The following is a 72,089-nucleotide window of genomic DNA, read 5'->3' on the forward strand; positions in this document are numbered from 1 at the left end:
GTGAGCCGCCCCAAGTCTTCGGAGAAGGGCGACATACAAATCTAAATAATAATAATAATAATAATAATAATAATAATAATAATAATAATAATAATAAATATAATAATAAATATAATTATTATTGTTGTTTGTTGTTATCATCATCATTATTATGAATAGTGTACTGAAGGGACTAATGGTCTGGTCAAATTTTTCATGTATTTGAGAAACTGGAACTAGTAGGGTGATTGAAAAAGAGCTTTTCCTCCCCCTCTCTTCAAAAAGGAGAAAAGGAAAATTCATCAAATTTCAGAAGTATTATATAGGAATAAGACTGGAGGGAAAAAGAAGAGGACATGTGACTGAGATTAACATTTTAAACAGTATTTTTAAATCTAGACTTTGAAGTCTATTGTGTATGTATCTTAGAATTAAGTACTGTGTTGTTAAACTCTTTTTAGTTGTAATACAAAATTCCCCATGCTGCATGATCTTTAAAAATACTTAGGCTTAATAAAGCCAAGAAAAATGCTCATTGCCATTGTACCAGAGGTTATCAATAACAGGCATGGAGGGTTGCAAGAGCAAGCCTACCTTGAAAACAGGATTTCGATTTTCTTGGCTCCTTACATCCAGCATGTAGAAAACTCACTTATATATGAGCCGTGGTGGTGCAGTGGTTAGAATGCAGATCTGCAGGCTGTTATTGCTGGCTGGTCTGCCAGCATTTCAAATCTCACTGACTCAAGATTGACTAAGTCTTCCATTCTTCTGAGGTCGGTAAAATGAAAAACTAGATTGTTTGGTGCAGTATGCTGACTATAAACTGCTTAGGGCTGTGAAGCAATATATATGTCTAAGTGCTATTGCTACCCAGGACCCTGTTATATCCAATGAAATAAAGTGTTGGGAAATCTGGGAGTCTGCAAATCTTTACAATGCTGAGCTTGAGAAACACTGGTGAATGGCATCTTTATGTGCTGTTATATGTTACAGCATCTTGCCGGTAGAAGAATAGAGAGGCTAGAATATTTTGAAATAGTTATATTAAGGAAAACACATACAATATAATTTAAAATTAAAATAATTTATTACTCTGTACCTAATAATTTTTTTAAAAAAATTACCTACCAGCATCCATATTCAGAATTGTAAGTCTTAAAAGGCAAACCCATATCAGGCGTCTAAGAAAAATTCCTTCTTGGGTTCTTATTATGAATCCAAAACACTTAATCCTGTTATAAATGGCAAATTTCCCCTGTTCAGTCACAAACAGTCTGATCACTCCAGATTTTAATAGGGGACAGCCTTTCCCTTCTGCAAGCATGGAGAGTTTCTTTTTTTTGCCTTTCAACCTAAGGCGAATTGGGCATTTTTGAAAATTCGCTTCCTTTTAACTGGCTGCTTTTTTCTTTTCCTGGTGTTTTCCCAAGATCAAATTGTCCTAGAAGTGCTTTTTCAAGAGGCAAATGGACTTTCTTGTTTTCTTGGAAAAAGTGCAAGGAATATAAATCCTTAAATTTCCCACCATCCAGTCAGAGCTGAAGAAGCTTCCTGGATGAGAAGCGAAAGGCCTTCAAAGGAAAAAAAAAAACTCCAGCAAGTCCAATTGCCTCTTGATAAACCGCCTTTTATCCAGCCACGACCTCCATGACTGAGAATCTTCATAGACACTTCCAAGATCAGGGATTCTGGATTGCAAACCCGGATGAGCACCAGATACGGGCTCAGAAAGGTAGATACGGGAGAATGAAGTTTGAAACCGGAACTATAAACGTTTTCCGGATTTCTACGCGGGAGCAGGAATTGGTGGGACCAAGCCCAGATTTAACGGAACAGGAAGTGACGACAAGGCGTTTTGTGCTACTTGCGGGGAAAAGAACAGACCGGGATTGTTTACAACGGAGAGGCTGGCATGAGTTCTCTGCGGGAAGAAGATGACCCTTATGTGGTCGAGGAGCCCAGCGACGAGGAGCCAGCGCTGAGCAGGTTTGGGAAAGCGATCTCTTTGCGCTTTCTGACGTCTTAGTGGGATTGCGATGTTGTTAGCCGAAGGGGAAACCAGGAGAGGCTTCTCTTCCCTTTGAATTAGTTACTGACGAGGGATCGTTAGTTACATTTCTGAGATCAGATGAAACTGCGGTGTATTGCAACTTGCCGCTTTTTATATTTTGCAAAAAAAAAAACAAAAAAACAAAACCCCACCACCCTACGTTGAGATCTTCACGTTTTTCTTTCCGGCGTTATATCTTAAACGGCTTTGTAAATTTTGATTTTTGAGAATTACTCTTGCTTATTTTTAACCTAAGAAATCAACAAGCTGTTCCTAACCTGGTTTGCACAGCGGTATGCTACTTTGTAGTGTATTTGAGTATTATCTCATACTAGGCCAGTGTTTCCCAACCTTGGCAACTTGAAGATATCTGGACTTCAACTCCCAGAATTCCCCAGCCAGCATTTGCTGGCTGGGGAATTCTGGGAGTTGAAGTCCAAATATCTTCAGGTTGCCAAGGTTGGGAAACACTGGCCTAGGCAACCTGTGCTCCTTTTGGGTCATTGTCTCAGAAATATTTCCTTATCTGTGCAGCAGTGGTTCCCAACCTTTTTTTGGCCATGCCCCACTTAAGCACCTCTAAAATCCTGAGGTCTACCCCCTCCCCCATGAGATATAATTCTTATTATTCAAAAAGTGAACTACTCTTGAGGAGGAAGCCTAAAAAGGCCATTAACTAGGTTTAAACAAGGTTCCAATTGCCCCCTTAAAAATGAAATTGCCCCCCCCCCCCGCGGGGCGTGACCCCCCCCCCCCCCTTTGGGAACCAGGGCTGTTACAGGGAAACAGAATGAACCAGTAATGCGGTGAAAGCAGGAGCAACTTTGTACTTCCTGCTGCATGGCAGGAAACATTTGAAACCTTTCTCCCTTCCCTCCGTTTTTTACCTCTTCCTAGCAGGCAAGTAAGTAGCTGATGCTGGGTGGGGGAGGGATGGGACTGTCTGGGAAATTGTCATGGAACATTAAAAATGAAGATCATATCACCACGGGAGCATCCAGTAGCATTGAAGCAAGGATATATTTCCTGAAATCTCGGCTTTTGGACACTTTCTGAAAGTTATCCCATTTGAGATACAGTATCTTGGGTTAAAAATTATTGCTCTAATATGCCCAGCTTTGCCCAATTAAAGGTCCTGACAATGAGAGTTTTAGTGATAGATAGATTGAAATATAATTAGGTTGTAAAAGGGCAGACATACATTTACTTAGTTGCTTTTCTTAAATGTTCTTCAAATAATTCTCTGAGGTGAGATGAACTTTTAAACTATTTTTCTTGTTTTAGTTTTTAGCCAGCTGCTAATTAGAAATACTTTCTTTAAATAATGTTAAACAAGGACTACCTGTGTGATATTTGTCTTGAAGTAATGATCTCTAATATCTCGTCATATAAACCACTGTATAGTTCTGAAGATGAAGTGGAGGTGCTTTTGCATGGCACCCCGGACCAGAAACGTAAACTGATACGAGAGTGTCTCACAGGAGAAAGTGAATCTTCTAGTGATGATGAATTTCAAAAGGAAATGGAAGCTGAACTTAGCTGCACCATGAAAAATATGGAAGGCCAGTGGAAGTCACAACTTCCAGGTAAACATTTTTCCAAAATTTAAAAATATGAATTGGCTTTCCAGGTCTTTTTGACCCTGATTAGTTTTGGGAGATCAGCTCATTTTTACTAATTTTGTCTATTTGCCTATTTGCATGAAGAGATGCTAAATTATTAAGTATTGAGACTGGATAATGGAAATGTAGTCCTGAGTCCTGTTTTGCTACAAAAATAACAACAAAAATAAATCATTCTATGTAATTACAAAATGTGAACAGGGCAATGGGACTAAAGATTATATTTTCATATTCTGTCTCTTCACATTTTCTATCAATAAATGTAAAGAATGTTAGTAAAGTTTCTAATATATTTTACAAATATTTTTAATAATACAGCTATGTTTAAAATTTTAAACAACAGAAATCCCATTCAGGCAGCTATATTTTGGAGATTGAAAGATAATTTGTTGTGTGTGATATTTTTGTGTCAAGACACTCCAAACATAGGTTTTTAAGTCCAGAAGATAGAGTTTCTCATATTCACTGAGTAATCAGCTTAATTTGTGCAATTACAGAATCATTGTAATGAGAGACCAGGATATTGACATTGAATCAAATAGTTTCTCTTTTGTATAATTAACTGACAGTGCAGTCTTATGCTGGGATTTACTTCTGAGTGCATTTTGTGTAGGATTGTATTCTAGGCAATTTGAACAAGCATATTCTGCCGACATAATTACTCACAGCATTGTTGGCAGGCTGATCATCTTGTATCTTTTGAGAGATGTTGGAATAAAGATTAATACATCATTTGCCAAGCTATTGCTTAAAAAGCATCTGGGAATTGCTATCTGATTGCATGAGTTTAAAGGAGAATTAGAACAATTTATGAAGAATCAGACCATCTACCTTTTAATTTATGCTAATCATGCATTACCTGATGCATTAGAAATTGGTACAAGTTGCTGAGACAGACAGGGTGTTTGGACCCATGTTCTGCTTGTAGCTCATGTAGGTATTTGGTTGATTTCTGTGAAAGCAGAATGCTAATTGAACTGAGTACAGTTGATCGTATATGAAAAGAATATAAAAACAAAAGCAATTACAGTTGCACGGAATTGTAGTGTATAACTAAAAGGATATGTACATATTTGCATATGTAGAGTGATCTCATAATTGTATGTTTTTGTGACTTAGGTGATGCTTCTGTTGCTGGGCAGTCTGGAACTGTCTCCACTTCTCAGTATTATGATGACATTTATTTTGATTCCGATTCAGATGATGAAAATGATGATGTAGCAGGTAAATAACAAATAATTGTATAGCCTGTCTAAAAACATAAACAGTAAAATCCCTTTGTCTTCCAAATACAGATTAAGCTCTTAAAATCTGAAGTGCTAGTTATAATTTGTTTGCTAATTTTAAAAAATTGAAATGAAATGAACACATATACATTTCCATGCAAATTTAGTATACAATTCAGTAGATGCCATCATGGATGCCATTTATTAATTAAATTCATATATTGCCCATCTCATTATCCAAAAAACCCGGTGAAGGCAGGTGATTTGTGTGTATGTGTGTGTGTGTGTGAGAGAGAGAGAGAGAGAGTAGGGTACTAATGTGTTTATCTTTCCTTAAGGATTAGAGTATTATCTTTAGTCTGTGAATTTGATTTGCACAAAAATCGAATGTGTATTTTCCCCTTTCCTCTCCAATGCACACTTACAAGCCATTGGAAAATGGCATTGATTTTTAGCCTGTGAAAGTTGATACTAATTTTGTCTATTTTTAACAATAGTAAATTAATACTGTGAATATATATTATTAATTTATTTTATGTATTAAACACATTACAGTGATCCCCCGGTTATTGCGTCCCCGACCATTGCGAACAGGGTAATTTGCGATTTTTCAACCCGGAAGTCAAAATACCATCTACGCATGCGTGCCCTTTTTTTTCTATGGGCACGCATGCGTAGATGGCAACCGGGAGATCAGCTGCTGGGCGGCTTCCCTGGGTCTTCCCCCTCTTGCTGGCATCAGCGAGGAGTTTCCCCACCGCCCACGCAAACTCCTCGCTGCCGCTCGCCCGCCCTTCGCCTGCCCACGCCGTTCGCTCCCCCTCTTGCTGGCGGGAGGGCGAGAAGCCCTCCCCAGCACCCGCTCGCCCGCCCTTCGCCCTGGCGGAGAAATTCCAGCCCCCACCTGGTCCCGCCCGATCCTCCTCCCTGAGGCAGCTCGCCCTCCCATGGCCGCTTCCTCCACCCTCCATCGCAAGCCCTCGCCACCGCAGCCAACGCGCGCTGCGATCTTCAAGCCCGGCTCCTTTCGGCCCAGCATCCCGGGCCAAGCAGCTGCCTTCTGTGACTGAGCCTGGCTGGCCCGGAAGATCGTAGCGCGCGTTGGCTGCAGCGGCGGCGACATTGCTGCCGGCTTGGCTTCGCTCGCTCGCCGCTGAGGAGCCGAAGATTGTGGGGCGGCGCGGCGAGCGAGCGAAGCCAAGCCGGCAGCAATGTCGCCGCCGCTGCAGCCAACGCGCGCTACGATCTTCCGGGCCAGCCAGGCTCAGCGGATCAAGCCCGGCTCCTCTCGGCCCAGCATCCCGGGCCAAGTGGCTGCCTTCCGTGACTGAGCCTGGCTGGCCCGGAAGATCGTAGTGCGCGTTGGCTGCAGCGGCGGCGACATTGCTGCCGGCTTGGCTTCGCTCGCTCGCTCGCCGCTGAGGAGCCGAAGATTGGGGGCGGCGCGGCTCTTTTAAAACATCGCCGCCGACATGGGGGGCTTGCTAGCACCCCCCCAAACCCGGGTTGGGGGTTCGGGGGGGTGCTAGCGAGCCCCCCATGTCGGCGGCGATGTTTTAAAAGAGCTGCGCCGCCCCCCAATCTTCGGCTCCTCGCTAGCGCTGCGGAAGTTTAAAACACCATCTGCACATGCGCAGATGGTGTTTTTACTTCTGCAGCGCTACTTCGCAAAAACCCGCTCGTTGCGGGGGGTCCTGGAACGGAACCCTCGCAACGAGCGGGGGATCACTGTATATGATTTCCCATCTTAACCAATATACAGTATTCTGGATGATGAAGATGAACATATTGTAAGCCACCTAAAATTACTTTGGATGGCAAGTAACTCCCCCATAGATAATCCTAGAAATGATTTACCTGATGTAGGAGTGGAGATACCCAGAGTAAACCCTGCAGAAGAATTGGGAAATGGATTGTCAGGCCAAGGTGCCCTGAGTAAGACAGCTACTGTGCAGTGTCCTGAAGATAGGGCATGAGAACTGAGAAGATCCAGTGGAATCCGGAGATGGCCAGTGTACTTGCAGGAGTATTCATGCTATAACTCGGCGAAAAGGAGTATGATATACTGGAAAGTTGCCAGGGGGCTATTCTAGGAATGAGGTTTAATAGAAGCATGTGGTTGGCTGAGCTGTAGAGGACAGTAGAATGTTTAAGGAGCTGTCAACTGCACTGGCAGTTATTGTTTATTGTTGTTTATTAGAAGTCATTCAGATTTCGTTCTGCTGTTATCATTATCTGCTGTGATTTAAAATATGTTGAAGGCAACTACCAATTTATCTTAATCATTACAAGATGGGTGATATATAAATGTAATAAATACATAAATATAAACTCAGTGACCAGACGACAAGCAAATTGAAAATCCAATTCAAGTCACTCTTAAACATTTCTCTAACAATATAAACCAAAGCACAGATGTACCAATATCATAGCCATTTGAGATGCTACATTTGTAATTGTAGCTTCCCAGTAGAGTCTTCAAGGAGAGCCCTATCTAGAATGCATTGTACTAATCCATACATGGGGTGCCCAGGTATTAGTACCTGAGAAAGAACTCTTAACAGAAAATAGTATATCAAATTAATCTGTGCAAAAGTCCTACAGACCACAGCTGCTACTTACAGAAGCAGGAACTGCAAGTTCAGAAGAACTCCCAAAGTATGGATCTTTGAGCAGAGAGTGCCAACTCCATTAAGAATCAGGTGATGGAAAATCACCAGCTATGTAGCCATAACCACTTAGTCTTGACAGGACAGAGTTTGTTCCTCCCCCAGCCACATCCCAAAAGGTTCAAGCAATGAGATATGACCCTGACACTGAAATTTGTTCAGTCAGGTATTGAAATACTGTATACTGTATAGCTGAATCTCATTAAAATGTTGATGGTACCTGACCCTTTGATGAATGACTTTGTTCAAACGTTGAATAAGGTGGCAATAGCATCCAACCATATAGTACCCTACAATCAAGGGCTTTTGATTCTTATTTTTTCACAAAGGCTTGAAGACCTTAATTACAATATGTTTCTGTACTTCGTGAAAACAGTGACAAATTAACCTTCTTGTTTAGACTATGCTAATTTTTAAAAGGCTTTTCATTCTGTTGTGCTCTATATACATATGTGACTATCACATATTGAGATATCAGACTGGGTAAGACCCAATTTAAACTATCACATTTAGGAGATATATCTGTTTGGAATATTTTTCATAGATACCCACCCAGGGGATGTTCATTCAACAGGGGCTTCTGTTTTTGAGTTATACATTTTGTGTCATGACTACAAATATTATCTGTCTCCAATGTGACAGGTTCTGCAGAAATCAGAAAAAAAAGAAAACATCACCAACGACGAATTCCAACTAACGATGAGTTATTTTATGATCCAGAAGAAGACAATAGAGATCAAGAATGGGTAGATGCAATAAGAAGGAGGTAAGAAGAGTGTTGAAACTTTACTTTGGAATTTTACTCTAGAAACCTCATGGTCCATTTAGTCTGCCCCTATACTATTTCCTGTATTTTATCTTAGGATGGATATACAGTATGTTTATCCCAGGCATGTTTACATTCAGCTACTGTTGATTTACCAACCACGTCTACTGGAAGTTTGTTCCAAGCATCTACTACTCTTTCAGTAAAATTATATTTTCTCATGTTGTTTCTGATCTTTCCCCCAACTAACCTCAGATTGTGCCCCCTTGTTTTTGAGTTCACTTTCCTATTAAAAACACTTCCCTCCTGCACCTTATTTAATCATTTAACATATTTAAATGTTTCGATCATGTTCCCCCTTTCCCTTCTGTCCTCCAGACTATACAGATTGAGTTCATTAAGTCTTTCTTGATAAGTCTTTTGGTTAAGACCTTCCACCATTTTTGTAGCCCGTCTTTGGACCCGTTCAATTTTATCAATATCTTTTTGTAGGTGAGGTCTCCAGAACTGAACACAGTATTCCAAATGTGTTCTCACCAGTGCTCTATACAGCGGGATCACAATCTCCCTCTTCCTGCTTGTTATACCTCTAGGTATGCAGCCAAGCATTTTACTTGCTTTCCTTACTGCCTGACCGCACTGTCCACCCATTTTGAGGCAGTCAGAAATCCTGCTGTATAGAGATTTAACGTTCTGCACTCAACTAGTTTATGCCTTTAAATTTAGACACCATCTAAACCTTGCTAAATATGGTGGGATATAAATTGATATATAACTCTTCTGTGAGCTGCCCCGAGTTTTCGGAGGAGGGCAGCATACATATCAAATCAAATCAAATCAAATCAAATCAATAAAGTAAGTAAGTAAGTAAGTAAGTAAGTAAGTAAGTAAGTAAGTAAGTAAGTAAGTAAGTAAATTGCATTTTCACCAATTTATGTGGTCCACAGATCAACTCATTGCCTTAACACCACCTTCCTTTTTGAATCCCCAAGGTGGATATTACTGTATTTTTGGAGTATAAGACGCACCTTTTTACCCCCCCCCCAAAAAAGAGGGTGAAGACTTGGGTGCATCTTATACACTGAATGTAGCCCCACCAGCCACCCCCACTTTTTAGTCTCTGTCTGCCAGAAATTTACCTCCTTGCAGCAAACAGCAGAGCCTGATTAGCACAAGCCACTGATTATCTGCCTCCTGACACTCAGCTGATTGATTGAAGTTGCTGGCAATGAGAATGTAAACAATCAGATAATCTTGAACTTAAATCTGACTCATCTACATGCAATTAAATAAGAACTGTTTTGGTGTGGGGAAGTGGGTAATTGTGTAAATACCTATTTCTCCCTTGCCTGTCCAATAATTATATAAGAGATCTCTAGTTCTGCCAGAACTAGTCTGTTGACATTAAACGCCTTCTTCAGGGTAACATCTGTTTGTATTGCTGGAGTGATGTGAGATTGTCCTGTTTGGTTTCTAAGGTCAATTTGCTCCTGCTTGAATTAAATTAAATGTGAATAATATGGATAGAGAAATCTGGAGAGAAATAAGAATTTGTGTAAAACCTGTATCAAAAGTGGGATGGTGGAGGGTGAAGCCATTTCATTTTGGGTGTGATATTTATGTAGTTAAGACGAAGAACATTAATCACCCGCCATTTCTAGGTTTTTGGTATGCATCATTTCAATAAAGATTGTGATGTTCTTTACTTTTGTGCTCTCTTGCTGTAGTTATCACAATATAAGAAATGTTCAATCACAACAAAATGAAAAACTTCCTGCCATTCCCAACAGTGATGCTATTTTGAACTGTCCTGCTTGTATGACAACACTGTGCCTTGATTGTCAAAGGTAATAATTTGAACCGCACAATATAAGCAAGTATTCATTTATGTGCTAAAATTAATAGTTTAATTTTCAATTTAGTTTCCAAGATGTTTACCTTACGTGTCTTCAAAAAATAAATGAATAAGGACTTTGTATAGAGAATCCTCGGCTTGCAACCAGAATTGATCCCCAAATTTCTGTTGCTAAGCAAGACAGTTAAGTGAGTTGTGTCCCATTTTACAACCTTTTTCTGCTACAGTTAAGCGAATCACTGCATGTTCTGCCCCAGTTAAGAACATGACAAGCACAGTTTGCACAACTTAATTTAATCAATGAACTACTACTACCGTAATAACTTGCTTAGCAGTGGAGACACCCACATACAAATCTAAAAGCAATCTTTTCTTACAAAAAAACCCTCAGCTGCTAATTAATCATTAGCAGTTGGCATAAGCTCAGCAAATTTTTAAATCATAGCAATGCAATTAGTTCTTGATATCTAAGTTTCAAAAGCTTGGCAAAATGTCTAGAATTCTTCCTCCACAAGCAAGCTGAAGCAGAGAAACAGCAGAGATTTTCACAAGGTGATCACAGATACATGATTCTAAAACATTTCCTGCAGCATTTCAGCTGCCTCTTGCTGTCCTTACGTAGACTAGAGGAGTAGCCAATTAGCCCCAAGTCTCCAGAGGAGACCTCCTCTGGAGTAACCACTCCTGCCTCTTGGCAGCCCTGCCTTTTCTTCCTCAGTGCTGGAGGTTCCGAGTGCCTTGGCTAAACGTCTGCCTCTGGCACCGAGTCCTCGCCAGCCTCCTCACTACCTGACTCGGGTGCCTCCTCTCGAATGAGATCCGCCATCAGCTGCAAATCTGGCTTCTCCCATTGACAGGGCTAGTTGAAAGTCAACTGTGAAAGTTACAAATGATGATCACATGATCTCGGGACAGTGCAGCTGTCATAAATACTCACCAATTGGTCAGATTTATATCACATGACCAAGGGGATGCTTTTTCACTTTTTCCAGTGTCTTTGTAACTTTGAAAAGTCATGTAAATGAATGGTCCTAAGTCAAGGACTACCTGTACATAGTTTTTCATCATTAGTTTGTCAGGAGTGGAAATATGAACAATGGAAAGGAATAATTTCTTATGCCAGTACATTGGCAACCAGTATATCTTATACCAGTACATTGGCAAACCTATTTAGACTTGATATCTGTTGTGTGATGAAAGTTTCTAGTATTCATATACAGCCTTCCCCGAGTCTGTTGTGATGTATTCTGTTGTGATGTATTCTCCCACCTTGTACAGCACACTAGGAGGAGGAAATCAGTTTCACTGGTGAATATACTTCTGCCAGTTCACCGATGCTGTTTACAATAGATTGAGTAATAGTTATTATCTGAGATCGATATAGCAACTCTCTCCCTGCCTTAAAGTTATAAATTAAAAACAAACAACACATTCAATGTAGAGAAGGGAGACTCATTATTTTTGAAGTTCAGAATAATATGAACTATATACAGATAGTTCTTGAGTTATAGCTATAGCAGAGCCTGCAGGCTACAGTGGGAAGTCATGAGGATTGTTAAGTGAGGTGTTCCCATGTGTGGGTTAATAACTGGAGTACGGAGTGCCTCAGGTTTCATTCAATATTTAAAGGATTATCAATTTTGAAATATTTAATCAGTCAAGGTCACCATGTTTTTCCTTCTCCCCTGCTGTTCTTTTTTTAGGCATGAATTATACAGAACTCAATATAGAGCAATGTTTGTGATGAACTGTACAGTTGTCAAAGAAGAAATTTTGAAATACAAATACCCACTGAAAAAGAATACAAAGAGAGGACACAAAAAAGTTAAGCAGAGTAATGAATCAATAACTGGCTCAGAAAGCCAGGAAGAAGAGATATATCACCCAGTAAAATGTACCGAATGTTCAACAGAAGTGGCTGCATTAGATAAGGATGAAGTCTTTCATTTTTTCAATGTATTGGCAAGCCATTGCTAAGTATTTTACATCCTTCAAGATTATATTAAAATTTCAATGTGAAAGATGATTTAATCTAAGAAAACCTTTGTATTTTTAAAAATACTGCTTAACTAATCTGAAATGGAGATTATGCTATCTGTATTCTCTGTAAAGATCAAACAAGAGAACTTTTAATTTATGTACAGAAGTTTGAACATTTTTATTCTGTTAAGTAGAATCAAAACAATTCTGAGTTAAAGAGATATCAGTCAATATTCATACTTTATTTAATGGCTGATTTATAAAAAATGCTGTATTTTCAATGTTTAATAGTCCAAGATTAATTTCTTTACTTATGAATAATACAGTGTACATTTTCCTGCCGATTACTTCATATAATTCCTGAATTATGTGCTGTCTGTATTAAGGTTGACCTATTATTAAAGGAGATGGAAAGATGAGTCAACAGCCAATAATTTTCTCCATTACATAACACTACTACTAATTACACATACATAGTCATTAATATAATATCTTCTGGAAAATTCTCTACACACTAAGTTCTTTGATTAGGCATAAGTAATTAGGCTACCATGATAACAAATGGCATAATTTTACAAACCTATCAGTTAAAAAGATTAAAAAATAGTACATAATTCAAGTCAATAAAAGTATGGCTTGGGGCCCAGCCAGTAGCATACTATATTCAAAGAAGGATAAAAGTACAGAATTCAGGAAAACCCTCCAAAATGAAGGCAATGTTAATCAATAGGAAGAGACAAAAAGAGAAATGATATATATATATATGTCACATGTTTTTGCTGAATTTGAAAATTAAGGGAGACTAGGATAGATCTATTTCGGCCTTGTTCTGGCCTCATCAGCTAGCCAAATATATATTATTTTTTGCACTTCTAGCATGTTCTTTCCTTATTTCCTGCCTTTTTTTGTTCATTCACATTAGTTCTTGAAATAAAGGTATTTCAAATGAATGTTGGAAATGAAAATGTAAAGAAGGAACCTTTTATCACTTATGGTGGATATCTGATAAAGAAAAGAAATATCGGAGTAGGATTCACATCTTAATATAGAAAATTCTCAAAGTGAACATAAAGATAAAACCAGAAACTTTTCTTCTGGTTTTAGTGGAAAGACATGGACAGTTTTTAGAACGTTGATATTATATATGTTAACAAGCAGCCAGATTATGCACAAAAATGGAAGGACACCTTGATTCCTATAATGGATGAATGGTTGCAAAAGTTGATAGGAGTTAGCAGAGATGGCCAAACTGATTGCTTTGATCAAAGAAAAAAAATACAATTATTTCTGTTTCTACTTGGAAACCGCTTCTGGATTTTGTGATGAGGTATGTAAAAATGAAACTTTGATTTTTGGTTTTATCGATTAGGCTTGTTATAGAAATGGCTAGTTAATATTATATAAAAGTTAAAAAATGAGGTTGGATGCTATTATCTTATTCTACTGCACCAAATGGAGTCATATCAATGCATTTTTCTTTTTTTTTCTTTGCCCTATATTTTCCCCTTTCCCTCCATTATCTTCCTACTATTTTCTTTTGAATTATATTGTAAGGTTTTTCACCGAATGCAGCTCAGAATCTGATAAATCCAATGAAATTCTGAACAGAAAGCAAAACTTTGGCAACAGTTTAATCTCCCACTCTTGAACAGCAGGTAGAGAAATGAAACCAGGCACTCATGAGCAAATTAAAAATTTCTCTTTTTATAGTCCACACTCCACATACTGTATATTATTTGCATAGATTGTCATAGTGTTGGAAACAATTATTCAGGCAAAAACCGTGATTCTTTTCTCAGTGCTTCAGAAAAGCCCTTAAAAGAAATACATTAATGTGGGAAAGCATTAATTTGCTGAGAAAACACATATAGCATTCACGTACTGCAAGCAAGATTACAAAAAAGATTACTTCGTTAGCCTGACTTTGGCAGTCAACCTGGAGTTCTTATCTTTGCAGTTGGCACATCTAGTTACAACTTAACAGAGCATCAAAAGTTAGAGCATCAAAATTTGAGCTTGATTGCACTCTATATATGCTCTGGGACTCTTGACCCTTTCAATAAAGTAAATAAAGAAAATGTGAAAAAGAAAATGATTAATTGAAGGATGGTTATTAAATAGTGAGGATTTGAGAAAAATGAATGTAACTTGGGAGTAATCTGATTCCTACTTTGCACTGCAGCAATTGTAGTAAACCTTTTATTCTTGATGTCATCTCAATAGGGTGTACCCTTAAGTTGAAGATTTCCCCCATTTTACATAATGTTTTGATTAAAAATACAGCTTAAAAACATGTTTTGAAAACGTAGGCAAATGTCTGCTACAAAATGAAGAATTCATAATGAATAAAGCTCTATTGTTGCCCTGGGCTTTCAGATTCGCCCCACCTAATTTTCCACTAGTGTTTCTTAATCCCTTTATTATTTTTTTAAAAATAACTCAAGTCAGGAACATACTTAATACGTTCTCCCCACAACCCTGAGAGATGAGTTGAATGGAGGAAAACTAGTCCAAAGCCATCCAGCTGGCTTTCATGTCTGTCTATCATGTTTGAGGAGGACCTTGACATCTAATGGCTTGTGGGCTGTACATGATGTGTCCGCAGGTGGCTGGTAAGGCCTGTACCGGCATGACATGTTCTGCCACATGTTGGGTAGACATGTGGACACCATTGTCACAGCATTTGAAGCTCTGGCTTTGCAGAGTGCTCGCTTCTTTTCTGCTATGAATGTTCTTCTGGTCTCAGATGTCTGGTAGCCTTGGTGGATCATCATGCGCCATGTTGGTTGATCTTATGCCAGGGTTTCCCAGGAGTTGGTGTCGATATTCAACATGTCTATCGCTTCCTTTGTCCCTCATGCGATCACTTTCCTTTAGACAGCTCACCATAGAGGAGCTGTTTAGTGATGTGATGGTCTGGCATCCCAGCAAGATGGTCTACCCAGCGAGTCTGGGTTTTCATCAGCAGGGTGGGGAAATTGATGGCAGTCCTGCTCTGGAGAGAACCTCAGTGTCAGGCACCTTACATATTGTCATACTTAAATGAACTCCAAATAAACAAGAGGAAACAATGCTTGTTTGTCAAACAGGAAGCGACCTTTAAGTTTATTTAGCTTTAAATAAACTACTCCCAGTTCAGAAAGTGGTAAAATAGAACAGAATTTTTGATTGGCCAATAATTGGAGATACAAGGAATTTGTCTTGGTGTATATGCTCTCAGTGTACATAAAAGACCCATCACTCTACTAAACAAATAATTCCCTCAACACTGTCAAACTTTTTACTAAGTCTGCACTTCTATTTCTACTAGTTTTTTCTCATCATTCCTATCACTCTTTTCCTCCCATTTAGGACTGTATGACTTGTGCTTGTATCCTTACGATTTTTATTAGTATTATTTCTTCATTGCTTATTTGACCCCTATGACAATCATTAAGTGTTGTACCATGTTTCTTGATAAATGTACCTTTTTCTGTTATGTACACTGAGAGCATATGCACCAAGACAAATTCCTTGTGTGTCCAATCACACTTGGCCAATAAGGAATTCTATTCTATCCCATCTAATGATACATTTGTCCAGAATCATGAGGTACAACACTTAATGGTTGTCATAGGGGTCAAATAAGCAACAAGGAAGCAATATTAATTGTAGTAATAGATATTATTAAATAGTATTAGATATTAGTAGTATTAGATATGTAGTAGTAGATATTGTAGTAAAATAGTCAGGAAACTGACAGGAAGCTGGCTCTGGAGAGTTCTTAGGTTCACCTGCCCCACAGAGTTGTGGGTGAGCACAAAAGGGGAGGAAAAACACGTTTATGTTGAAAGGCAAATTAAAAAGTAGTTTTAATAAAACTACGTAGTCCGTCTTGTGATAGGGAAACAAGGGGGATTTCTTTTCTTTGAGGAGAAAAGCACCCCAACAGTACTACGAACTGGACTCCCCAATTCTCAAGCAAGCGCTTCCTGCGCCGCCCCAAAAGCAGCAAGCGGGATCCCGCTTTCCCCGGCCGGCGGAGAAATTGCGTCGTTTTCCTCCCTCTATTGCGAAACTCGGCGCATGGATTCTCACCTCTAGGCGTGGCTCGGCCGGGCGAAGAACAAGACCGGACCGTCGGGAAGTGGCTCAGCCAATCCGCGAACAAAACTGGGCGTCACAAAGCAGCCTCCTTTCTCGGCCTCAGCTCGGCGGTTCGTCTCACTAGCGCGCTCTTACGCTGCCGGGGAAATGGCGTTCGGCTCGGCCTGGAAGCGAATGTCTTGGCTTTACTACCAGTATCTGCTGGTGACGGCGCTTTACATGCTGGAGCCCTGGGAGCGGACGGTGTTCAGTATCCTTTTACGCGCTCTGTTTATTTGTCGACCCAGGCCGAGAGATTCCTTGGCTCCGTCGGGAAAGTTCCCGTTAAGCCGAACGCGGATTGCCATGGCCGGTTTGGAATCGGGCGGGCGGATGGGAATGAGCGGCAGTGGGCGGCCTTGGCAACTTGCTTTAACTGGGCAACCCTTAGGCCGGCCGCCGGAGGCGAGAAAGGTGCTCTGTATGTATTGTGCGCCATTGATTTGGAGAGGTTTTCGCCGGCTGCGGAGTGCAAGTTCTCCCTAGAAGGCAGAAAACTACCTGCGCGTCTCAGTTCTTCCTCTTATTTCCAGCCTTTTATTCATTCGTTTTAAGGCGTCGCTGCTACCGAAATAGTCGCCTTGTACTTTGACCTCGGAGGCTTTTAGTTAAAAGTACTACGTACTTTTAAGAACAACGCAACTGAGGAAGCGTTGCTCAAACTGGGTACGAGAAATAGAAATAGAACTGTGCAATAGAACTGTGGTTTGGTGGAAGGGAAGCTCAGAAAATGAAATTAATCTCCTATATCTCCTCTACCTTTCTTCTATTCCTATATCTCTTCTTCTATTCTTTCATTGATATGTTCTATTACTATATCTTCTTTTCTATTATTTCTTAGATATATTTTACTATGAGTATCTCCTCTATAACCTTCGTGTATTTTACTATGTGTATATAGATATACAGTATACCCACTAAAACCCTCATTGTGTATTGGACAAAATAAATAAAATAAATATTATTTCATTGCTGCTCATCTTAATCCTGTGCCTTCTTAGGAAGAAGGCTGTGGCTGAGCTTAAATGTGCTTTCAAACGTTTTAACCTATCATTTTTATTTTCCTACTCCATCTTGAAAAGCTTTTGGCTGTTAGTGCCTAGTATTTTATCTCTGAGGCCAATGTCTGGATTTGCACTGTTCAATTTCCTCAATTTAGGCACTTAGCAGTTGGCCATTAAAAGGGAGGCACAAAGTGGAAACTCTGAAGTCATATTTTCCCACTTTTCTTAACTATGGAGGATATTTTATTTATTTATTTGATTTCTATGCCGCCCAATCCCAAAGGACTCGGGTTAAATGAGATATTCTCATTGGGTAACTATAAATTGGTAATTTTCTGTCTATACTACCCACAGGATTGTTGTGCAGCTAGATATATCCATTTCTGATATCAGTAAAAGCTATTCAATTAAGATTCATTTAAAAATAAACCTTATTCCAAACTTAGAATTACATGGCTTGGTGGCAATTTCAACCTATTCTTTTTAGGGTCTAAAAACATGCTACAGATTTCTGATACTAGTGCATTCCTTTGTCATGAAGAAGCAATTTATGGCATCTGTTACATCTTCCAGAATTCCTTGATTTTCTTGCCAGCCCTCAGAAGACTCCTTAATCTAGTTTTCTTTTACTGCCTAATTGTTAGCAGATGCTTCAGAACAATTGATTATGTTAAAAATAACATTTTAATTATTTGACCCAGCGACCGATAAGGTCCCACAGAGTTGGCCTTCTCTGGATCCTGTCGACTAAGCAATGTCGTTTGGCGGGCCCCAGGGGAAGAGCCTTCTGTGTGGCGGCTCTGGCCCTCTGGAATCATCTCCCCCCAGAGATTAGAACAGCCCCCACCCTCCTTGCCTTTCGCAAGTTACTTAAAACCCACCTTTGTCGCTAGGCATGGGTAACTGAGATACCCTGCGCACATATAGTTTTATGAATGGTATGATTGTATTGAATGGTTCTTAATGATGGGTTTTTTAAATGTTTTGTTTCTTTTTAAATATTGGATTTGTATATTGTTGTGAGCCGCTCCGAGTCTCCGGAGAGGGACGGCATGCAAATCTAATATATTGTTGTTGTTGTTGTTGTTGTTGTTGTTATTGACCAAAATCTTTAAGGGCAGAAGTTAGACAATATACACTTCAATGTAACCAAAGCCTTTCTATAAACTCTACAGTAAGAGCCCGTTGATATAATGGTTAACAGTTTAATAGGACTGGGAAGAATTCAATTCATGCAGTTCTTTAGGTGTGGAAGTCCATTTAGTGATTTTGATCAGTCACACCGTCTACAGCTAGTGCATGACTTACAACCGAATTAGTGACAGTGTTACAATGGCACTGAAAAAAATGACATGACCATTTTTCTCATGACCATTGCAGCAGCCCAATGATCACATGATCAAAATTCGGACATTTGGCAATTGGTTCATGTTTATGATGATTGTAATGTCCCAGGGTTATGTGATCATCTTTTGCAACTTTCTGACACCTTCAGTGGGGAAGACAGGTTCTTAACAACTGGGTTACTAACTTATCAAGTGCAATGATTCACTTAACATCTGAGGCAAAAAAATTGTAAAATGGAGCACAACTTGCCAATTAGAACAGAAATTTTGGGATCAATTGTCATAAGTCTTAAGGATGCAGACTTCACAGTATTTTTCAGGGTGGTGGAAACATTGTAAGAGGAAGTGATATATACGCCACTTTCAGCTGCTGTAGGAAAAGTGGGTTATTTAATAAATTGTGCTTTTTAGTAAATCATACCCTGTTTCCCCGATAGTAAGACACCCCCGATTGTAAGACGTATCGGGGGTTTCAGGGGGGTCGGCTAATATAAGCCGTACCCCAAAAGTAAGACATATGTCTTACTTTCGGGGAAACACGGGGGTATTGCCGCCTCCCTCTCATCTAGCTGCGCGCCGCCTCCTGCCCATGCCTGTGCCGTCCCCCTCTCCATACGTCGCTGCGTCTGCCACCTCCCTCTGATCTTAATGAGCGCCGCCTCCTGCCCACTTCCGCGCTGCCCCCCCTCCATACGTCACCGCGTCTACCGCCTCCGTCTGATCCAAATGAGCGCCGCCTCCTGCCCACTTCCGCGCCGCCCCCCCTCCATACGTCACCGCGTCTGCCGCCTCCGTCTGTTCAGGTTGTTAATAAATGTTAATTTTATGGTTAAAACAAAAAATTCGACAATTTTTTTCCAATATAAGACATACCCCGAAAGTAAGACATAGTGGGGCTTTTGGGGATAAAAAGAAAGTAAGACACTGTCTTACTTTCGGGGAAACACGGTAGTAGATGTGATTCATAAAAGTTCTTTGTTCCCTATCCTTTAAATGTATATATTTTAATGCAGATCAAATATTTGTTTCTAAATTAGTATGCTAATAATGATTTACATCAATATACTGTACATGATTATATGTGGTGAAAAAAATCATACTCATTTTTTATAAAAAAAAGTTTTGCATTTTAACTCCTCCATGTTCTTAGCTTTGGAGTTAACATGCCTCTTTAAAGTGGTACTTGCCACCTGCTAATATTTAAATATCTTTGTTGCTAAATAAGTAATTTCTTCATTCAGGACCCCTGTATGGAATTCTTCGTTCTTGCAAATGATCTTTTCTCTTATTTTCTATGATCTCCCATGGAGAAAGTGAGCAAATCTTGCAGAGAAACTAAATCCAAATTTAGTTGAGTGGATTGGGCTTGAACAATGCTGTTTTGTTTCCATCTAAGTTACTGTTGATACTGCAAGATAGTCTTGTTTGACATGTATCTTGTGACATACAGTATATGCCTTGCTAATCATAATTCCCTCAAATCTGGATAACAGCGTGCTATTTGCTAATTGTATTTTTATATAATACTGCTAGCTCAGTTTCTCATAGAATACTGTTTGTACTGTTTTGTAACTGATACTGACATTGTGTCTTTTGTTACAAATGTGCTGACCACTGCGTAAACAGAAATATATTTACAGCTTCAGCATTTTTTCTCTAAGCTTTGACAACAGATATTGAGGGAGAGGAGGTGTGGATCCTTTCCAATTAGGTTAAGGAAAACTGTCCTATTGATAGAAAATTGGAATTGGATCCCACCTCCTAGTCTTTAGAATTACTTTTGTTGGTCAGAACTGACAATTGTTCAGCTTGGTTTGTCTTGTTAAGAAGCAATATCCAATCCCTTTTCAGGGACTCTGTCAAAATGTTTCAAGTATTTCATAGAAAAAAAGATTCTCTTGCTTTCTCCCCTTCTTACATAAAACTTCCTGAAAGAGAAAAATAGGAGAAGTGGTTGAATTGCCTCTCTTCTGAAATTTGATATAGTATGTCCTAATTGCTACCATTGTTTAAACACACTCTATTAATCCGCATCAGTGTCTGCAATCTCGGCATCCATATATTCCTATCATTCTATTGCTAGATTGCTATTAGTGCAGAAATTACGCTGAGCCTGTATTTAAGCAATAATAAATGTGCTGCATTTGCTTCTGAGAGCTGGTTTTTACACTTACAAATTTCTGATTATTATTCACTTTTTCTTTCTGTCAAATTGCAAAAGCTCTTATCTTGAAGATTTGCAATGAGGTTGAACAGTTATTTGTTGATTCAGACTAATCAAAGATTTTTTTATGACAGTTGTACTGTCTATGTACTAAAAACCATTTAACATCATAGGAGTATAGTAAATACAAATAAGAGTGCATGTTAAACATTTTTACTATATCATTTGAGATGTTGGCAATCCATTTTTGTAGTCTTTTATTTTTTCCTTTACTTTCATTCAGATTCCATGTTGGTTTCTATTATTGGAATGGCACTTTACACTGGCTATGTTTTCATGCCTCAACATATAATGGCCATCTTGCATTATTTTGAAATTATGCAATGAGGAATCTCAGAAAGAAGCCAGTTAGAAATGAAGACCAGACTGCTAAGAAAACTGATTACTTACAACTTAAGGAATCCTACAGATGGCAAAATAAGCACCAATTGATGATTGTGGCAGCCACTGGAGTCACATGGAGATGCAAATGCATTTTATTTATGTATAAGATTCCCTTGTATATTTTGTCTATTAATACTGTGTTTGTACCTTTGATATCAGTATTTTCTTATCTTTGTGACTGTCCTAGTAGTCTACTGTAAAAGCTTTTCCTAATGTAAGTTTAGGTACATTTTGCCTTCTATTTTTTAATCAAAAATTACTTTATTAAATGGAGCTTGAAGCTTTTGCCATTGTATACTTACGCCCATCTATGTATATTTCTAGTAGAACATTTTGTAAGAAAGTGTTTAGATTCATATATAAATATGGATATACTCATAAAACTTTCTTATAAAACTTACTCAGGTGCTTGAGTTGCTATCTGAATTGTTTAAAACTGGTGTACCTCTCTGTTTTGCTTTAACAATAAATGGAAGGCTTTTTCTTTGTACTTGGAGAAAAACATCAAAATTTACTATTGTATATACACAACAGTATGAAATATAAGAAAGTACTGGATTCATTCCTTATCTGCATATAAAATGTTTATTTCATTCATGTCATTTGGAATTTTATGACAGCACCTAAATGCTGCTACTATAACTTCCAACTAATATATATAAAAATGTTTATTTCCCAAGGAACATGTTTTGTTACTGACTGCAGTTTAAAAGACTGAGAATGGGTGTTTACTATACAGTAGTATAATCATGTCTGTATTTTGAACTCACTGTTGATAGTTTAAAAATGTTTGAGAATATTTAAATCATATCACCAAAATAGGAAATTTGGAATGGATCTTATATTCTGAATGTAGCTTTTGGATCCCATCTTATATTCTGAATGTAGCTTTTTTCGAAGCTTTTTTTTCAGCCCTAATTAGGTGCTAACGATCCTCCCAGCTCTTACCTTGCAGGCTCTTTCATTGTTACTCTCTGCAAAGAATATTTTTCCAGCCCTAATTTTTTGCAGGGTTTTTTTTCATTGCTCTACTTATTCTGAATAAGTTTCTTCCAGTCCTAACCAAGTGCTACCTATGTTCCCAGCTCTTACCAGCCTCCAAGCTCTTTCATTGTTACTCTGTCAGAATAAGATTGTTTTTAAGCCCTAACCAAGGGGATAAAATAATGTGCTGATGCTGACCAAACAAAGGATACTAGCCAGATAAATACCTGGTAGGCAGATCCCCTCCTCCCATTTTCCTTCCCCAAAACTAAGGGGTGTCTCATACTCTGAAAAATATGGTATATTGAATACTCAACATCAGATATTCCCCAAAGTTTTGAGGTGCATTGAATGGCATTTTCACAAAGTAATTGCTTGGGAGTATTACTATTTTACAGAACAACTCTCATGGGTTAACTTAATCAATTTGCCAATACATTTATCAATTCAAAAGCTTGCTATCCATTTGACCCAACTCCTGCTTTCTATATGATGCTCCATGTTTAAATGTGTTTAATTTTCTATCTTTGACTAAATGTGCACATTTCCAAAAATAGCATTTATTTGTGGACAGCTAGGATTTCATAACCTAAGAAATCTTACAGTGCTAAAAGACCTTATTGGAATAAATTTGTAAGTCTGAGACACTACGGGAAATGTCTGGGCACACTGACAGCCTAAGCGCCACACTGGAAACCCTAGTGCTATGCAAATTATATAATCTCATTAAAATCATCCGCTTAAATTATTTTATGACATATAAGCATGATACGTTTAATATAGTTTTAAAGTTCTACAATTAGAGGTTTTAAATTAGTCCCGTGTGATGGTGTACTGAATTTGTCAAGTGGTATTACTACCAGATTATAACTGTTTAAAGGAAACCATAGAATTAATAGGGCTGGAAGGAATCTTGGCGGTCTTCTAATTTTACTCCCTTAACAAGACAGGAATACTTATACTATCCCAAATGATTGTCTAATCTTTTCTTGAAAATCTCCAGCAATGGAGACCCTCAATTTCAGAAAGCAAGCTGTTCCATTGATTAATTTTGCTTACTATCAGGAAAATTCTTAATCCTGGTAGGATCTCTCTTTAATGAGCTTCCACTGGTTTCTTCTTGTCCTGTCCTCGGGTCCTTTTGAAAATAAATCAACCCCCTCATCTCTCTGATATCCCTTTAAATATTGGAGACTGCTATCATGTCACCCTTAGTCCTTCTCTGTTAGGCTAGACCAGTGATGGCGAACCTTTTTTCCTCCGGTGCCGAAAGAGCGTGTGTGCGCACTGTCGTACATGCATGAGTGCCCATACCCATAATTCAATGCCTGGGAAGGGCGGAAACAGTTTTCCATGCCCCCCGAAGGCCAAAAACGTCCTGTTTCCCAACTTCTGGTGGGCCCAGTAGGCTCGTGTTTTGTCCTTCCCAGGCTCCAAAGGCTTCCCTGGAGCCAAAGGAGGGTAAAACTCCCCCATCCTATCCAGAGGCTCTCTGGAAGCCAAAAATGCCCTCCTAAAGCCTCTGTGCAAGCCAAAAACCAGCTGGCTGACACACACATGAACATTGGAGTTGAGCTAGGGCAATGGTTCGCGTGCCAGCAGATATGGCTCTGCGTGCCACCTGTGGTACCTGTGCCATAGGTTGCCTATCACTGGGATAGACATACCTAGTTTCCAAGCAGGGGTTTCAACTTTCCCTGCAACCAATGCTGATGCATGTGCATATGTGCATGCGCAGAAGCAAAATCTCACTGGGACATGTGCACCCACCTGCCTGTCACACAGCTGGTCACACATCACGGATTTGGCTACCGGTGTGCAGAGTGACCTGTACCACTAAGGAAACCATTATTGCTAGTTCTCTTAATAGTCCATCATACGGTCTAGTTTCCAGACATCTGTTGCTTTCCTGTGCAGTCTTTCGAGGGTTTCAGCATCTTTTTTTGTATTGTGACCAGAGCAGGGCACAATAATCCAAGTGTAGCCTCACTAGTGCAGTGTAAAACTATATTATCACATCTTGTGACCTTGATGCTGTCCTGCTGATGCAGCTTTTAAATGTTTGGGGTTTTTTGGCAGCTGCAGCACACTGTTGTTTCGTACATAAGTGGTGGTCCGCTAGGATATCTAGATTTTTCTCGTAGTTACTATTGATGAGCCAAATGCTGCCTATTCTATATCTCTGCGTTTGATTTTTTCCTAAATGCAGGACTGTACTTTTGTCATCAGAATTACATCTTATTGTAATTGGTGCTCATTTCCCAAGATTTGTCAAGATCCTTCTAAATCCTGAGTCTTACCTTCCCAAAATTTTAGCAATTCTCCTGAGCTTGGTGTCTACAAATCTGATGAGCTCCCTTTTATCCCCTCATTTAGCAATAGCACTTAGACTTATATACCCCTTTACAGTGCTTTACAGCCCTCTCTAAGTGGTTACAGAGTCAACATTGCTCCCAGCAATACCAACCTCAGAAGGATGGAAGGCTGAGTCAACCTTGAACAGGTGGGATTTGAACTGCCAAACTGCTGGCAATCAGAAGTCAGCAGAAGTAGCCTGCAATACTGCACTGCCACTACACCTCATTTAGATAATTATGAAGATGTTGAAGAGAACTGGACCCTACATAGAACCTTGAAATATTCAACTGCATATTTTTCTCTATGTAGATGTACTGTAGTTCTGTTGAGAGCAGCTCAGTTGGTCATACAGGTGCATCCATTTGGTAATAGTGCTGTCTATCCCACATTATTCTCAGTTACCAAAGTAAGTTAGAACTTAAAAATAAGTTTTTATCAAAATAGGCTTTGGTCTACTTTATCAAATGCCCCACTGAGGCTATATTATATCCACAGCATCTCCTTCATTCACTAATAATCCCTTCAATTACTTTACCACTTTATCAAATAATGCAATAAGGTTTATTTGTCATGATCCATGCTGACTTCTGTTAATCACTTTGCTCATTTCTATAGTTTGGTTTTGTAAATAAAAAGAAACTAGTTTCATTTTTTAAAATAGTAATTTCATTAAATATGATTACAATGGTAAAAACCAATACTACAAATGAAAGCGTGGAAGGCACAGAAAACAACTATCAAGAAATGGAAAAAAATATACACCTTACATGGAAAATCTGTTTTATTTTACATTTCAAACTGATAAAAGATTCCTCACTAAGGCACCATGTGGCTACTTTAAAGGAAATGTATGAACTCTGGGTTTTAGAAGTACAGTGGTATCTCTACTTAAGAACTTAATTCGTTCCATGACCAGGTTCTTAAGTTGAAACGTTCTTAAGTAGAAGCAAATTTTCCCATAGGAATCATTGTAAAAGCAAATAATGTGTGCAAACCCATTAGGAAAGAAATAAAAGCTCGGAATTAGGGTGGGAGGAGGAGATTTGTATGCCGCCCCGAGTCTTCGGAGAGGGGCGGCATACAAATCTAAGTAATAAATAAATAAATAAGGAGGAAGAAGAAGAGGAGGACAGTCACTGCCGAAGGAAGAAGGTGATGGGAATAAACAAAACTCCAAAACTTTAGAGCTTAAAAAAAAAAAGAGGGACTCTGAGGCAGCGAGGAGAAGCATGCGCCTCCCATATACCCATATCTGAAAGATATTAGAAAAGGAGATATGTATGACTACAGTATGAGCAAGATGGTAGCTGTCTGGAGCACTTGTAGGCGTTCTCAAGTCCTCTGGAGAAGTTTTAATGGGCTGGTTTACTTACTGGCTCTTCGCTCTGCTATGGTCTTTGATTTGTATCTTTTCTGGAGCTTTCTTCAGTCCGCCATTTCTTCCTCTGAAAGGGACAAAATGCTTGCTTTCCGCTGAAAGTGCAAAATGCAGTTTAATTTGTAACAATCAACTATAATATTACATAGGTAGACAACCACCATTCAGCCCAACCTTTATGTTGCTAGGTGCGACATTTGTTAAGTGAATTTTGCCCTATTTTTCAACCTTCCTTGCCACTATTGTTAGATGAATCACTATAATTGTTGAATTAGTCACACGGTGGTTAAGTCAATCTGGCTTTACTAATGACTTTGCTTGTCAGAAAGTTGCAAAAGGTGATCAAATGACTCTGGGACACTGCAATCAGTTGCCAAGTGCCTGAATTTTGATCATGTGCCATAGGTAAAACCCCGCCCAGTCATAAGTCACTTTTTTCAGTTCCATTGTAACTTTGAACAATCACTAAATGAATTACTGTAAGTCAAGGACTTTCAGTTAACAATGGTTAAAAACATTTAAGAAAAGAAATGGTAAAAAATAAAAATAGCAGAAGAGAAAAGAACAACAGTGGAAAATAAAACTGACCCAAAGGGAATAAAGAAAGAAAGAGCAGGGCATCAATTGTTTTTAACAAAGACACGGGAGAAGAGCGACTTTTTCAGGCCCTTTGAAATACCAGTGGGGACTGTTTGAGTTCTGGGAGAAACCATGCCAATAGGTTTGTACTACCCAAAAGAGATCTAGTTGTATCCATTAATCCCATAAACCAGTTGTATCCATTAATCCCATAAACCAGGCATGGGTGCCACGGGTGGCACGCGGAGCCATATCTACTGGCATGTGAGCTGTTGCTCCAGCTCAGTTCCAATGTTAATGTGTGTGCCAGCCAGCTGATTTTTGGCTTGCACAGCGGCTCTGAGGGCAGTTTTGGCTTCCAGAGAGCCTCTGGGGGGATGGAGAAGGGTGGTTTTACCCTCCCCCGGCCCCAGGGAAGCCTTTGGAACATGAGCCTACTGGGCCCACCAAAAGTTGGGAAACAGGCCATTTCTGACCTCCAGAGGGCCTCCTTGGGGGGCAGGGGAAGCTGTTTCTGCCCCCCGGCATTGAATTATGGGCATGGGCATTTGTGCATGAGCAGTAGCATGTACACACGCTATTTCGGCACCCAAGGGAAAAAAAAGGATCGGCATCTGTTCTGTCGGGCTGTCTGGTAGACTTCTCCCAAAAATTCACAGGTACAAATTTCAGACACACACACACGTTTGAAAATTCAAAACAATGTTCTTTATAATGAAAAGTCACTTAAACTAAGCCCTCTTTTGGTATAGCAAAGAGCACTTGTCTCCAAACAAACTGGTAATTTGTACAAGTCCCTGTGATACTTAGCTTGCTGCTGTGAGGCAATTCACAGTCCTTCTTTCACAAAGTGAAACACACTTTGTTCTGGTTTAGTTTCAAAGCGGGGAAAAATCAGCACACAAAAGGTCAAAGTCAGTAAAGCAGTCATGAAACACAACGATCAGATAATCCTCCACAATGGCCAAACCCACAGGCTGCTATTTATAGCAGCCTCACTAATTACCACAGCCCCACCCAACCACAGGTGGCCTCATTTTCTTTGATAATAATCTCTCAGTTGTTGTTGCCTATGCATCGCTCGCCACATGTGTGGCTGTATCATTAACTCTTGTTCTGAATCCAAGGAGGAGCTAGATAATTGATATCCTTCTGAGCTGTCTGCCACACTCTCCTCCTCCCTGTCACTCAGAGGAGCCTTCATCAGCAGATTCCACCAGGGGCAAAACAGGTCTGCAGCATGTGGATATCTCCCCCACATCCACAGTCCTTGGGGCAGGAGCTGGGCCAGAGCTAACCACAACACCATCACTGTTATAAACCATAGCATGAGGTATGAAGAGCAAAGAAACTAAAGAGAGGGAAGTAGTCCAGAGTTTATTTGAAAAAATTCAGAAAGAGATGCAAACACAATAAGGCCTTGAGGAAAGGTTGGATGAAAAAGATAAAAGCATGCAAGTGAAAGAGAAGAAATATGAAGTTAGAAGAAAATGGAAAAAAATCCCAGAAGCATTAACTTTTGCTATAAATAAACTCTGTAGGAAAACAGATTTTGAATGAACAGGAGTTTTTAAAAAGTGGCAAAATAACCTTGGGTTTTTATTGTAAAGACAACAACATATTGTCAGAGGTGAATATTGATTTGTCATAGCTATAGCTCAATTCACTAACATAGTAGTAACAATTGGTTTTTTAAAAAGTAGTTTAAGTATTCATTTAGATAACGAGCAGTAATTTGGTAAGAATATTCATAGGATTATTTATAGTACTGTACTTCTATTGTATTTTCTGCATGTTACTGACTGAAAAAGTAGCATAGGTTCTTTTTCTTTTTTGATATTAGACTTTTCTTTCCATATTCTTAAAAATTTTGAGCTGCTTTGGAGAGGAAGCTATCAACATAGACCAGCAGATCACAAAACTATGAAATAATCTTGAAAATTGAGAAGAAACAATTTAGAAGCAGCTGTGGTAAATCACTTTCACATCGTCACCAAAGGAATACTATTGACGTACCCATGTGCTCTTTTAGAAACTTGATTTGAGAGACTTTATTTATAAATAATTTATCACCAATATAAATCATTTATCACCAATAGAATATAACTGAAACAAATGACAAGAACAATCTAAAAGAGAACTTTTGATAACATAAAGAATAAGATCTTAGAAAATTCTAAACTTAGAAAAGTTTATAAAATTCTTTTGTATCTATCCTGTACCACATAATGCTGTGGAGTATCTCATGCAGTGAGCAGAGAACAAATTTCACAGAAAGGATAACTTCAAAGAGATTTACATTTTACAAGTGCTATCGCCTTCTAACACCATCTCTAATTTCCCATCTAAAAGCTTCAAAGTTTCCTCTGAATGTTAGCTATTCTAATCAAAACTGGTTTTATAACCCAACTTCTCCCTGCTGTACAGTTATACTGTATTTTAAATGTCTTGATTAAATTGAGACATCAAACATCCAAATCCTGTTCCTAGACTCAGAGTGGAAAAGTAAGTAATCTATATAAAATATAAAATCCAATAGCTGTACATATATAAAGTCCAGAATTCCTTATGCAATGACATATCACACACACACATCCGGGAAAAGAAATCCTATTCAACTTACCACTTACAAAAGTGAACATATTTGAAATCTTTGTGCTGGATTTCCTCAACTGTGTAACTACATGAGTCTAAAACATTCTGTTCTACATATTGCTGAAGATGTTGTCACAAAGTGGAAATTACTAACAATGGAAAGGCAAACCAATCAGAGTGTGGATGTCCATGTGATTCACCACATTTTTCCTGGAGACAATGAAGAATTGGATATCCATCTTTAATGAAATGCTATCATATAAGATACTATTAAGATTCTAACACACAATTCAAAGTGTTGGTAATGACCTATACATGGCATCGGGCCAGATTACTTGTGGGACCGCCTTGTGCCATACAAGTCTCAGCGACTGATTAGGTCCCACAAAGTTGGCCTTCTCCAAGTCCCGTCAACCAGACAATGTTGCTTGGCGGGGCCAAGGGGAAGAGCCTTCTCTGTGGCGGGGTATGGTTTGTTTGGGTTGTATGAGTGTTTTTAATCAATGGTTTTTAACTGTTTTGCTTTTTTAATCATTGGATCTGTATTTTGTATTCCTGTTGTAAGCCGCTTCGAGTCTTTGGAGAGGGGTGGCATACAAATCTAATAATAATTAATAATAATAATAATAATAATAATAATAATAATAATAATAATATCGTATTGCCTTTTGTAAACTTCTTAAAAACCCACCTCTGCCGTCAGGCATGGGGGAATTGAGTCATCTCCCCCAGTCCTATATAGTTTATGCATGATATGTTTGTGTGTATAGAAACATAGAAACATAGAAGACTGACGGCAGAAAAAGACCTCATGGTCCATCTAGTCTGCCCTTATACTATTTCCTGTATTTTATCTTACAATGGATATATGTTTATCCCAGGCATGTTTAAATTCAGTTACTGTGGATTTACCAACCACGTCTGCTGGAAGTTTGTTCCAAGGATCTACTACTCTTTCAGTGAAATAATATTTTCTCACGTTCCTTTTGATCTTTCCCCCAACTAACTTCAGATTGTGTCCCCTTGTTCTTGTGTTCACTTTCCTATTAAAAACACTTCCCTCCTGAACCTTATTTAACCCTTTAACGTATTTAAATGCTTCGATCATATCCCCCCTTTTCCTTCTGTCCTCCAGACTATCCAGATTGAGTTCATTAAGTCTTTCCTGATAGGTTTTATGCTTAAGACCTTCTTGCTTTTTAAATAAGGGGTTTTTAGTTACTTTTAAGTATTAGATTTGTTGTACATTGTTTTATTATTGCTGTGAGCTGCCCCGAGTCTACGGAGAGGGGCGGCATACAAATCTAATAAATAATAATGATAATAATAATGATAATAATAATAATAATAATAATAATAATAATAATAATAATAATAATGGGAGGGAAGAGAAGGGATTTGGGCATTTTTATGCATTCTAGCACATCCACACACACCCTTTCGGCATGCAAACAAAAAAAAAGATTATCCCTCACTGTCATAGGAACTGACCTACCATTTGTATGGGTGACATTTGAGCAGTTCTATATGCTTACAGTTAAAGCTTTGAATAATGACACGCTATAAGTAGGGTTCCTTTTTAATATTCATCATGATACCATCTGGCTTTTTTTGCTGTCATGTGAAGATGTTTTATATACTGACTCTGTAAACTGCTTAAAGAGTATCAAACACTATGAAGTGGTATATAAATCTAAGTGCTATAGTTATAAACTGCTCTAATCCCTACTCAACTCCAAATACAATTGCAGTGAGATTTTTTGTTTGTTTCTTGATGTGGAGGACTGAAGATCAGTTCTTCGTTTAGAAAACTGAATGAAGATTTTGTTCCAACCCAGTTTCTTACAATATATGTTCAGCATATTGGTTGAATAGGTAGAGAGAGTAACCTCACTTCATCTTTTGCTGACCTGGAGGCAATAACTACTTAAATGACTGCTTCAGTTTCAACCACAACAATACACAAGCTTACAATAGATACAAACTTAATGTAAACTGCTCCAAACTTGATTGCAAAAAATTCAACTTCAGCAACAGAGTGGTCAATACCTGGAATACATTACCTGACTCTAGTTTCTTCCCCAAACCTCCAAAACTTCAACCTTAGACTGTCTACCATCGACCTCACCCCGTTTCTAAGAGGCCTGTAAGAGGTGTGCATAAGCTGCACCATCGTGCCTACTATCCCTGTACCCGTGTATTCATAAAATTTCTTGCACTCATAACCATGCTTGTTCTTCTTATATATTTGCAATCATGTTTATACTTTGTTTATGCTTTGTTTGTAATCATATACACGACTGACAAAACAAACAAGCAAACAAATTAAATTAATAAAAAATAAAACAGTCTATTTGGAGTCTTACCTGGAACCAGCCAACTAGGAAACCATGGGAAAGCTAAATTTAAAAATGCTAGGAATTTCTGGAATCTTGGCACTCAGACATCTATAAAAACATAGAGAGAAACCACATTTACCTACCATTCAAAAGAGACAATAAAAAGCCTAGAAGGGGGAAAAAAATCAAAACCAAAAATCTACTCCAGCAACCAACATCTAGATAAGCAGGGATTAACACCAGACAATCAAGCATAAAGGTATTCTAATCAAGGAACTACCAAGGAGAATAACCACAGCCCCACCAGCAATGGCAAGGTAAGCTACTGTATATAAACAGGAAACAAGACTCACATTTAATATAGTGATGATGTTACCTAGTCAGAAAATGAAATATCTGCAACAAACAAGGAAGGGCTCCACAGTTCAACCTAGCTACTGTATGTATATTCTCTTCTATTAGAACTAGTCTTTTGTTGATATTTCTTGCCTTTCTTTATTGTATTGGAGGCATTAACTGTAATTTTTCTCGTTCCTTGGTCTTCTCTAAAATCATGTTATATATCGTGACATGACATATTCTTTTCCTCCTAGAGATCTAATCTACATTGCTTCTCTTGCAAATGAAATTAATTATGTGATCATTTGCACATTCCTTAAGTCTCTTTTTATAAAGAGCAATGAAGATGACCTTGATGTAAATATGTAAAAACCTAGCTAAATGTCTATGGAGATTCTCAGCCATCCAGGTTATGGTTGTCCCAAAGGTGCTGAAGCTTCTTGGATTAGACGCGAAATGTCTTCAAGGAAGAATAAAAGTCCAGTTGCCACTTGAAAAAGCACCTTTGGGACATATGCAAGAACCATTACCAATGCAAAATGGACTGAAACATTTCTAGGGCTATCAAACTCACAGCCCCCGGGCTGGATGCGTTACACGCTGGCCACGCCCACGCCGGGTTTGGCGAAAAGGAAAAAAGTCCCGTTACATCACGTGATGCCACTGTGTCAATGCGAGTTTGACACCCCTGCTCTAGAGCAATGAGATAACATTTGGGAGCAGATTGATTGATTGGTTGATTGGTTGATTGGTTGATTGGTTGATTGGTTGGTTGATTGGTTGATTGGTTGATTGGTTGATTGGTTGATTGGTTGATTGGTTGATTGGTTGATTGGTTGATTGATTTATTTAGACTTGTATGCTGCCCAATTCCAAAGGACTCAGGGTGGCTTACAACAATATAAAAAAATACAATACTGTACAGTATAATAAAAAGAAGTCAAATAGAAATATTTAAAATGATAAACCCCAGTTAAAAACCCACAACTCAAACAATCCAAGCAACACACAAGCATACCATTCAATACAATTTAGTCATGACAGATGTCAAATTCATGAAGCCCAGGCTTGCTGGAAAAGCCAGGTCTTCGCAGCCTTTTGGAAGGCCAGTAGGGTTAAGCAGATGCCTTCTTAATTCACAGTATAAAGAGGAAAAAGAGGAACAGCACAGTCAGACTAGAAAGACTGATATAAGCCCCACTAAGTAGACCAGATTAGAAAATCATCTCCACAAGGAGGCTGAAATTATATCTGGCTATAATATAGGGGTGGGTTCCACTTAACCTTTGCCACTGGTTCGCATTGCAATGTTTCACTTCTGTGTATGCTCAGTAACAGGATTCAGCCCGAAACACAGATGAGGAGATGATCAGCTATGCTTCAGGCAAAGAAATAAAGGTCAGTATTAACCCAGGGGCAGGTGGGAGGGCTCTTTTTCAAGCCGCGGAAGAGGAGATGTCATAAAAAAACAGAAAGATTCATGAAAAATTCATGAAAAAAGATAGTGCCACCCATTGACCAGCACTGACCAAACTGGATCCATGCCACCATCGTCGCATCACAAGCGGGTCACTAACAGTTCGGGCAATCTGGTCCGACCTGGGAGGAACCCGGTTATAGTACTATATACTATTTATTTATTTATATTTATTTATTTATTTATTTATTTATTTATTTATTTATTCATTCATTCATTCATTCATTCATTTATTTATTCATTCAATTTTTATGCCCCCTTTCTCCTTAGACTCAGGGCAGCTTACAACATGTTAGCAATAGCACTTTTTAACAGAGCCAGCATATTGCCCCCACAATCCGGGTCCTCATTTTACCCACCTTGGAAGGATGGAAGGCTGAGTCAACCTTGAGCTGGTGATGAGATTTGAACCGCTGACCTACAGATCTACAATCAGCTTCAGTGGCCTGCAGTACAGCACTCAACCTGCTGCTCCACCCCGGCTCCTTATACTATACTATAATACCCAGTTATATACTGCTATAATACTACAACTGCTACAGCGTTTTGCACTGGTTGAAGCTTCCAAATACTTTTCAAGGGCAGCACTCTGTAGAATATGTGTAATTCTAAGTAATCTAAGTGGAAAGTGACAAAGTCATGAGTAAATTATGAGCAGGGCCTCCCAGGCCAGAAATAAGTACTAACTACAGTGATCCCTCGATTTTCGCGGTCTCGATCTTCGCGAAATGGCTATACCACGGTTTTTCAAAAAATAATTTAAAAATAGTCCGCGGGTTTTTTCTATACCATGGTTTTTCCCGCCCGATGACGTCATACGTCATCACCAAACTTACGTCTGCCATTGCTGATTGGCCGAAATCTCGGCCAATCAGCTTTGCCATCGCAAAAAGTTTGCCCGACAACGCTGATGCACCGAAATCTCAGCCAATCAGCGTTGTCATTGCAAAAATTTCGCCCGACAATGCTGATGGACAGAAATCTCGGCCAATCAGTGGTGTTATCCCAGTGAGCTTTGGAACTTTTGCAACTTGTTAAAACTTGTTGGAAGATGGCTCCTAAACGTTGCATGCGGAGCGGAGGCGGCGACACTAAAAAGAGCAGGAAGATGCTGACAATTAAGGAGAAAATTGAACTTTTGGACATGCTAAAAGAGGGACGCTCTTATACAGATGTTGGTCGGCATTATGGGATCAACGAATCGAGTGTGCGATACATTCGGAAAGACGAAAAGAAGATAAGGCAAACTTCTCTGATAACATTCAACAAGGCTGCAAAAAGAATGGTGACGCCTAGAAACAAACGCCTTATGAAAATGGAAGCTGCTTTGTCCGTGTGCATTGCTTTGAATGCCAACACCATACGGACAAAGGCACAGCAACCCTACACCCGTCTTGCAAACACAGAAGGAGGCGATGCAGATGAGGGAAACACAGGTGAGGGCTGGGTTTTTTTATTCTGTCATTATTTTAGTGCTTTTACCATACAGTACTGTATGCTTTCATTCAAGAGTCACTTCTCTCTCCCTTTCCTGTCATTCTCTGCAGATGAAGGTGCTGGTGAAGGTGCTGATGACCCTGAAGACCCCCAGCCATCAACATCTTCTGCTTCTTCGGCCCCATCCACATTCACAGCAAGCAAAGGGTGGTTCGATAAATTTCAACGGCGCTATGGCCTGAAGAGTGTGTCATTGCACGGAGAAGCTGCCTCAGCAGATACAGGTGCAGCCGAGCAGTACGTCCATGGCACGTTTAAAGACCTAATTGAAGAAGGGGGCTACCTTCCAGAACAGGTATTCAACATGGACGAAACAGGCCTGTTCTGGAAGAGGATGCCTTCATGGACTTTCTTGATGCAAGATGAAGCCAAAGCCCTTGGTTTTAAGGCCCAGAAAGATCGGGTAACTTTGATTATGTGAGGGAATGCAGCAGGCTTTTTGATGAAGCCAGGACTAATTTATAAGTCACGAAATCCAAGAGCCCTCAAGAACAGAAATAAGAATGCATTGCCAGTGTACTGGATGCATAAACCTAAAGCATGGATTACAAAAGCCCTCACGTGGGACTGGTTTCATCAGTGCTTCATCCCACAGGTGAAGGATTATTTGGCTGGCAAAGGACTCAATTTCAAAGTGCTTCTCCTAATGGACAATGCTGGAGGCCATGATGACCTGGCACATGAACATGCTGGGGTACAAGTCGAATTCTTGCCACCAAACACCACATCACTTATCCAGCCGATGGATCAAGGTGTTATCCGCGCATTTAAGGCACTGTACACGCGCAATTCCCTTGGAAGCCTCGTGGAAGCAATGGATGCTGATGAAAACTTCACATTGAAGGGCTACTGGCGTCAGTACACGATCGCATCGTGTCTGAAGAACATTCAGAATGCCTTAATGGATATGAAGTCACAGACAATGAATGCCTGCTGGAAGAAATTGTGGCCAGAAGTGGTGCATGATTGCAAGGGATTTGCTCCTGAAGAAATTCCGCATGCTGCAGTCCAGAAATCTGTGAAGCTGGCACAGGCACTGGGTGGAGAAGGCTTCATTGACATGACATTAGATGAAGTCAATGGTTTGCTTGATGAGCATGGCCTACCGCTGACAGACAAAGATCTGGAGGAGCTGACCATGTCAGCGAGTGAAGAAGAGGAGGAAGAGGAAGCTGAACAAGCTGAGGAAGAAGAAGATGTTGGCTTAACGCTTGAGCGGCTTGCAGAACTGCACAGAACTGCTGCACATCTCCAACACATGGTGGAACTTTGGGATCCCAACATGACTCGCTCTATACACTTTAAGGACTCCCTTGACAACACCTTTGCACCATACAGAGCCATGTTAGCCCAGAAAAAGAAAATGCGCCAACAACTGCCCATAACTATGTTTGTCACGAAAACCAAGAGGTCTGTCACACCATCACCTGCAGCGTCCATTGTAGAAGTGCCCGATGAAATGGTGATAGAAGAAGATCCCGAGTTATGCTAACCCCCCTCAAAATGTAAATAAATATTGTTATCATTTATAACTATCAGGATGACTAAGTGTCTTATTTAATGTGTACAGTACAGTACTGTACAGGTACAGGTAGAGGTAATGGGAAGGGGAAATGGTAATTAAGGGGATGGGAAATGGTAATTTATGGGTTAAAAGTGTTGGGACTGAGTGGTATACTGTAGAAGAATGAATGAATGACTGAGTGAATGAATGAATATTCAAACACAGGTGAGGGCTGGGGTTTTTTATTCTGTCATTATTTAAGTGCTTTTACCATACTGTATGCTTTCATTCAAGAGTCACTTCTCTCTCTCTTTCCTGTCATTCTCGGCTTCAATCATTTTCTCATTTCTCTCTTTCTCCCTCTCTCCTTTCCATCTCGTTGCTCTCTGTGAGAACGCCTGTCCCGCCTCCTGCAGCCCCCCTCGCTGACAGCTGGGACGAAAGCGCTCTCAGCCAAGGGACTACAAGAGGGGTGGGGCGGGCATTCTAAAAGCACTCAAAGCGGCTAGCGGCGAAATGAGTAGGCCGAGAAGCCGTAGCCGCCAGCGCTGCTGCAGGAGGACTCGTGCCCCAAAAAAGCCGGTGAGAGGGGCGAATCGGGTGGGCGGGGGGTAGCGGCGAGGAGGCCGGAGGCGCTGGGTGGGTGGCCGACATTAAAAGCAATCATTGCCAGCCTCCGCACTTTCGTTGCTCCCCGCCTCCAACTTCAAGCCCTTACGCGGCCATGGAAAAAGGGCGCGCATGCGCAAATGATGTTTTTACTTCCGCACCGCTACTTCGTGGAAAATCGATTTTCGCGGGAAGTCTTGGAACGTAACCCCCGCGAAAATCGAGGGAACACTGTATTAACAATCTGTAGAAATGTAGCCCTATGTTGGCTTGGCATTTTTACATTGTATTTATTTTCCATTAGTGAATTCTTAGTAGGTTTTACTAGAATCAATGGAGTTTTAACAAATTAAATATGCTAAAGCTTATATTAGAGAAGTTTTCATATATCCTTATCCAGAGGTGGGCTGCTAAGATGGAACGGTGATGTGCGCTCACCTCTGTCCTTATCTGGGATGAAGGTCTTGGGCTAAAAGGAAATGAAGACTGGAATCCAGCAAGGCAGCTAAGTCATAGCATTTTCCTACAGCTGAAGACATCTGGTTAACTAGCTTTGCTCCCATTGAATGCCAAACCCTCAGTGCACTATTCTATAATTCACTTCAGCTGCAATGTCTTTGAAAGGTCATAATAGCAGCAGCAGTAGCAGCAGTAGCGCTTTGTATAAAATTGGCAAGGTCTGCTTAAAAGCAGCAGGGGTAGTTTGTGCTAGAAACAAGTGGAGAGTTATCTAGAGGCACCTTTAAAGGCCCCTGAAGAGAGTTATTTCAAACAATTTTTTACTCTGTAAAGGAAAACTGCCAAGAGATTTAAAAAGGGGGGCTTTGGCTGTGTGTGATCATATACTTGACATGTAAAGAGCTCCAGGCTCAGGAACGAATATTTCTATGCAATAGTGAGAAAGATTTATGCTTGAAATCCTGGAGCAGTACTGTTGCCACTCAGCAAAGATAGTACTGCCTCCACTGGACATGGGACTTGGAGTAAAGGTTAGTGATTCTGAAAAGCGTTCGGAAACTTCAGATCGTGCAGAATGCGGCCGCGAGAACTATAGTGGGGCTTCCCAGATTCACCCATGTTTCTCCAACCCTCCGTGGCCTGTACTGGCTGCCGATCAGTTTCCAGTCACAATTCAAAGTGTTGGTAATGACCTTTAAAGCTCTACATGGCATTGGACCAGAATACCTCTGGAACCGCCTTCTACCGCACGAATCCCAGCGGCCGATAAAGTCCCACAGAGTTGGCCTTCTCCGGGTCCCATTGACTAAACAATGCCATTTGGCGGGCCCCAGGGGAAGAGCCTTCTCTGTGGCGGCCCTGGCCCTTTGGAATCAACTCCCCCCAGAGATTAGAACTGCCCCCCCTCCTTGTCTTTTGCAAATTATTTAAGACCCACCTGTATCGCCAGGCATGGGGGAACTGAGACACCGCCCCCAGGCTTTTACATTTTATGTATGGTATGCGTGTGTTGCATGGTCTTTTAAATGATGGGGTTTTTAACTGTCTTTTAATATTAGATTTGTTTTCCAGAGCCGGGGTGGCGCAGCAGGTAGAGTGCTGTACTGTAGGCCACTGAAGCTGACTGTGGATCTGCAGGTCAGCGGTTCAAATCTCATCACCGGCTTAAGGTTGACTCAGCCTTCCATCCTTCCAAGGTGGGTAAAATGAGAACCCGGATTGTGGGGGGAATAGGCTGGCTCTGTTAAAAAGTGCTGTTGCTAATGTGTTGTAAGCCGCCCTGAGTCTAAGGAGAAGGGCGGCATAAAAATCGAATAAATAAAATAAATAAATAAAATAAAATAAATTGTTATTATTGTTGTTGTGAGCCGCCCCGAGTCTTCGGAGAGGGGCAGCATACAAATCTAATAAATTATTATTATTATTATTATTATTATTATTATTATTATTATTATTATTAATTTCATCAAAAACAATCTGTAGTGTCACACAGATTGTTTATTCAAATGATACTGGTTAGAGCAACATAGCCACCTTCCAGGGTTTTGGACCTTTAACTCCTGGAATGCTTAGCAGCAGTACTGCTGATAAGAGGGATTTGGGAGTTGAAGTCCACACAGCTGGAGGGTATCATTGCCTTGTACTACTGAAGAAAAGGGATATAAATTTTAAAAAAGAAAAACACAATCTATACCTATAATCTTTATTTATAAAAGAATGAAATAAATTGCTCAATATATTCCCAAAAGAATATATTGTACCCATGCATTTTTAATTTATCACTCATGATTTATGAAATGCATAGTACTCTGACCGCTATCAAGGTAAACAAGTTTGGCAGATAATTGCAATGCATCACAAACCTGCACTAAGATCAGTTGGGTCTGTTAGACAGGGATCTTGGTACTGTATATGTGTGACTTTATGTGAGTACATGCATGCATGTGCTAGGGCAGGGATGTCAAACTCCTGATCCGCAGGCCGGATGCGTCACTGCTCACATCCAGTTTAATGAAGGGGGGAAAAGTCCCAATAGTCACGTGACACTGCCATGATAATGTGAATTTGACACCTGTGTGCTAGGGAGAGTATGAAGTAGAAAATGTGTGTGACGTATACAAACATAGATATGGGATTAGGGCTATAACAATGTAACTTCTATGTACTCCAGATAGATTGCCCAGAGATGGGCAACCTCTTTCAGGATACTTTGCCACTGTGCAAGTATATTAGGGTCCACAGGCAAAAGAGTTCCAGGGAGTAGTGCTGAAATGATGATATAATCAAGGTAAGAAAAGTAAATTATATTAAAGCAGAGTCAGTTACAAATGGATGTGTGTAGTGGTTATTTGCATAGCTGCTGCTGATTGGCTAATCTAGAGGCAGGAGAAATAAACTCCTATCAGTGGCTTGGAGGCTTCAGGGAAGCCCTTAAAAGTGGCTTCCCTGCAGCCTGCCGGCAGTCCTTATTACTTCTAACTAATTTATTTATTTTTATTTATTATTATTTATTACTTAGATTTGTATGCCGCCCCTCTCCGAAGACTCGGGGCGGCTCACAACATGTAAAAAACAAATCATAAGCAATCAGGCAAATTTAAAATATTTAAATATTTAAAAAACCCCATATGCTAACAGTCACACACACAGACATACCATGCATAAATTAAACGTGCCCAGGGGGAGATGTTTCAGTTCCCCCATGCCTGACGGCAAAGGTGGGTTTTAAGGAGTTTACGGAAGGCAGGAAGAGTAGGGGCAGTTCTAATCTCCGGGGGGAGTTGGTTCCAGAGAGTCGGTGCCGCCACAGAGAAGGCTCTTCCCCTGGGGCCCGCCAACCGACATTGTTTAGTTGACGGGACCCGGAGAAGGCCCACTCTGTGGGACCTAATCGGTCGCTGGGATTCGTGTGGCAGGAGGCGGTCTCGGAGATATTCTGGTCCGATGCCATGAAGGGCTTTAAAGGATAGATAATAGATAATAAAGGTACTATACTGTTGTGATTCATCTCTTCATTTACGCGTGAACCTAAAAGAGTCTTTTTTTTAAAAAAAGGATGCAGAAAAACGATAATATTACAATGATTCTAATCATAATCCCAGGGTTTTGGAAGCCTATTGCATTACCAAATTTCATGGGGTGGAAGATGCATGTATCTTGTGGGATGCCTACTTTGGGGACAAGAGAATTCTAGCCCTAAATAAGACTTGACCGATCAATACTAATAGTCTTCGACTTCCAACAGTTCAATGATGGTTCAAAGTTACAACAGCACTCAAAAAAGAGACTTATGACTCCCCCCCCTATGGTCACATGATCCAAATTTAGGTGCTTGGCAACTGGCATGTATTTGTGATGGCTGCAGTGTCCGGTGTCATGTGACCTTCTGACAAGTAAAGCCCATAAGGAAGCCAGATTCACAATGACAACCACATTACAGTGGTACCTCGGTTTTCGAACGCTTCCCAGTTCGAAAAAATCAGTATTCAACCAGGAAATTCAAGAAACTTTTGCCCTGAAATCCGAACAAACATTTGAACTCGAACACTCCAGAGAGCTGAAGACAGAAGCTGGCGAGCGAGAGAGCTGAAGACAGAAGCTGGCAAGCTATAGAGAAAGAGAGAGAGAGAGAGTCGGGGACAGAAGCGGGCAAGCTAGAGGGAGAGACAACTGAGGAGGGGAATTTATCTTAAATTGTTTTAGTTCTCAACCAAATCGGTTCTCAGCCACACTTCCAGAACGAATTGTGGTCGAGAACCGAGGTACCACTGTACTAGCTTCACAACTGAAGTGATTAACCTAACAATGTGGCAACAAAGCTCATAAAATGGGCGCAAAACAGCAGTCTCACTTAGCGACAGAAATTTTGGATTCAATTGTAGTTGTAAGTCAACACCTAGCTCTATCTCCTAGCTTAATCTTAACATGGGGATTTCCCCAGGTAAATGTATTGATGTAGGGATTCATGCATATACAGAGGTACCTCTACTTAAGAACTTAATTTGTTCCGTGACCAGATTCTTATGTAGAAACGTTTGTGTAGAAGCATTTTCTCCCCATAGGAATCAATGTAAAAGCATATGGTATATTGTAAATAAAAACAACAGGAATCAATGTGAAAGCAAATAATGTGTGCAAACCCATTAGGAAAGAAATAAAAGCTCAGAATTTGGGTGGGAGGAGGAGGAGGAGGAAGAAAAGGAGGAGGACAGTCACTGCCCAGAGTGAAGGGAGCATTTCTTTTCTCGGGGCGCTGGTAGAGGTTTATTCCCTGTTCAAGCGCCCAGAGAAAGGAAAACGCTTTGTTCGCTCTGGACTGCCAAAGCCTCCTTAAGCGTCACCGAAAGGCTCCTCTGGCAGCCCAGAAAAGCCCGAGATGGCCGGGATTAAACGGGGAAAGGGCAGAAAACTGGCTGGGCCTTTGTGCTGCTCTCAAATTTCCCGGGAAATTTTTCTGGGCTCAGGTTCTTAAGTAGAAAATGGTTCTTAAGAAGAGGCAAAAAAATCTTGAACAGCTGGTTCTTATCTAGAAAAATTCTTAAGTAGAGGCATTTTTAAGTAGAGGTACCATTGTACTTTGAGAATGTGTTCTGCTATTAAGTATTAATCTTGTGGGCTCTAATGGCTCTGTCAAACCGCAAAATAGACAACAAACATGACTGCAAACATCTTCTCTTGCTTGCCTGATCCAGCATTGTCATCCTCCTAAGTTCTAAGAAACCTTTTTGACCTTTAAAAATAATATTTTTCTTTGACATTTACAATCTTCAGCTCCCTTTTAGTTTAATCCAACACTTTAGCTGCGACTCCTGCAGTTCCAAAATATAAAAATAAGTGTGCTCACAGACAGACAGTGTTTGCTGAACTTAAATGATCCAATTTAAAAGGCAGCCTGCTGGTAGCCCATCATCCCTTTCAGTCAAATATACCTTTTATCCACAAGCGATCTGAATTTGGAAAGTACTTTTGCCATATTCCATCCAAAAATGCATTGAGTTACAACTCTTATTCAACTCTCTTTGCTAGAATCCGATTCATTATGGGTGAACAGTTTCAAATCACAGCCCATTGTCCCCTGGCTGCAGGTCAAATAATTAAGAACATACTTTTCAATTTGCTGTAAACAGATCAATGAAGGGAAATTCCTGTGGTAGGCCATAGCAGTAATCTTATACTACACTGCCTACCATGAGCTGTGCTAGACAACTAGCTTATACAATTGGCAGGCTAGCTTCTGAATAGGATGATACGTGCAGAATGCAGCTGCGAGAGCAATCATGGGCTTCCCTAGGTATGCCCATGTTACACCAACACTGCGCAGTCTGCATTGGTTGCTGATCAGTTTCTGGTCACAATTCAAAGTGTTGGTTATGACCTATAAAGCCCTTCATGGCATCGGGCCAGAATACCTCTGGGAGCGGGACGAATCCCAGCGACCGGTTAGGTCCCACAGAGTCGGCCTTCCCTGGGTCCTGTCGACTAACCAATGTCGTCTGGCGGGACCCAGGGGAAGAGCCTTCTCTGTGGTGGCCCAGACCATCTGGAACCAGCTCCCCCCAGAGATTAGAATTGCCCCCACCCTCCTTGCCTTTCGCAAGCTCCTTAAAACACACCTCTGTTGTCAGGCATGGGGGAATTGAGATATTCCTCTCTCCCCAGGCCTATACAAGTTCTGCATGGTATGTTTGTATGTATGTTTTGTTTTTTAATAAGGGGTTTTTAAATGATTTTTTAATTATTGGATTTGTAATATATTGTTTCTATTGTTGTTGTGAGCTGCCCCGAGTCTGCGGAGAGGGGTGGCATATAAATCTAATAAATAAATAAATAATAATAAATAAATAAATAAATAAATAAACAACTAAACAACTAAATAAATAAAAAACAAAAAACAAACAAAAAAACAAACAAATAAATAAATAATGGGTGAAATGCTCCTAGGTTTGCTTGTGCCTTTGGTCTTTGGAGAGCCGTCTCTAAGGGAGCATGAGGCTCCGTTCACCTGCTCGGATGCCGCCATTTGGGTTCTTTTACCCTCTGTGCATACACAGAACACTTTGCACATGTGCAGAGGATAAAAGAACCCAAATGGGGGCATTCATGCAGATGGGTGGGACCTCACGTTCCCTTTGCAACTGGCTCTCCGACGACTGGCAAGCACAAGTGAATTGGGAGCATTTCATCTCTGCTATGTAAATATTATCAAAGACTATTACTAAATATTTTATTAGACCAGGGCTGCTCATTGTGGTTTTGTGTCAATTATCAGGTGTTCAAGACAGATGCAATTGTCTTGACCTTTCCTTTCAACTTATTTCAGCAATTTATAGAAGTGTCCTCTTTTGAGGTTAAATATGTGTCTGTTCAACATCCATGGCAATAAAATGAATGTGGTATATCTACCATCGCTGATTCTAGTCAGTTTACCATGCTCACATCCAGTGAAGGGCTACCAAAAGTTTTACTACCACAGTGTGGGCGTGGCTTATGCAGGATGCCCTGCATTTTCTTTCAACATCTTTCAGTGCAAATTGGGTGCTCTGGGGTGGAGCTAGTCCACTGCATTTTCCCCTGTCCAGGCAGCAGCCCACCCCTGCTCACATCAGGGGGTTGGAGTAGAAGACCTCTAAGGTCCCTTCTAGTGATATGATTCTATTCTATGCTATCCCATGCTTCTCTCCATTCCTGCAGGTTACTATTGTGGCCAATATATGAGCACCTTCTTATTAAATGTGTTGGAGTCTTTCATGGTGCAGAATCTTTCAGCATTAGCCCAGAAACATGAAGTTGCCATCCTTCTCCAAGGGTATCTGCCATGTTCATTTTTTATCTGTCAAGAAAATAAGTAACATCAACGGTATGTGTAGGCTGAGGGAATCAAGTTAAAGAAGCAGGAGTAACTTAATGTATTCTAAAACCAAGTATTTGCTGTAAATAATATATATGTGGATTGAATGAAAAGTAATGCCTCCATTTCCATCCCTATAATTTTAGAGTTAAAAGGGATATTTGAATAAATGAAGCAGGAACATAATCCTCAAAATCAATTCTTTTGTTACCTGTATTTATTTCTACACATAATTATTAGCACTTACTACACATTTTGCTAACAGTGGGCAAGCTTCTTAAAGCTATCACAAAAAATGCATATCTTTTCTCTTCAACTAGGTCTTGGCAGTCTGTTTTATTGAATCAAACATATGACTATGAAGATATTCTTTCAGTTTCTGGGAAAGGTGAAAGTCACAGGTAGCCAGATTTCGGCTGTATGATGGATGGAATGAAACAAGGAGCTCTAACTTCACAACGGCTTCTTGAGTGGCTTCTAAAGTATGAAGTCTTGCACTGTCATGTTGCAGCTAAATTTTCTTCCTGTGCTTCTGAATTCTGCCTAATCATTGTTTGCATATTTCAAGCATGGAATGTTGCACTCTAAGCTGATAACATTGCCAGGTTAAAGGACATTCAGGTGAATAATTATTTGCATCCTGATGGAAGAGAGCTGGGCAGGAGAGAGGGAAACTTGTCCAAGGCCAGGAAGGAGGAAAGAGGAAAAAAGCAAGGAGTGCAGATGCAGCAGCAGCAGGGGAAAAAAGGAGAGCCGAGCCAAACCCAGTAATCCAGGAAGTGACAGTCGCCAATCAGCTGGAACTGCGCACGCATCTTCATTTCTGCCAGTGGAGCTGTGTTCCACCCCATGCTGCCTGCTGCCCACCCTGCTCCTAACCCAATCTTAAAATGGGGATTTCCCCAGCTAAATGTATTGATGTAGGGATTCATGCATACACTGAGAATCTATTCTGCTATTAAGAATTAATCTTGTGGACTCTAATGGCTCTGTCAAACAGCAAAATAGACAACAAACTTGACTGCAAACATCTTATCTTGTTTGCCCGATTCAGCATTGTCATCCTCCTAAGTTCTAATAACAGTGCCAGGTTAAAGGACATTCAGGTGAATAATTATTTGTATCCTGCAAAGATTTAAGAGGTAGTGAAACCTCAGAATTTAAATAGAATAGAGTTGAAAAGGATCTTGGAGGTCTTCTAGTCCAGCCCCCTGCTCAAGCAGGAAAACCTATACCATTTTAGATTGTCTTGTCTCTTCTTAAAAACCTCCAGTGATGGAAGGCCCATGATTTTTGAAGGAAACCTGTTCCACTGGTTAATTGTCCTCACTGTTAGGAAATTTCTCCACCATATTTGATGGACTGGTACTTTGCTTTCAGGTAACGATGAGCACAACTTCTTTTTTCCAGCTGTCACAATGTTCTGAAGAATGTTCTTATTTTCATTCTTGTAGTGTGACCTACACATTTTTACGAAATGCCAAGCTTGATCACTATTTCCATTTGTATGATCTGCCACTTTGCTCAATTGTTTCATCAATTTTTCCTTTATCAGTTCATCAACCCTTCTCATGCAAACCTCTGATTGCTGTCACAAATTGTCTACTCCACTTAGCTATCAATATCAGTTGGAGGGACTCCTTCAATTGCAAAAAGTTCGGTCACAGTGCATTGCTTAGTATTCCTTGTTAGCTTGTGTTAAGGAGTGTGCAGAACCCTTGAGTTATCAAAGACATGCACAGAGGAAAATGTGAGATTCCAGCAGATATCTAGGAGATACGAGTAATTATTCAGTCATACAAGACAGATATATTAAAGTCTATAAAATAGTGTTTACTTTAGAAATAGTACAGTCAGGTTAAACAGTACGATCATACACATTCAAATTAGTCAATATCTATCAATACAATAATAATATATGCTTGTCTTTGTCGTACATATCAGACACAGCTTACAAATCCATCAAACTAATACAGAGCTTACTATATCAGTCACAGTGAATCAGCAGAATGAACAGAGAGAGCAGAGAGAGAAAATCATGCTTCTGGCTCCCTTTTATGAAAATTTGCAACACTACCTCTTAAAGCTAAATGTTATCATTTGGAGTTAGAGACTTTGGCCTGCCACTTCAGTACATACAAGCATTTATTGTTAGCTTGTTTATATATTGCAAACCCAACTGCCTTGTACATAGTACTAACAGCTTCTATTTCATGAACAATAGCAATTTAACTTTTTCTCATAGTAACTTTCTACTGAGAAAAATGGGAGAAAACACACCAAGTATTAAAGAACTCATGAGAGCTTCTAGCACACCATTGCTATCACCTTTTGGAAACTTATAATAATTGAAGCATTACTTTTCATTCAGTCCTTGTAATATTGATCTGACCTTTCTTTTAAAGACATCCAACATTTATTAATTGGATTTCTACGCTGCCCCTCTCTGAGGACTTGGGGCGTCTCACAACATATAAAATATACAATACACAATATTTTAATCCAATTAACTGATTCAAAATCTAACATGATATGCATGATATGCATATCATATTAGATATGCATGCTCCCTCATTTATTCTCATTTATTGACAGCCTTACTGGGCATATATACATGGATGATAAAAATAATGAAGTGATACATGAGCATTGGTGATGCACTATTCCTCCTCAGTTTCCCTGTGCCAGCTGTTTCTTTCAATTCTATTAGATTTTCTGCTTAATGTCACAGCAAAAGGATTTTGTAGGCAGAAGAGTCACACCCAATCGAAGTACAATTTTTGTAGTAACTAATCTAGTGTCCACAAGAACTAGAGAAAAGTGAATACTAATGGAATATACCTAAGTTATTTTCCAAGATCCATGGGCATTTCTATTAATAATATATATAGGGATGACCTAGAAACAACATCTTTCTTTGTAAATGAATATTATAATTGTAGAGAGCTTTGGAAACTTTTGATGGAATGAATAGAACATTTTTGGTTGATATGAATGCAATGTTATTCTTGTATCCAACACTAGATGACACTGTATTGTCAAATATATCAGCAAAGAAGAATCTGTAACATGGCCTTTATTTTTAAAATCTTAATCAGTCGTATCACTAACACTTCTACATGTGGGCATTTAAACATGATACATATCTAAAAATGCAAATTTGTTTATCCTAGAGATGGATAAGAAAATTAGTACTCTTTTTTTTCTTGTCCTGGTGGAAGGCATGATTGACAGCAAGGATAATGGGTATGTGTTGGGGATTCTATGAATGCAATAGTCAGCACATAGGCAGCATCTTGCTAATGTCCAGCATAGGACTAGGCTAGCCTACTGGGGCTAAAACTCTCTAGAGCGGCCTCTTGAATATGCATAAGAACAGCAATAAATTAAGGAGTGATGGTTCAATAAACTTGAAAGGAAGATGAATGTGTAGAAGAAAGATTGACAGCAAAGCCAGGATGAAATGATGGGTGGAGTTAGCATGTCTGTTGAGAAACAGTCAGTTAAGAAGCAGGGTCTCAGATAATTAGCTGAGTTGCAAAACTGATAGCTGTGGCTGGTTAGCCAGGATACAGAAAGTAGAAGCAGAGACAATTAATGGATTAGAAGATAGGCCAGAAGGCTAGTGAGATCAGAAACATCCAGCATCTTATTAAAGATTATTTGTTGCTCTCTGTCAGATAAGAACCTAAGAATAGTCCTCCTTGAACAGGCAGCACTGCCCATCTTAGTCCTGCAGTGACCAATTTATTGCTGCTTGGGTACTCATGGTAGGAAATGAAGACATACTTCTCTCTTAGTATTATTACTCTGCCAAAATTTAGAGGCATGCTGCACCCAGCCCATTGAGAATGCTGAATCCTCAAACATTCAACTGTTTTTTTTTCCATTCATAACTTTATCCAGTCTTCCTAAAGCCATTAAAGTAGGTGTAAACCGGGTGGCGAAACTAGACAAAAGAGGCAGTAGGAGATTAATAACATATACCGTGAGTAACAGATATATAATTAAGCAATATTGACAATATTTAGTAGATGATATATAAATACCAAGTTGACCTAGATGAGGTTGACTCTTTTTTGGTGGGGAGAAAAACAATTAAGGAAAAAATTGTTATTAAAATATCTACTCAGGGAAGGATTTAGAGGGTATAAGAGGAAGTAGGTAAGAAAGAGTGGGAGTAGAAGGGGAGGTAGAGAAGGAGGAAAGAGAAGAAGATTGGAGAAGCAGAGGAGGAAAAAAGAAGGAGGGGGAGATGGTAGGAGGAATGGGGAGAGAAGATGTAAGAAGTTATGTACTAGAGGCAGAATTGCCACCTGAGATAGAAAGAGGGGAGTGGAGAGAAGGAAGATCAAGATGGATTAAATAATAAAATTAAAATTAAAATTGAAGTGCAACTTAGGTAATTGTACTATTGTTTTTTAAAGTGATAAATATTTATATATGGGTTCTTACTGAAGGTATATTTGATGTATTCTTTTTTTAATGCTATGGATTTGGAGAAGAAAAATAAAAAAAAAACATTTAAAAAAAAATAGGTAGTGTTCTGCCTGGGCTGGGCCAGATCGGACAAAGAATCACACACTTTCGAAGATTTCAAGCTAAACACATTTGCATTTTAAAAACTAGCAGTACAAGACAGGTTAAGGCTTTTAGTCCATGCTGGTGGCATTCTCAGTCAAATTGTCTATGAGATAAGGAGTGAAAATCCAGGCTGGAAGCCAAATCCAATTAAGGCATTCCCTAGGTGTTTTTTCTATCATTCAAACACAGACTTACAAGGCTTTGTAGTTTCCTCAGACGGATGCATCACTGGACAATGAACTTACATGAGTAACATGAGTTTGCCAGCAAAGTATTTCTGGAACTCCAGATCTAGGACATCCACCATTACAAACGTTGATTTTCCGCACCCCCTTTCCCACGAACCTCTCTTTTATACTGCCAGGGGTGGCAAAATGTACATAGAGCTATTCAATGTCTGATATTTGTGTCTGTCTCTCATTCCTCTAATTCTAGCATCTAAGATTGGCTCTTCAATGTCCCCATCATCCTCTGACTCAGACATTACATTGAACTGCCACTTGACTGGTGTGTTATAGGGTTCCTGCTTGGGCAGGGGGTTGAACTTGATGGCCTTCATGGTCCCTTTCAACTCTAACAATCAATCAACCAACCAACCAATCAATCAATCAATCAATCAATCAATCAATCACCATAGCTGGGGGTTCTACAGTCTCTGGTGGTCCACCCGGGTTCTAACTCCCCTTCACTCTCACCCTCAGATTCAGCTGGCAAAAACGGACCCGGTTCATCCTCCTCAAAGTCCATGACCAGCTCAGTCGACCGTGGGCCACTCACAACAGGTAACAGTCGCCATGATTTGTCATAATGAATTCTCTGTGTTAATTGTGTCTGATGCAAAGAAGTGCTTTCTTTTCTCCATTCCAAAACCTTACAATCAATTTCTTTGGATGATCTTTGGTGCTAGAGTTTGAGAAAGGAAAAAAAAAGCCTGCTATCATCTTTCTCCATCTGTATTTGTATTATACCTCAACCATTTTCCATAGTAGTAGCTTTTCTCCCCAATGTGTAGAGTCCCAGATATTCTTGCTAGAAAGGGGTCCAGGTTGCCAATCTTCTTTTATTGTTTCCATATCCAATATTTCCAGTTTGTTATGTATTTTTCCAAATGTAATATAGATAAAGCATTATCTGACCTTAAAATGTTACATAAATACATATACTGTATTTTATCTATCTGCACTCTATTTTCTTTGGAGTCTAAAACTGGCATAACTCCACAAACAAGGCTATAAAGAGGAAAGTTAAAGGACTCATTCTGCTCATCTGTGTTTTAAAATAAAAATCCTCCAGAACTTTAACAAATTTCTTTTGTACCAATAGGTAAAATTTGTTTGCCACGTCTTAAAAAAAAGTCCTTTTAAATCTTAATGGAGCTCTGTCTAACCAGACAAAAAAGAATGTATCCAGATCAGTTTTCTGGTTTAATATTTGTTCTTCTCCTTTAAAGAATGAGTCATCCATCTGATCCGGTTGTATTACATTTAATTTCCCTTCAAATTAATTTCATAGACTTCAATTGCAGCTTGTTCTTGCTTTACAACTTCATTAGAACATACTCTTGTCAATTTTATCAAGCATTTGATCCGTTCTGTCCAAAAACCTGGCTGAAAGATATTCAAAGGTTTGCACTAAGGATTTCTGTTCCATTTGCTTTATCCTCTGGCTCTAGCATCCAGCTTTCTAATCAATTTATCATTAAAAAAAAAGAAAGCAACCTCAATTTTCCAATGGGAGAATATTTTCTAAACAATTCAAAGCTATAATTTCAAATCCCTCTGGCCCCTTAATCTGTTACTAACTTTCAAAAATCCATGTACAGTATTAAGCACCTTTTTTGCTGCATTATCCAAAAACATCATACATTTTAAAAACTTTTGAATTCAAATGAATATCATCATCTTTTATTTCATTGCTTATTTGACCCCTATGACAATAATTAAGTGTCGTATCACATGATTCTTGACAAATGTATATTTTATTTTATGTTCCTTGTCTGTCCAATCACACTTGGCCAATAAAATTCTATTCTATTCTATTCTATTCTATTCTATTCTATTCTAAGGAGGCAGAAACTCATGAATATAATAAAATCTTTCCAGCATAAAAGGTCTTAATCTTTCTAATATGCATGTTTTTTTAAAAAAGTGATTCAGATGCAAGGCTATTCGAAACAGGCCACATGGGCAATGGGCAAGCACATGAAGTTTCACCTGCACAAACAGCGGGCAAGCGCATATACGTGCATGAAGTTCCACTCCCGCGAGCAGAGGGCGCTTGCGTGAGTGGAGGATGCTTATGCTTGCGCGCCAATCTCCATTTCCATGAATGGAGTTTCGTGCGCAAGTGCCCTCCACTTAATTGCTCTCCTCATAGTGTGTTTATACACAATAAGGAGCTGTATGTGCACCTGCCACTCATACATTGCCTTGTCCCTGGCCTGGCTGCCAAGCTGGAAAGGTTGGGGACTGCTGATCTAGGTTCATGACCATTATAAGGGCCAAAAATCCCCAAGCCACTTCAGGTTCTTCTCCTAGAGAAGGCAGAAAGAAGTTCTCCAGAACTATAAGCTGCCAACCCAGAAATGGATTCAAAGAGCTCAGCCAGAGAAATTGCTATGCAACAGGGACAACAGCAACAGTCCCAACTAGAGACCATCTTAAGAAACCAGGTCTCTCATCCATCAACCTGTGAGCTGAGAGAGATTCCTTTACCATACCCTCATCTCTGCTACTAAGTCTTAGTTGATGCTACACCTGAAACCCAGTTGTGCATAAATGCAAAAGGGCTATCCCTCTTCCAAAGACAACTAGTTCTTGATTATACATGCCATATCAGCTTCAGGGGTCGATTCCACTTATCTTCACCACCAGTTCACATTGCAATGTTTCACACACATGTGCGTTCGTCCCCTAGCATGATTTCACTTCTACACATGTTCAGATGGTGAATTCTGCCTGAAACACAGCTGAGTAGCTGCTCAGCTCTGCTTTGGACAAAGAAATAAAGGCCCACATTAACCCGGGTGGGGGAGCATTTTTCTTTCTTTTTTTATGGGTAATTCCCCCCCCCCTTTCAACATACATTCAAACAATGCAGTATACCATCTAATTTTCCATAAATACAATGCCGTATTTGGTTAGTAACTGACATCAATCACTAAAAAGGTTGCAGTTTTTCTAGTTTTGTCACCCAGTACATACATTTTGTTTTGATTAAATTCCCTCCTTAATGTTCCTTCAAAAAATATGACATGAGAGCTTTTTCCAAAGCTGGGGAGGACGAGGAGAAGCCATCAGATCACAGAAAAAATTGCCAAAAATTGGAAGGAAAAGATTGCGTCGCTCACAGACCAATACTAACCAAACTGGATCCGTGATACCAAAATTATGTCACCAGCAAGTTGCTAACAGTTCGGGCAATATGGTCAGCTTTCTCTTCAAATATTAAATCACTAATAATGGAGGCCTTATTACAGACTGGCCATGTATTTAGAAGCAGCAGGTAAAAGCCAGGGTGACAGGATAACAGTGATAGGGAATGGGAAGAGTGTGAGAGAGAGATAGAGAGACGTTGGAACCAGCACATTCTTTGTGCAGAGCCATAGATCGACTGTACAAGGAGAAACTAGCATTCCCTTCCCCGGATTGGTACATGTGATGCACTTATAGGTGTGGGGTTGTGAGAATGAACTTTAACCTAAAAATAAATCACGGAAGTGAAATTCAGTGCTGATATCTGTGTCAGTGAACCAGCTAGCATCTGAAAAAATAAATTCAATTCCACTGCTGTGTAAACACAGAAAGTTCCATTTATTATCAGAGCCATGTCTGGATTCTAGCCGTGATAATACCAGCACTGAATTTCACTTCCGTGATTTATTTTTAGGTTAAAGTTCATTCCCACAACCCCACACCCACATGTACCAATCCAGGGAATGGAATGATAGTTTTTCCTTGTACAGTCGATCTATGACTCTGCACAAAGAATGTGCTGTAGTTCCAACGTCTCTCTCTCTCTCTCTCTCTGTCACTCCTCCCATTCCCTATCACTGTTACTCTGTCAGGAGGCCTGACACAGGGTTGCTGAAGCTCTATTGACAGAATATTGAAGCTGAGACCAAGGAGCTAGAATGCAAAAAGGCATAAAGCAGGGGCGAAATGCTATTGGTTCGGGTGCACTGGTAGCGGCAGCCACTGGTGGTTTGAAGAGCTGGTAGTGGCAGCAGTGCAAGGCTCCGCCCATCTGCCCATCACCGCTTTCTTTTTTTAATCCTCTGTGCATGCGCAGAGGGTGAAAAAGTGTGCCTGAGGGAGGTGCACATGCTCAAAACGCGTGCTTCCGAACCAGTAGGGAAGGTAAGTAGATTTCATCGCTGGTATACAGTATCCCTTATTGCTTGAGAACAGCCTATACAGTGTCCCTTATTGCTTGAGAGAGGGAGGGAGAGGGAGAGAAAGAGAGAGAGAGAGAGAAAGAAAGAAAAAGAAAGAAGGAAAACAAACAAACAAACAAACAAACAAACAAACAAACAAACAAACAAACAAACAAACAAACAGTCTCTTCTGTCTTTCATCATTGTGGTCAGCATTTACCCAGCAAATTTTAACAGATTCTTTTCCTCCAGTTGTTCTGAGAAAATATCAGGATTGCATTTATGAAGAACATGAAAAAGAAAGACACCTTGAAGTTCATGATGTATTCTGAATGAGTCAGACAAGCCTAAAGCAAGAAAAATAAAAGGAGACTTCCACTAATGTTTCATATCTAGAAAAACACTTTGCAAAATTAAGATGACAACACAGAGAACTTAAATTTATGTTTCACTTTCCTCAGTCCTATTTGACTAAGATTTAACAAACTAGATGTAAAATTGCATTTGAAATGAAACATTTTCTAGTGAATTATTTTCTAGGCAAGTATGGTGTATATCTCCTTAACACAATACACATGTTTGGAGAAAGATAGTTTGTGGTGGTTTGGGGGAACAAAAAGATATAAATTATGAAGAAGTAAAGAGGAAAATAATTTCAGGAGGTAATGGATGATCTCTGTCCGGAAGATTAATCAAGGCAGTTGCAAGAAAGTGCCAAAAGCATAACTGAAGTAGAACTAAATATCTGATTGTAATTAAAACTTTAGCCTTCTAATGGGTCCATGAAAGATATTTTAATAAACGTGAAATGCACTTTCTAAATGGCACGCTAACTTTTAATGACTTGGGTGTTTTGTTTGATTAGTAACCTGGACTGTTAAATTAAAGCCAACTGCAAGTGCATGATAAAATATTGATGGTTTCAGGCAAATGAATTGGGGGAGTTATGCTTGACAGATTTTTTTTGTATCATTAAGGATTTTAACTGGTGGAAAATATATATTGCTGGTGCTTAAATATAGTTAAAGAGGATCTAGCCATTTATTTGCCCTCGTTTTAATTTTACAGTAATAATAGGAGGAAAATCTGAATTATTCACAGATGGCTGGTCAAGAGGGGTCACTTAATTTAAAAAGTGTTAGTTTAATTACACCTGTTTCTCATTTCCTGGATAGATAATTAAATATTCAGATGTATTTGGTTATTTCTTTTTCTTAAGACTGCCTGAAGCTTTTTGAATAGAGAAGTTTTTACTATAAAAAGTTGAATCTAGTTAGCTGAAAAAAATATTGTTATTATAGAAAATATTCGGTGATCACTAGAGAAAATTAGGATATTCCTCTATATTTCTTCTGTATCAAAATCTTGACAATTCTAGAATTATACTTGATCAAACTTGATGTCACTGTTTGATGTGTCTTAACAAGGTAGACTTTCCAATGTGGTGGATGGCAGATCTGTTTGACAACAACTTCTACAACTCCCAGCCAATATGGCCACTGAGTTATAGAAGAATTATTTAATATGCTATTACAGTAATGGATTTTGTTTCACTAATGGTAAATCTGACCTATTGAAAACAGCATGTGGAGGTAGAAATCATTTTCCTACACTTTCAGCTCCATTATCCTCTAGGATTATTATCACTCTAAAAGCTGAGGAGCATTAAAGTGAATGCTGATACCAGTATTTTTCACCTACAAGCAAAGATATTGAACTTTATCACTATAACGCTTTATCATTATAAATATGGAAATCCAAATACTAAAATGTAAAGCCAGGCATTGTATGTTGTTCTAGGGTTCTAAAAATTACACCAACAGCAAATACACAGTAGCTAGACTATTCTTTTTCAGTGCCATTATTTCAGACTTTCTAATTTTTTAATCAACTCAATGCAAAGTAAGACAATACGGTTCTTATATTATTATTATTACATATTACGGTATTATTTGGGGAAAGGAAATCTTTTGATGCTTATTCAAACACACACAATATAGAAGATATAGAAGATATATACATATAGTCTGTATTTAGTGAAATTAAATTTCCAAATGCAAGACAATTGATAATAAATTGATAATTATTTTGTTAGAATATAAAAGATCCCATATATAAATAAAAAGCTGTAATATACTTCAGAAGTACTTCTTTTTTATTTATTTATTTTTTATTTATTGACATACACAAAACAAAACAAACATAAAACATATACAAGGGCTTTTATCTGCCCTGCTCTTTTTAGACGTTTTTCAAAGTAAAGTTTTATCATACATGAAATTTCTAAAAATAATATCTGTTCTTATTTGCCTTTTACTTCATTTACAAATGTTCAATTTATTTGAATATTCTCTGTAATTATCTTTTAATTAACCATTAATTATTTTCCCTTAATTTTTTGTTCTAACCAATTGTAAACCTTGTCTCAGACTTTGTAATATTCAGTTTCTTCTTATGAAAATATTTACCCCCATATCCTACTTTTCTAATTACACTGTAGTGCGTTGTGGAACAAATTCAATCATTTCCCCCCTCAAGCAGTTTCCTAGGGCACTCAAGAGATATGTGGTGATATTTTAATGTACCAAGTTGGCCAGAGTCACTGTATACATTTGTTTAATAAATAGATAAAAAAATAAATATTAATTATGGGGATTTTAACTGTGTTGACAATGGGCATCTTTTTCAACTGATAAATATTTGTAAAGATCTCATAATGAAAAAAGAACAAAGAGTAGAAATATTTGCCTTCACTAAAAAGAGAAATAAAAAAGAACACTTAAAAAATTTCATCAGGAGTGCAAGCATTGAAGTTGATAATGTCCTTGACAAGAAAACTAGCAAAGCATTTGCTAAACTGTCTTTTATTATTATTGTTATTATTAAATTATTGTTACTGAAATTCTGAAGGTACAGCCTTTTTTTTGCAAAGATAAAAATATTGGAAAGATGGGTGTTAGTAAAGCAGTGAGCCATGTAGCCCGCAGGCAGTAATATACAGTGAATAAATACTGTAACAAAAAGCTTCAAAGCCTCCTAATAGATAACCATTCCATGTTCAAGAAAAAATGATAGCTCTCAGCAATACTCATGTTTCTACAGTCACCCGTCCATTTTTATATAACAACAAGAATGATTAAAGTCTTCTGTGATTTCCTTTATTGAAGGCAAACACTACAAGCAGTGGCTGTGTTGCTCTTAATGAGATAGCATGGTGTTTCTTAACTGGTCATGGAGAGGAATGTGATAAATCCACTGTGAAAATAGTAATCCTTATAGTGTGTTTATAAAACAATGTGTTTGGATGACACTCATGTGACAACATTTTTATAGTGCTAGTTATATTATCCTACAGGCAAAGTGAAATTGCGCGCACATTTTGTATTACCCAGTGGTTTCCTTGACTCAAACAAATGCCATCTTTCCCCCTGCTGGTTTGGCTCTATGCCTAGCAATATTCCTTACCCAAATTTGCTTTATTATTTATTAACTGCAGGCATTTCATTGATTGATTGTTCAATAAAGTGGATTGATTGTAGGAGTGGTTGTGAGCAGATGCTGAGAAGGGTGATAAAACAGTTTCACTGTAAATCTTATTAATAAAGTTAGATGTTAGGTAGGGTCAGGTTTCTTACAATTGTAGCATTATTTTCATCCTGACTTTAAAATGCCTTATGGTGACTGTTGAGTATGGTAAATGTTGATTTTTCCACCCTTGGAGTAAGTCCAATTGCTCATTAGTTTCATTTGTTATATTTCTATTGTGGTTAGACCACACTCCAGCAGGTGGCTTGTTATGAATATTTTTGTTTGTTTGTTATAGCAAGGATGGCTAAAAAGAAAAAAAGAAAAGAAAAAAAAACAAGTCTTGATTTGAAGAGGTGAAAGAGAAAATAATTAAACAACTGCCTTTGGGGAATGTTGTCCACATAAGGATACCATGTCTGCGAAAGCTTTTATCTGATTGGCTACAGCCTTACCTCCAGAGGTAGTAGCATTTGCAGGAGATTCTCCGTTAAAGCTCTGAATATAGGTTGGTGATTCTTCACAATCTTTCAGTTCGTACATGGATCATTAAGAACAAACAGTTAATTGAAACGAGCCCCAAATCAAACTGTACATGCCAGCAGGGCAATTCCGAGAGTGGAAATCCACACATTATAAGCTTGCCAAGGCTGAAAAATACTAATCTGGAGTTTATCTAGAGACAGAGGAAATAAAGGCATAAAAGATACAGGTTAAACAGGTAGGAGCAAAAAAATAAGGTCCAGAATAAGGTTGAAAAGTTTGAGAGTTTGAAGAGAGTAATTGCGGTGGGGTCTTTGTTGTTTTTTGAGCTTGTTTGTTTTCTTGTAGACCTTTAATTACTTAACTAGGTAATGTCATCAATGCTGGAAGTGAGTGGAATTTGCTTTTTGCTTACATATTATTATGATGATTATGATGATTATGATGATTATGATGATTATGATGATTATGATGATTATGATGATTATGATGATTATGATGATTATGATGATTATGATGATTATGATGATTATGATGATTATGATGATTATGATGATTATGATGATTATGATGATTATGATGATTATGATGATTATGATGATTATGATTATTATGATTATTATGATTATTATTATTATGATTTAGATTTAGATTTAGATTTAGATTTAGATTTAGATTTAGATTTAGATTTAGATTTAGATTTAGATTTAGATTTAGATTTAGATTTAGATTTAGATTTAGATTTAGATTTAGATTTAGATTTAGATTTAGATTTAAATTTAGATTTAGATTCCGCCCCTCTCCGAAGATATAAGTGGTTTGTCCTGTCAGTGTTGTTGGGAGTGTTCTTAATGGTTCCTTAATTAGGCTGTTGTTTACTTTTAATTGTTGGTCAGAGTTCTAATTCCTTGACTGGAGTATTGTTTGCAGTTTGGTTATTGATCCAGTGCAGTGATGGTAGACTTTTTTGGCTCACGTGCCCAAAGAGTGCTCATACACATGCCCACATTTATGCCCCACACACATGTGGACAACACCCTCCCACTACCCCCTATGCATGTGCACAACCCCCCTGCCCCTTGCACATGCACACAGGCCTCACTGAAGCCTCTAGACTCCTGAAGTCTGGAGATGACGAAAAATGGCCAAACAACCCAAGTGGAAGTTCAGAAACTTCATTGAACTTCTGTTTGGCCCATTGGTCATTGATCTAGTGTGAATCTTGATGTTGCTCTCTGCTGATCTGGTTGTTGATTCCTGGAAAGGAGATGTTTTACTTTTTTTTGGTTTCCTTTTCAGTTTGGGAATTGTCTCTTTTAAATGATACGTAGATGTGGCTTATCTCTATGTGCCTGTTGATGGTGGATTTGTCAGAGTGCCAGGCTTCCGTGAATTCTCTAGCATTTTGGACTTAACTTGGTCTAACTCTAAGTTAAGACCAAGTTAATTGGAGAGCTATCAATTATTTCTATTTATTTTACTGTCATAAATTGTTTTTTTTATAAAATAATCTTTATTAGTTTAATACATTAAAGAAAAAAAGCAGACAAAAACAAACAATAGTAAGAAACTAACAAAACATTACACACACATTAACAAAACAAGTTGTCAACTGTACTGTTGACTGCTAAAACTGCGACTTTTCATTTATTTATTTTTCCTCTTCTGTTTTGGGGGACATGCATGTATTAAGAGATAGCAATATTTTGTTTTCCTACAATTGTTTTCCTACAATGGTTACTATGTTTGTATAGCCCTTCTCCCAATTTTTTTGAACGTTTGACAGCTACTACATGATGCTGTTTTTTGTTGCCAGGTAGCTTAAGCAATTGCTCCTTTCTCATCTTTGTTTCTCATGAAGAGTGGAAGAATCTCTGGAGAAAGATGTCTGGCAACTGATAAATGCTCACACAAATGTATTTGTACCAATACATTTTAATAATATTAATAATTTTCTCTTCAGCCTGACAGTTTAATAAAAAATTAGGATTTGGAAATCAATACACTGGTGCTTCCCTTAATGATTCCCCTACATAAAAACATCACTCATTTATCATAAACTTCCTTCTGGTAGAATCAAATGTTCTCTATACTTGTTTTGTATATGAAAAAGCTATTAACACCGCAGTGAAAAAATATTTCTTTAACTCTAGAGGGCAGTGCAATACAATGAAATTTGATTTTTGTACAGTTTAACCACTGCCACAACAAAGGCCCAAATTCTATTTGTGCTTAAGAAAATTGCTGTGGCAACTACAGGATAAGAGGCAGTTTGCCTTTCTTTCATGATTGACTGTTGGGTTGAAAAATTTCATCCCACTATTACAAATTATGCATCTGTTGTGAAATGGATTTTGACTGAGGACCTAACCTGTCTGACTGGTCAATACTATAGCTCAGTGATGGTGAACCTTTTTTTCCTCGGGTGCCGAAAGAGTGTGACTGCACTTTATTGCGCATGCACGAGTGCCTATACCCATAATTCAATGCCTGGGGAAGGCGAAAACAGCTTTCCCTGCCCCCTGGAGGCCCTCTGGGGGCCGGAAATGGCCTGTTTCTCAACTTCCAATGGGCACAGTAGGCCTGTTTTTCACCTTCCCCAAGCTCCGAAGGCTTCCCTGGTGCAGGGGGAGAGTAAAAACGCCCTCCCCCATCCCCCAGAGGCTCTGTGGAAGCCAAAACACGCCCTTCCAGAGCCTCTGTGTGAGCTAAAAATCAGTTGGCCAGCACACAAATGCACATTGGAGTTGAGCTAGGGCAACGGCTTGCGTGCCAGCAGATACGGCTTCGCGTGACACACGTGGCGCCAGTGCCATAGGTTGGCCATCACTGCTATAGCTTCATAACAACATTTTCATTTCCCCATTCCCTGGGAATGACAGAATAATGCGTAAGAAGTATGGAGGGAAACTGATTAATTAAGAAGAGATTGGACAACAATTTGTCTGAAATGGTACAGGGTTTCTTGCTTCAGCAGGGAGTTGGACTAGAAGGCCTCCAAGATCCCTTCCAACTCTGTTATTCTCATTTTGAATGTATGAGATCTGTGTAAACTTTGGTAATTAGGAAATGAAACATTCTAGAGAACCCTTGACCATGGCTTTATTGTCCGTAATGCTCTATCCAAGATAACTTGAACATAGTTTGCTTATGGGAACTATCATGTCATCCCCAAATTAACATAGCCTAGGACAGCATTGGCAAATCTTTTTGGTACCGAGTGCCAAAAGATACTTCACCAGAAGAGCCCTTCACTCCTCCACTCAAAATAGAATACCCTATGATACTAGACTTTCAATCCTGGGCCTAGAAAGTTTAGAACTAAGACGCCTTAAACAAGATCTAAGTATTGCCCACAAGATCATATGCTGCAACGTCCTGCCTGTTGGCGACTACTTCAGCTTCAACTACAACAACACAAGAGCACACAACAGATTTAAACTTAATATTAACTGCTCCAAACTTGACTGTAAAAAATATGACTTCAGTAACCGAGTTGTCGAAGCGTGGAACTCATTACCGGACTCCATAGTGTCATCCCCAAACCCCCAACACTTTACTCTTAGATTATCTACCGTTGACCTAACCAGATTCCTAAGAGGTCAGTAAGGGGCGAGTACAAGTGCACTAGAGTGCCTTCCATCTCCTGTCCTATTGCTCTCCTATATCTCCTATACCTTTTTCTATTCCTATATCTCTTCTTCTATTCTTTCATTGATACATTCTATTACTATATCTTCTTTTCTATTATTTCTTAGATATACAGTGAACCCTCGATCATCGCGAGGGTTCCGTTCCAGGACCCCACGCGATGATCGATTTTTAGCGAAGTAGCGGTGCGGAAGTAAAAACACCATCTGCGCATGCGCAGATGGTGTTTTTGCTTCCACTGCCGCCCGCCCTTTGCCCGCCCACCCCGTTGCTCGCGCCTGGGGTGCGCGCACGCTTGGGGACTCCCTAGATCCGCTTCCCAGCTGGGGAGCGGAGCTGGGATGTCCCCAAGCGCGCGCGCTTTCCCCAGCAACACGCGCGCGGTGGGGACTCCCTAGATCCGCTTCCCAGCTGGGGAGCGGAGCTGGGATGTCCCCAAGCGCGCGCGCTTTCCCCAGCAACGCGCGCGCGGTGGGGACTCCCTAGATCCGCTTCCCAGCTGGGGAGCGGAGCTGGGATGTCCCCAAGCGCGCGCGCTTTCCCCAGCAACGCGCGCGCGGTGGGGACTCCCTAGATCCGCTTCCCAGCTGGGGAGCGGAGCTGGGATGTCCCCAAGCGCGCGCGCTTTCCCCAGCAACGCGCGCACGGTGGGGACTCCCTAGATCCGCTTCCCAGCTGGGGAGCGGAGCTGGGATGTCCCCAAGCGCGCGCGCTTTTCCCAGCAACGCGCGCACGGTGGGGACTCCCTAGATCCGCTTCCCAGCTGGGGAGCGGAGCTGGGATGTCCCCAAGCGAGCGGGCACCCAGGGAAGCCTCTGGGGGAAGGGGGAAGACCCAGGGAAGCCTCTGCCCAGCGGGGAAACTCCACCATCTACGCATGCGTGGAAGGGCACGCATGCGCAGATGGTGGAGTTTACTTCCGGGTTGAAAACTCGCGAAATAGCCCTTTCGCGATACTTGAGGACGCGAAACTCGAGGGTTCACTGTATTTTACTATGAGTATCTCCTCTATAACCTTCATCATGTATTTTACTATGTGTATATAGATATATACCCACTAAAACCCTCATTGTGTATTGGACAAAATAAATAAATAAATAAATAAAAATGGGAGTGAGCACAGGGATGTAGTGGAGCACCAGAAACCGGAAGAGCAGTTTCCTGATATGCATGTGCACATTGGGAAGCTGAGCTTCTGGTTTCCAGCATGCACATGCACGCCGGTCACTTGGTCTTGTGTAAAACAATAAACTTTGGTGGGTTTTTTGGTAGAGGTAATAACATTATTCAAGACAAGGAAAAGGGATAATTGGGTCAAACAGATTAAGAACTATTGCTATAGCGGTTAGTGGAATTGGCATACTTTACAGAGGTATTATAAGGTTTCCAGAAGAAATACAGTGATACCTTGTCTTACGAACTTAATTGGTTCCAGGATGAGGTTCGTAAGGTGAAATGTTTGTAAGACGAAACAATGTTTCCCATAGGAATCAATGGAGAAGCGATTAATGTGTGCAAGTCCAAAATTCACCCCTTTTGCCACCCGAAGTACCCATTTTCGCACTGGTGGGATTCTCCTGAGGCTCTCCTCCATGAGAAACCCCACCTCCAGACTTCTGTGTTTTTGCAATGCTGCAGGGGAATCTCAGCAGGGGAATCCCAGCATCACAAAAAAGGGGGGTTCGCTGGCAACGGAAGTCTGGAGGTGGGGTTTCCCAGCGAGGGAAGCCTCAGCGAAATCACAGCAACACAAATGCGGAAGTCCAGAGGTGGGGTTTCCCATGGAGGGGAGCCTCAGGGGAATCCCAGCAGTGCAAAAACGGGCACTTCGCTGGCAATGGAAGTCCGGAGGTGGTATATCCCAGTAGTGGCGGCAGGTTCGTAAAGTGAAAATAGTTCGGAGGAAGAGGCAAAAAAATCTTAAACCCCGGGTTCGTATCTCGAAAAGTTCGTATGACGAGGGGTTCGTAAGACGAGGTATCACTGTACTAAGTAAAGCCCTTTAAAAGTTTGAATTTTTTTAAAAAATATATAACGCATCCTCCTCCTCATTTCTACAACAATAATAATCATTTTGAAACATGAAGATCAGTTTAGTACTGATGAATGATAAAGCCTTTAATGGAATGTTTTACAAAATGTTTCCTTTAGTGCTGTTAGTTATTCATTAGAATACATCTGCTGGGAGTGGAGAAATGCCCAACTAATACCCCATTAGTTAGTTAGTAGGTTATGCCATTAAAGATCTCTGTTATTGTTAACCAGCTGTTTCAAAATGAGAAATTTAAATATACCATTATGCTCAATTGGTTCGTGGGGATCGCTAGAATGAGATCACTAAAGAGATACCGTAGTATGTTTGGAAGAGAGAGTTTATCTGGGTGGTGCCTGAAATAAATAAAAGTAAATAATAATATAACAAAGTATATTACACAGCATGTAGCAAATTCTACATTATATTCTTTATGTCTAAATGTATTTATGTCTCTAATAAAAAGATTATTGAAAAAAATCAACAGGGCTGAATTGCAGAATTGGTTTTGCAAACAAATCTTTTTATTTTATTTAACTCAGTTTCAATTTCCACTTTGGGTCCATTAATTTTTTTAAAATCTTATCACTGCTAACTGGATAAACAAATGTGCATAGCCTGTTTTATTTCAAGAAAAATGCAATGCTGTACATTTCTTCTTTATTGAGTTCGAGGCGAAAGTGATACATACGCATATTAGCTCCTTCATTGAACTACAGTAACTAAAGTAGAAAAGCCTTTGCAGAAGCAATACATAAGTGAAATTCATCTGAATTAAAACGCTAATGATTAACATCAGTAAAATGAACAGATTTCATTTAATACGAAATGTTATTAGGTTTCTCTATAAAATAACAGAGTTATTTTCCTAACTTTAATAAAATCCTCTCGTAAGTGGAATATTGATCAATGTTCATCAATAGGCTGATCGCTTCATGGATTACTGCTTGTTGTGGTGAAGGGGCTTGCATAGCTCAATGGAGCTATGAGCTAAGCTGTGCAGGGCCACCCAAGATGGACAGTACATAGCAGAGAGCTCTGACAAAATGTGATCCTCTGGAGAAGGAAATAGTAATCCACTCCAGTATCTTTGCCATAAAAACCCCATGGTCATTACCAAAAGGCAAAAAGATATGACACGGGAAGATGATCCCCTCAGATTGGAAGATGTCCAATATGCTACTAGGGGAGAACAGAGGGCTAGTCCTGGTAGCACCAGAAAGAGTGAAATGACTGGGCCAAAGCCGAAAGGATGCTCAACTGTGGATGTATCTGGTAGTGAAAGGAAAACCCAATGCTCTCAATTCCTGTCAAATAAATGAGGAAGAAAAAGGGACAGATTTGATCTTCCTGGGCTCCAAGATCACTGCAGACGGGGACTACAGCCAAGAAATTAAAAGACACTGGGGAGGGAAGCTATGGCAAATCTAGGCAGCATACTAAAAAGCAAAGACACCACCCTGCCAACAAATGTGCATATAGTCAAGGCTCTGGTTTTCCAAATTGCAATGTATGGCTGTAAAAGTTGGACCATGAGGAAGGCTGAGCGCCAAAGAACTGAGGCCTTTGAACTATGGTGGGGCAGGAAGAATCCTGCAAGTCCATTGGACTGCAAGGCGATCAAACTGGCCAGTCCTAGAGGAGATCAACCCTGACAGTTCTTTAGAAGGCCAGATCTTGAAGATGAAACTCAAATACTTTGGCTACTAAATGAGAAATAAGGACTCACAGGAGAAGAGCCTAATGCTAGGAAAGATCGAGGGCAAAAGAAGGGGACGACAGAGAATAAAGTGATGATGGCGTCACCGAAGCAATAGGTTGAGCTTAAATGGACTCCAGAGGATAGTAGAGGACAGGAAGGCCTGGAGGAACGTTGTCCATGGGGTCGCAATGGGTCGGACACAATTTAGCAACTAACAACAACAACAAAATAGGCTGAAGTAAAATTTGCAGAGCAAGACTATTCCAATTACTATGACTTTTAATTATTTACAAGAATTATTTCCATTTCCAATCAGTGAAAGCACAGGAAATGTTATTTTTTTTAAATTGTTATTAAATAAGCACTCTCTCACTTGAACTTTTTTTCTGGAAACATTGCTCACACATATATTGAAGATTTTGAAATGACCTTAAAAAGGATAAATGTACTCACCAGTTATTTCTTGTAAGATTTAAGGCTTTTTGCGGTGGGCAAAATGCCTAGAAGTTGACAAGGACAGGATGTGAAGCACAGAACGGAGTAGACAAGACATCTATTTATTAGCAACACCAAGTATGCAATGAGACTTTATAAACCTTTATAAAACACAAATAGCCATTGGGAAATCTTGATTTATATTGAACGAAGGTGGCTACTTTGACCACATGAGGTAGTTTAATGTTTCAGTCCTTGGAAAGCTGTTACAATGTCAAAGCACCCACGCTTAAGATGAGAATACTGATGTCACTGAACTGCTGGCCATTTGCCTTACTCTACTAGGGAGAAATAATCATATTTTTAAACCATTGTAAAGTATATGTATTTCTAATGAGTTATCCTCTGTTCTTGCTTAGTATTCAATTCTTGTTTTAGCATTAGCTGCATAACTGAAATGTTTTAAAATTCTAGGGTTCCCCCCCCTCTTTAGTCCCACTATGCTCTCTTGCTAAATGAAAACAATGCACAGAGAACAAAAGGGATGAGAAAACTGTACAAATGGAAAATCTTTTCAAAACATTCACTGTAGAAGTTTGTAATAAGGTGTCTAGTGGTGATCATTCCCTGCTGAAAAGTGTAACAAATATTGCTATTCAAGAAGAATGAATTTGAACTGAATGCTAACAATTTTGGCAACGGCAATCACGTTGTGAGATCAAGGTTTCTTAACAATCACTTTCTTATCCCAGTGCTGTGGAATTTCTTCAAGCATTTCCATAGAGTTCCTGGCCTTCAAAGGCACCTGAAGGTTATGTAATTCAGACAGTAGGCTAAGAAACAGGACAACATATCCAAGCACTACAGTGAATTCATTTGTAATGGTGTAATTGCAATGTCCCCCTAACAAATGGAAAAAAAGACTTGGGTGTTATAACATAGGAAAATAAAAAGCTGATCTTGGTCTTCTGGCATGACAAAAGCTCATGAATAAATCCATAGCCTTGCTTGTTATGAATTATTTAATTACTGAAAATGCAAACAGTAAATGGAAATCAACTCAGGTTTTCTACCTAATTCTATATGGTAGCCTATCAGATCTAAACAGCAAAAATCTAGAGAAATATAAGATAACAGCAAACAAATACAAATATCTTTAACTTCTTAGTAACATCTACTTCCATTACAGATCCAGTCACCCAATTCTATGTAGACAAGACACCACAATTTATTTACACATTTTTTAAACTTTTAGAATAAATGCGTGAGGGGACACTAAAATTATTCCATTAGAGGCTCTATGTTGCCTTGAGAAATGTATTAATATTGTATTGTTATTATGTTAGTATGTACGTATTATGTATTGTTATTATGTATTTGTTATTGCAAACTTCTTAAATTCTTTGCATTTACTTCACTACTAAAAGCAAATGCAAACTACATTAAATGAGAAAAAGAGATTAAAATAATAAAAAGTTCAAGTAAAGAAAAAAGAAAGATAAAAAAGTAATATTTAAAGAAGTGATTTTTAATTTTTATCACAAGTTTGTACAAACTTCTTCACCTACTATATCATTATAAACGAATTAATCTTCTTCCTGTAACTGTCACATATCTGTATGCAAATCCATAAATCATCAACTTTCCAGCAAAGTGTCAGCAAAAAGTCTGTAAAGGGTCCCCAGAGAATTATAGAAACATGTCTTCCTTTTACTTCTACAATCTTGATCTTTAATTCATTCAGATATCGTTGTAGGATTTGATCAGTCTTCAATTTTTATTTCTCCAATTTCAAAGGCTTCTTCGAGGCTTTAGCAAAGCCCTTTTGTAAATCCAATAAAAAGTTATCTAGGTAGTTCTCTTTGTTTAGCATTTGTTTTTCCACTTTAATTGTCAAAGCTTTAATCAATTTTTCTATATACAGTAGGAAGTCATAAAGCTCATTCTCTTATCATTTGTATTTCCACTTTAACTGTCATCTTTGTCTTATAATCCAATGTTTTAAAAAATATTATTATTCAGTATTTCTGGTTCTAATATTTCTACGTCAAGGAAATTTTATTTTACATTTGCTATTCCTTCATTGACATCTTTTGGACATAGTTTTCCACAGATATAGACGTCATTGCCGGGGTGAAATTTGACTGGTTTGGACCAGTTCAGGTGAACCGGTAAGGATGATTTGGTTCCACCTCTGCCTACCTGCCTAATTGCCTGTCCACTCACCTCTTCCGGCTGCTTGACCCTTCCGGTAGCTCGCTCGACCCTTCAGGCCCCACCTGTCCTATATACGTTCCCTTTGTCATGTGGACCAGCTAATAGTCTTGCCAGTCACCTTACCCTCTCAGCCCAGCTCACCAAAGGTAAGCTATGCATGCTGCCCAATTGCCCTTTGCCTTGGGTTGTGCCATTCCCCGTGACTCCAGAGCCACCACCCGCTCACCATCTGTCTCTGCTGGCTGGGGAATGCACAATTCCCCAGCTCCAACCTGGCCCTGGAGCCAAAGCCTGCTCACCCATCACCTCACTCACCTACCTTCGTACTTTGGTGGTGGTGGGGGCACAGCAAGGCTTGGCTGCCTTTTGTGCCAAGAAGCTTCCAGCCATTGGCGGTTGTTTTTGGCTGCCTTCTGAGCAGTTCTGCTATGACGTGGTCCCTCTGGCTGCCTTCGTTCTCCTGGCTGGGTCTGGCCATGAGCTGCACTGGAAGGCAATGGGATGGGCGTGCACGGCTGGCACAAACAGGGTGGCAATGGCGGTGATGATCACAGGACAGGGAGAAAAGCTTGGCTTCTTTCTGCCAGTGCAATGTGGCTGCTTTTCTCCTCCTTCTCAGGCTCATGCATCCAGAGCAAACATGAAAGAGGTGAGAAGCAGTCAGGTTGAATGGTAGAAAACTTGACCGAACTTTTCTGTTGGTTCTTTGGGCATAGCTTTGTGGGTGTGGCTTTGTGGGGTGGTGCTGCCCCACCTTGCCGTGAGTGATGTTAAGTTGACCACACTCACTCATTCACATGACTCCCACCAAGCCACGTCCACCAAGCCATGCCCATGGTACCGGCAGGGAAAAATTTTGAATTTCACCCCTGATCATTGCTGATACCGTAGCTGCTTATTTCTGACCCCATTCTTCAAAAATCTCTTAAGAGTATTTTAAATATCATAACATTTTGTGTCATTTTGTAAATTCCAGGAGTAATTAAATCGAAAGGCAAGCTACACTTTTTCCCCTTTTCTGCCTGGAATTGTTAGTCTCTTCAAGTATCAATTTCTGAAAGCATAAAGTCTCAAATCTCTGCTATGATTTAGGACGGACAAAATAATTTAGTTCCAATGAAAGGTTGTTTGTTTATATAATTAATTCAAAATCCTTGCAGTAAAAATCTTAGTATTCCAAATTTATCCCTTAGCCCATTTACTTTGGATCAAAAAAAAATCAGACAATGGGCCTCAGTTCACCTCAAGACAGATGGAGCTGTTCCTAGCTCAATTAGGGGTCAGGCACGCCCTCATCTCACCCCATGCGCCTTGGGCTAACGGATTGGTAGAAAGGCTCGTAAGGATGGCAAAAGAGGCTTTAAAGAGGTCTGAACCGGAGGAAGTGGTTTATTCAGTACATATGTATTTATTCTCAAGCAAGACTTACTTTCAGTATATAATATTCGTTCTACAATTGGCAACCAAATTTCGTATTCACACAAAATATTCCATAACATTGGCCGATTTTCATTGTATGCTTTTCCTAAATCAGCAAATGTACTGTACTGATTTAGTCAGTTGCAACCTCAGACAATGATAAATAATGTTACAGCCTGGTGCAATTGCGTCATTGTAGCATTTATTTGATTACATCATCATCCCTGTGGGCTTCCATGTGTACCATAAATGTTCTCATATTTCATACATTTCCCAGTGATCTGCGGAAGATCAAATATTGGGTCTGCACACAAACCAAAATCCACACGGTGCTTCCCAAAGTTTGCTCATTGTAACTCTTGAATAATTGCAGTCAGAATTCTGCAAATCTTTCCCTGCAGGAATAGTTAGCAAACTAATTCTCCTGTAGCTGTGTATTCACTCTTCTTACCTTTCTCTATGTGTGGGGAACATTATCAACATTTTTCCAATTATTATACTAATTCAGCTGTCAACTTCCGAAATGGTGTTGGCCAAAGCTCTGTTTCATAGTTGCCACAATGTAACTGGCTGTTACATTGACCAGACCCAGCACGGGTCTGCTGAGAATGGACTAAAGGAGAAGAGATGGATGATTGCCCTAGGTACCTGAGAACACCTGGAGGGAGGGGGCCTGTCAATCCTCCTATGCTGCTGGAGTGCAGAAGTTCAGTAGGGGTAGCTTCACTTCACTATATGCTTCACTATATGCTTTGCATTCATAAAAAGTTTTTTTGAATCTGCCTGGTTCATAATCTGCTCGGAACTGTAACATCAGCTTTTATAGATACACAGAACAAACATTTGAAGCCACACCCATATTTTAATATTTTTCTGATTACACCATCTGCACCTGCAGTTCTTTTGACTGCTTAACCCCATTTGCTTTGCTTTTAGAAACATAGAAACATAGAAGATCGACGGCAGAAAAAGACCTCATGGTCCATCTAGACTGCCCTTATACCTTCTTGTATTTTATGTATATATGTTTATCCCAGGCATGTTTAAATTCAGTTACTGTGGATTTACCAAACACGTCTGCTGGAAGTTTCTTCCAAGGAACTACTACTACTCTTTCAGTAAAATAATATTTTCTCACATTACTTCTAATCTTTCCCCCAACTAACCTCAGATTGTGCCCCCTTGTTCTTGTGTTCACTTTCCTATTAAAAACACTTCTCTCCTGAAACTTATTTAACCCTTTAACATATTTAAATGTTTCGATCATGTGCCTCCTTTCCCTTCTGTCCTCCAGACTATACAAATTGAGTTCATTAAGTCTTTCCTGATAGGTTTATACTTAAGACCTTCCACCATTTTTGTACCCGTTCAATTTTATCAATATCTTTTTGTAGGTGAGGTCTCCAGAACTGAACACAGTATTCCAAACGTGGTCTCACTAGCACTGTATACAGCGGGATCACAATCTCCCTTTTCCTTCTTGTTATACCTCTAGCTATGCAGCCAAACATTCTACTTAAATGTTTTTCATCATTTCATTCTTGCACACAAGCATGTATAGTAGTGATTTTCATTTTACTCTTTTAGCACTATCATTTCCATACAAATCTCCAAAATATTTTTTCCATCATCCCCATGTTTTAGTTTTTTCTATTATAGTTGAATCATTTTTTATTTTTTATTAACTATTAACTCTAAAATATTAGCTTATTTTTTATTAACTATTAACACTGCAGGAGGCTGATTCTTTAGTCCTTTTCATCCCCTTCTAAAATAATTGCTCTGCATTAATTTATGTATGTATGCACACCATATATATATATGGTGAAGGGAGCTGAAGGGATTGGATACTGTAGCCTAGAGGATAATTCTCTGCCTTACAAGGCAAAGGTTACAGGTTCAAGTCCCAGTGGGTATGGCTAGCTGATGAGGCCAAAATAAGGCCGAAATAGATCTATCCTAGTCTCCCTTAATTTTCAAATTCAGCTTAAACATGTGACATATATATATATAGATCTATCCTAGTCTCCCTTAATTTTCAAATTCAGCTTAAACATGTCACATATATATATGTATGTATATATATGTGTGTGTGTGTATATATATATATATATATTCGTAGATTTTCACGGGTACAGTTATGACGGTCTTGGTATATTCGGGTTTCTTCCCATGTAGGATTTGGAAATTTCTGGCGACGTTTCGACGAGGTCCCACTCGTCATCTTCAGGCTGGTGTTTCTGTCCTTGTTCTCAGGCGAACACTGTGAGACCTGAGCTGCCTTCCTTCTATAAATACTGGTGGCTGGGTGTGGTTTGATGGCTCAGCAATTGCCTGCTGTGTAGAAACTTCCTGGTGAGTCAGTGGGGTAACAATTGGGGTCGTTGATGTAGCTGAGGTATGCTGATTAGTTAATGGTTGTAGATTAGGCGTGATATCCTGAGTAGTTGGAACTTGCAGGCTACTTGATTGCTTTACAATGTGTGTTCTGAGTCTGGTTTCTATGGCTGGGATACGTTTGAGGGCTGGTTTCCAGATGTCTGGTAAGTGAGAGGTATCATCCCGCTTGTTCATATTTTGGGGATGTTTTTCTATCTCGATGGCTTCCATGATTATTCTTTTGCTGTAGTGTTCTGTTTTGGAAATTAATTTGGTACTGTCAAAAATGAAATTGATTTTGACAGAAAGAAAACCCATACCAACCGTTATCTAAATGCACACTCACACCACCACCCCGCACAAATCACCTCAGTGGCCAAAACTCTCATCACCAGAACCAAACGCCTACCTGACCATGAGCACTTAAAAACTGAATTGAACAAACTCAAAGATGTATTAATTTCTAATGGATTCGAAGGGAAAACAATCACAAACCTAATCAAAAAAGAGACACTCCCCCCAAAACAAGATCAAGAACAGGACAATGGTACCACCATCCTCCCTTACATCAAGGGCACCACAGACAAAATTAGTAAAATTCTGCACAAACATAACATCAAAACTTCATTTTGCACTAACCAAAAAATATCTAATATCCTAAGGAGCCCAAAAGATAAAATCCAATTGGAATACCAAGGAATCTATGAAATTCCTTGCAAAACATGTGCAGCCACATACATTGGACAAACCAATCGAAGAGTAAGTGCACGCATTGCAGAACATAAAAATGCAATTAAAAAAGAAGAAAAAACTTCCTCCCTTGTCCAGCACATTAAAAAAACAGGGCACGAAATTGACTTTGAAAAAAACTAAATTACTTCACAAAACAGAGAATTTATATAGAAGAATTGCTTTGGAAGCCATAGAGATTGAGAGGAGCCCCCTTTGCATAAATAAAAGAGATGACACGTCCCGCCTACCAGAGATTTGGAAACCAGCCTTAAACAAAAAAACACTTCATAAAAATCACCATGTCAATCCTTCTAATAATTATGATTCCACCAACCAATCAGATCACTAAAACATAAT

At 39.4% G+C, this 72,089-nt stretch overlaps 2 protein-coding genes and 1 long non-coding RNA gene across 3 annotated transcripts; 2 read left to right on the forward strand and 1 right to left on the reverse strand.

Moving 5' to 3' along the window:
- Positions 1 to 1,696: 1,696 nt before the first annotated feature.
- EAPP (E2F associated phosphoprotein) lies at positions 1,697 to 12,569 on the forward strand. Its single transcript, XM_070755720.1, has 6 exons — positions 1,697 to 1,968; positions 3,437 to 3,618; positions 4,774 to 4,878; positions 8,192 to 8,315; positions 10,043 to 10,162; positions 11,874 to 12,569. The coding sequence occupies exons 1-6, from the start codon at positions 1,895 to 1,897 to the stop codon at positions 12,145 to 12,147; spliced, it is 879 nt and encodes a 292-aa protein (XP_070611821.1). The 5' UTR covers positions 1,697 to 1,894; the 3' UTR covers positions 12,148 to 12,569.
- LOC139169496 (uncharacterized) lies at positions 12,374 to 16,787 on the reverse strand. Its single transcript, XR_011559485.1, has 2 exons — positions 16,228 to 16,787; positions 12,374 to 15,145 (listed from the first exon to the last, which is right to left on the reverse strand). It is a non-coding gene; the product is annotated as an uncharacterized lncRNA (long non-coding RNA).
- SPTSSA (serine palmitoyltransferase small subunit A) lies at positions 16,242 to 22,771 on the forward strand. Its single transcript, XM_070755733.1, has 2 exons — positions 16,242 to 16,486; positions 21,073 to 22,771. The coding sequence occupies exons 1-2, from the start codon at positions 16,384 to 16,386 to the stop codon at positions 21,174 to 21,176; spliced, it is 207 nt and encodes a 68-aa protein (XP_070611834.1). The 5' UTR covers positions 16,242 to 16,383; the 3' UTR covers positions 21,177 to 22,771.
- The last annotated feature ends 49,318 nt before the right edge of the window (positions 22,772 to 72,089 follow it).

Source organism: Erythrolamprus reginae, chromosome 1 (assembly GCF_031021105.1).
Source record: "Erythrolamprus reginae isolate rEryReg1 chromosome 1, rEryReg1.hap1, whole genome shotgun sequence".
NCBI lineage: Eukaryota > Metazoa > Chordata > Lepidosauria > Squamata > Dipsadidae > Erythrolamprus > Erythrolamprus reginae.

Excerpts from the sequence above, each read along its gene's own strand:
- EAPP (XM_070755720.1), top strand. The coding sequence starts at position 1,895 with ATGAGTTCTCTGCGGGAAGAAGATGACCCTTATGTGGTCGAGGAGCCC. Across the intron at positions 3,619-4,773 it reads GTGGAAGTCACAACTTCCAG|GTGATGCTTCTGTTGCTGGG; the intron begins GTAAACATTTTT and ends TTTGTGACTTAG. Across the intron at positions 4,879-8,191 it reads TGAAAATGATGATGTAGCAG|GTTCTGCAGAAATCAGAAAA; the intron begins GTAAATAACAAA and ends CCAATGTGACAG.
- SPTSSA (XM_070755733.1), top strand. The coding sequence starts at position 16,384 with ATGGCGTTCGGCTCGGCCTGGAAGCGAATGTCTTGGCTTTACTACCAG. Across the intron at positions 16,487-21,072 it reads CTGGGAGCGGACGGTGTTCA|ATTCCATGTTGGTTTCTATT; the intron begins GTATCCTTTTAC and ends ACTTTCATTCAG.